At 32.9% G+C, this 60,948-nt stretch overlaps 2 protein-coding genes across 2 annotated transcripts; both read right to left on the reverse strand.

The window, feature by feature from the left end:
* Window positions 1-9,956: 9,956 nt before the first annotated feature.
* LOC114745114 (uncharacterized) lies at window positions 9,957-10,334 on the reverse strand. Its single transcript, XM_028933255.1, has one exon. The coding sequence runs from the start codon at window positions 10,332-10,334 to the stop codon at window positions 9,957-9,959; it is 378 nt and encodes a 125-aa protein (XP_028789088.1).
* Window positions 10,335-15,181: 4,847 nt separating this feature from the next.
* LOC114745115 (uncharacterized) lies at window positions 15,182-56,470 on the reverse strand. Its single transcript, XM_028933256.1, has 7 exons — window positions 55,876-56,470; window positions 19,030-19,191; window positions 18,266-18,382; window positions 17,287-17,430; window positions 16,926-17,090; window positions 15,984-16,339; window positions 15,182-15,814 (listed from the first exon to the last, which is right to left on the reverse strand). The coding sequence occupies exons 1-7, from the start codon at window positions 56,468-56,470 to the stop codon at window positions 15,182-15,184; spliced, it is 2,172 nt and encodes a 723-aa protein (XP_028789089.1).
* Between the last annotated feature and the right edge of the window lie 4,478 nt (window positions 56,471-60,948).

Genomic DNA, 60,948 nt, shown 5'->3' on the forward strand with positions numbered 1-60,948 from the left:
TTACATGCACTTAAAAATAAATTGAGGAGAGAGAGAAGAGTATTAAAGTAGTTGTCCACTTGTCCAGGATGTTTTTATAAATTAAAAAGACTTGGCGAACTTGTGTATTAATATGACTTATTTATATTGACTAGTAATAGTCAATATGAGAGTCACTTCATAATCATTATATATACATATTGGCCAGAAATGTAACTCTTCCATTATTATTTCAATCTCAAGTACCCATCTGCATTCAACATTTCTGGTCTAAATCCTTTCCTTTTTCTCCAATCCTTTTAATCCTCAGAAACCCGTATACACCCTTGAATCAAAGCATAGATGGTTTTAGATTTAGTATTTCATAAAATTATTGTTATTGATATTTTATAATTTGAAATTTTTATATTATAATCATGAACTGCGCATGTCAAATTTTAACAATTTAAGTTTATTTTATAATAATAATAATTCTATGTCATCTTAAATTTCGACCATCCATTTTTAAAGCTAAATATAGAGATGAAACTTCAAAGAAGAAAAGGAGAAAGACAGAAAAAGGAGAATATCTGTGCCAGATTTAAACCAAAGACTTTACCTAAGCATGACAAAAAAATGAGAGAATCGGAGAAAATTTTCTCATGAAAAATTTTATCAATAAGGAGTATTTAAATTGGAATATCAATATTTTATGCATACAAAATTTATAGAATAGAGTGATACTTTTTGTGTAAAAAAATGTTCAAGTCTTTTCACCAATAGAATTTTCAAAGCGGGGATTTTTTCCCCAATTTTCCCCTTTAATAATTGACAGTAAATGATCACCGCATTTTTTGTCTAAATAAAGAAGTATTATTGCAATAATCAATTTAAATTTTTAAAAAAATTGTTGAGGCTCGAGAGGGGGGAGAAAGAGAGGCTGGATGCTCTGAAATGGATAAACAAAATGGATCTGTTATAGATCCTTGACTTTAGTTAATATAGCATATGATTATTCATGATATTGATCCATATTTGTGATGTAAGTAATTTATATCTTTGATGACAATATGTTGCCTAAGATGATTTATTTCATTATACAAAATTTAAAATATGCCATTATTTAATTAAATAAAGCGTAAATTATACCAAAACTCCCATGAAGTTTAAATTATATGTACAAAGTCAACTTTAAAACTTAGGGAAATTGCAATTAAGTCCTACATAAGGGAATTAAATACAAAAAGTCCCTTAAAATCATGAAATTATTTTAAAGTCTAAAAAAAAAATTTTGCGATAAATTTTATTTGTTTAATTACCAAATTACCCTTCTTTTTTTTTTTTTTTAAGTTTGCACTGACAACTGAAAGAGTAGTGGTTGACAACTTAGGGTGTAAGAATTGACAACTATCGCAGCTGGTTTGACAACTTAGGGTATGATATGCTGAGAAAATGTGTTGTCAAACCAACCGCGATAGTTATCAATCCTTGCACCCTGAGTTGTCAATCATTGCTATTTTAGTTGTCACTACAAATTTTTTAAAAAAAGAAGAAGGGTAATTTGGTAATTAAACAAATAAAATTTATTGCAAAAAGGTCCCTTGAGACTTCAGAATAATTTCATGATTTTAAGGGACATTTTTGTATTTGATTCCCTTGAGTGGGACCTAATTGCAATTCTCCCTAAAACTAATGACGAATTCACCTCAACTTTTTTTTTTTCCCCCGAAGAACTTTCAAAATATGGATAAACCACAATCATGAAATATATACTTCTTAAATTATATTTTTGTGTGTATCTTACCCCTAAAGTTTTGACATAACTATATGCATATAAGCCCCCTAAATGTTAAGATTTAAGCAAACAAGTAATAAATAAAACTATACATAAGAGAGTTATCTGTATAAATATAAATTTTTACTGCTTTAAAAAATTGTCTACACATAACATAAATTTTCAGGAGAGTTATATATAATTTCGTGGACTATATCATGAGACTCCATCGACAATGACACTACAAGGATGATGTGTAAACATAATATAATATTTCCATGTGTCATGCCCATGACATGTGCTTTTATACAGATAGATTATAAAATAAGAAGATCCAGCTAACCATGTTAATACATTGACCAACTATTAACTATTACTAGTCGGGAACAATATGATTATCTCATAGCTTAATTATTACTCTCTCCAATCTTAAATATATTAGTTATGATTTTAATTAAATATAAAATATTAATTCATTTTATCTCTTAAATTTATAATTGGTTATTTAAACTATTATTTAAAGTGGTTGTTGATGGTTTTCTTTCCCCCCCTTTTAGGGACTATAATAAAATGCTACATACTCTTGTTATTAAAACAAAAACATCTAATCTAACATTGCCAAATATATTATTCTTCCTATCCTCGTCAATGTGAACACGAAGATAACGTGGTTGTAGAAATTTGGTTATTTCTACATAACTATTTAGAATGAACATATCCGAATAAATAAGTAATAAATAATATGTGAAAGTCTTTTTGATCAATTTAACTTTTATGGTATAAGTTGAACAGTCTAGCGCTGATTTTATTTCTTAAATGCGCCATAACTTCGGCTTGCATGAGTAAATTAAAACTTGTTGGATATTGCCCTTTAGCTGGATCAAAACTTATTATATATTTTTTTAAAAAGATCTTTGGGCAAATCTTGGGAGTACTATCCTCCTGCAAAATACACTCTGACTTTATAAATTTTTGGGACAAGGGACTTTATAAAATTAAAGCATATACTAATCAAGAGTTAAATAAAATTTATTTTTAAATTTCTTGGTCAATAATACTTAATCTTTTATTAGAGTATTGCCATATTTAGATCGTTACCGATGAAGTGTTAAGGACTATTAGAACACTATTCTGCGTAATTTCATTATTTTTGTCCACAAAAACGCATAAAAAATTAAAGTCCTAATTTTAAAATTGAAATGTTAAATAAATAAAATTTTTAAACCTCAGGAGGAAGATATAAAAAATGTAAAATAATGACTGATTGCCGACAATGCACACAATGACAAAAAAAAGGGTCAAAAGAACATCACATTTTTTATTTAAATAAATAATTTAGTGTAGATTTTTTTTTTGCCGACAATTTAGTGTAGGTTCTTGACTTTAATAGTTTAGAAAATATTATTTATAACAGTGTATCTTTGATGTGTAAATAAATTATATCATTGATGATCATAGGTAACCTAACGATGATTTATTTAAACATTAAATTTATCCTAAAAGATTTTATTGAATCAGTATTGGTATGAAAGTATTAATGAAGGAGAACATTAAGATTAACCATTAAAAAACTAACGTTAAGGGTTAATATTTTTAACAATTAAGGGCGACATTACTCCTTCTTTTTTAACACTTTCATGATGACATTAATCTAAAAAATTATTTAATGTGTATATATAGATATATATGTATCAGTATATCTATTTTAATTAGAATAAATTTATTTTTAGATAAGTTACATAAAATTATTGGAGACGATCTAAACCTTCTCGTGACTTGGATTTTTTTTAATTATAATACGACCATGCGCGCGTGCTGGAAGGCGCGAGTGTGACCTTCGCTGCTTTCAAAAAATTCTTTAAAACATCGACAAATGTGTTGAAAAAATTTTGGCCTGCCCTTTTCCGGGTATCCAGCTATCATGTTTTGTTCCCATTATTTTCTTAAATCTTTTTAGCTTAATTAAACATTGGAAGATAATTTGCCATTTTTAAAATTAGGTTAAAATACAGAAAACACATAAACTTTAGATCAATTGCACACTACCTCCCTAACTTCTAAAAATTTAAATTAAGGACTCTAATATTTCATGTTTTAATTATCAACTCCCCTACTGTAAAAGTTACTGATGAAAATGATGGTTTTTGACATGTCACAAATTTTATATTTTTTTGTTATAAACCATTTTATTTTAAAAAATCATATTTGCCATTTGACAAGTAATGTAAGTTTTTAATTTTTATTTGAAAATATGGTCAAATAAATATTTTTAATGTTTTTGAAGTATTTTTTATTTTTATTTTTTGAATGAAATGATGTATAATATGAAATGCTTTGCGTTTTCACATCTATAGTTCAAGTTGTTTTGAAAGGCAAAAGCATCTTTTCCATCCAAAATCAGACACTGCTGGTCATTTTAATGAAGGGCACAAGTTGAAGAAAGTTGGGAAAAAAAAAAAAGATTTGAAGGCGCTGATCTACTAATGTGTTTGTTTCCTTCTTCAGTCATTTCTTATCATCAGCTCTTCTCTCCCCCCCCCCCCCCCCAACAAAATCATGTTCAACGATTTAAGGTTTTGTTTCTTTTCCCCAGTCTGGGATTGAGAGACCAAAAGTTGATTTCAGATTTAGATTTTTCACACAGAACGACATGGTTTTGGGCAAGTCGGTGGGAGAAAATAAGTAAATCGGCGACCCACTCCAATATGATTCACCCAGTTTAATACAAGTTTTGATCGATTTAACCGGTTCAATATCAGTTCAAATAGCGATACAATATTTTTCATTAAAAATTTTTAAAAAAATTCGTGGGACGTCCTGTTCCGGCTGGAATCGGGACAGCTTCGGGAGGGATGGGGTTATCCCAGCAACACTCCCGTGTGCAGCAATCTACTTGGACTTATTAGGTAGCACAAAATTTCTAATTGTGGATATTATATGTCCAATGGCCCAGACATTCTTGCCACACTAAATCTGATGCTAGAACTTTTTTTTTCCCGAGAAAAAGGTGAAACAAGAAGCTAAATGGATTTGGTTTAAAAATATTTTTTATGTATTGAACAAAGTAAAGACTGTTATTCCGGTCAAAAAAAGTAAAGACTGTTATGCCTTAATTTTAAATAAAACTATTTCAAACGAAGAAAATAAAAGCCCAACCCATGAAACACCTTCTAATCTGTCTGATCATTGAAGTCCAAGACATGGGCCCTAGGCCTGAATATAAATGTTGTTAGCCCTCAAAAAGCCATTATGTATTTGCGTTGCACGGTTTACGTTGCTGACGGCATTAACATGTTTGTCCATAAGCTTTTCTTTTTTTTTCTTTGGTGCATGTAAGAGTTCCTCAAGTCACTTTAAACTTGATACTAATTATTGTCAGGCTGAAAGTATTAATGTTAAATTTCTCTCAACAAGTGTATTTCTCGAAATTCGAATTTGCATTCTTCTCAGTAGAGTGATTCTTGATTTTGTCAATTAGCCCTTTCTTATATTTATTAATGCTCTTCTAGCTGTAGTATGATAGTTTAAAGAAAGAAATAAAATGGAAAATGAATTAAAATTAAAAAAAAATGGAAATAGTGATAAGTAATGTGTAAATTAAACCAATTTGTGAATGTTATTGTGTTGTTCATCAATGTGAAAACAATAAATAAGCCGGCCCGCCTAAAGTAACGTTCACAACATGATATTCAAATTTATTATAAATTGATGGCATGGAAGCAATCATCCATCATATTAATTAATGATGAACCACGTGTGTGCGTGTGTGATGGGCCAAAGCCGACGCTGAGCATTTCATTGTGAGTGTTCACTGGTCCCACGGATCATGAGGTAATATATTGTAACGAGACAATTCCATCCATATGTTTAAGCAAATGACAGGCATACCCTCGTTGCCATTGTAAATCTGAAAAATAAGAACAAAAAATACATAAATCTCTTGTATCCTTGTTGAGAAGTTCTCTAATCCGAATAATATAATCGTCTAATAAAATCAGGACAAATCCATGGCTACTGAATGTAATACATGATTACATATTCACATCATCAATTCAATAAAGTCCTTCCAATAACCAAACTTACTGCCTTAGCTTTTTAACCATCTAAATATTAAGAAAATTAGTTAATTTAGTTATTTAAAATAAATGTGTGTTCTTTAATCATTTACACTAAAACTACTCTTTGTTGGAAATTATAAGTTTGAATAACTAAAATGGATTAAAATTTCATATTTAGAACTAAATCCAACTTTTTAATTAGTTCCTATATTAAAAATTATAGGTAATAAGATAAAAGAATATCAAGTCAATGTAACCCTTCCTAAAACACTAAAATACCATTCCAGAAATTTCTCAAAAAATAATTAGAAACTGAAATAGAATAATTCCGCTTCTGAATATAAGAAGTAGTAAAGAGTTTTTTTTTTAAATTTTAAATATAATATTCTATTCTACTATGTCTTTGTTAAAAGAAGCCCAGAAAAATGGAGAGAACCAAACTTTTTATTATTTTATAAGAAAACATTATGAGCCTACTCTTAATACAGAACTCAATGCCCATCAATGTAGACTTGCACGACAGACACTGCGAAATGGGCTTTGAAACGAAGCCCAACACCTCTACTTATGTAGAAGATCCAATACATAGTGTAGAACTTCTAACGGCCTTTCAAATTTTTAATTCTTTTTCCAAACTGACTTTACAAATATTAAGAGGGATTCATAAAGAGGTAGTTTTCAATGTAAATAACCATAGGAATAGTTCAGGAACACTTCATTTTTCTTGGTCATTTGGTACTCGAAGGCGTGAGTGGTCTGCATCACTACCATTTGTGTACTAGCACAACTATTTTTACCGGAAAAAATATAATACTCCTCCGATCCTTAATATAAGACCTACTTAACTAATCTGATTAGATTAAGGAAGTTAGGTAAGTTAGTTAATTATAAAAAATATGACATGCTTTTTCTAAAATACTATAATCATTTTCCTTAATATCCTTCCTCCCTCTTCTACTTGATTACGGTTGACAGAGTATTCATATGGGTAATTTAGAAAAAATCAATAAGTATGAGAAATATGTCTTATATTTAGAACTAAAATCAACTTCACAATTAGGTCCTACATTAAGAATCGAAGGAGTAATTATAAAGCTCCAACTACAGCATATGCTAATATGCTTACACATTTCATTGCAGACAGAAAAGAAATAAAGGCATACAATTGCACGCAAAAGCTTTTAAAATAAAAGTGACGAAGGTTATAAAATACAAGACAATCACATAAAATACTCAAACTACAGTATGTATGCTTGCAAGTATTAGTGCAAACAGAAAATGAATAAAAACATCAAATTACACACAAAAGTGATGAAGATTGGTGTTGTTCGTATCATATAAGACTTCTACTTAATTTTAGGGGTTCAAATCTGTGCCGTTTTCCTTGTTCTCGGTCCTTTGGTACTCAATGGGACGACTGGTCTTGCGTTTTGGGGCAGGAATCCCCGACATGCTGGACAATGTGGGACCAAGGTGTGTGGGGAGTTGCGTGATAACCAAAAAGATGACCACCGATGACCAAAGAATATATCTTGAAAGAGCCATATGCAATTTTTGATAGTCATCATCGAGCAGGAAGAAATCACCAACACAGAAAGAGATCCACAAACAAATGATGGAGCCAAACATGAAGTACATACCAAAGTAGAGTCTGAAAGGAACGAATCTCCAAGTGTGAACAGACTGGGAACGAGAAGTAGCTATAGACAGGAATAAGATGGTGGAAATGAGGGAGAATAAGAGGGCTGCGAATGAAGAGTCTACAAAAGTTCTAAAAAATAAGGAGATCATTTCTAAGGATTGCTTAGCCTTTGTCATCATAACAGCCTGGCACATTGGTACGTGTGACGTAGGCCACCGACGCAACTAGGGTCAACACCACTGAAGATGCTTGTGAGGTTTTAGTTGCCCACTTTCCTTCACTTCTCATAAGTTCTTTATGACTCTCTTTGAATATGTCTTCTGGGGTTTCCATTTTCCTGTTGTATCTCTCCCACAAGCCAGGTGGTGTTGAAGCCTTCGCAAACTGCATCACCATATATACACATTGCATTAAATTCTGATATGAAAGAAATCTTTGGCACCACCAAGTCAATTTAATGTATTCACTAATAGATGAGTATCTTTTTAATTTCGTGTTGACCTCATCAGGAGCAAATAGCTACATAGATACACACCTCAAACCAATTGATTTCTCTGGACATGAAAAGTGTTTCCCCAGGATTGAGCCAATCAAGCTCCACTCCAAGCCTTGCTGCCAAGTGCAAGGCGTTGTTTCCCTCTTTATCTACTTGCCAAAACAGACTTTCGGATAGCCATTTCTGTTTGCACAAAAACTTGAATCCCTCAGTCTGCCTATATTCTACTGCCAATAAAACTATATTCTTTCCCTCGGAATTCACATCTTTAATTCTTGATGGAAATAATTCAAGAATTTTCTCCACCATTTCTATCACACCATTCTTCACAGCAATTACTAGGGGTGTCTCAATTATTATTGTACCGGACAGTGGAGTCACCATTGACTTTGATTCTATCCACAAGCGCCCTTCATAGTTTGATTTACAAAATTGGTTTATAAATGCAAGACTTTTAGGCATAAAAATATATATACTCATACTATTTACTCAATATTTTATTTTTTGGTGATAGAAAAACTCACAAATACATCATAAACTAACAACATGGGATTTTCATGAATCTCTTTTACTGTTTTCCTCCTCTGTTCGTAGAGAAATTGAAAGTTGCTCAGTGGCGGTTCTTGATATTATTTGTGACATTTTTTCATTAGAAGTATGCTGAAGAAGTTTGTTCATTATTTGAAGTGACCATGTGTAGACATCTCCCTAGGAATATTAAAGAACCATACATAATTCAATAAGGAAAAATGTGTTAAAAATTACAATTTAAAAGCAACTAATTGTTATATATAATTAAAATAATATATAACATTTTAGACTTTTTTTGAAAATTTTTTTTACCAGATCTAGATCTAATTAAAGGCAAACATGTAAAGAGAAAAATTAAAGAAAAATATGCTTTGATAGGTCTCGCCTGTACTTCTATCTTTCTATTTTTACTCATACTCCAATTATTTTTAGAGAAAATTTAATCCTGATTAATATTTGAGTTTAATCAAATAGTCGGTGTGTAAATAAAAAAACAGTGAGTAAGATAAAGGAAAAGTGTATATAATTACACAAACAAACACGTGTGCATCTTCAACTTTAACAAGCTCAGATTAAAATATTAAATATGAAATAAAAATTTCAAATATGAAATAAAAAAAATTGTGTTTATGCATTAGATGAACTTTTTTTTACCCATATATACACCCTCCCTTTCCCCATAAGGAAGAAGAGGACACCGCTCGTCATGTTCAACATTATAAAATGATGCTTCTAAATGTTGTTATGGGAAGCTCCAGAATAAAGGCAAGTATCCTCTTCACAGACAAACAGAACTTACAATAAATTGGCTCAACAAGGAGGGCAGTACTTTTGAAAGCTGAACGATTTGCTGTCAGGAGGTGAAGTGGAGACAACCCTTCCTTATTGCGAATCATCATTTCTTTCAAATGATCTTTATAAAGGTGAACTATTTCGATTGCCACATTTGCACTTATAGTAGTATTCCCTCCGTTTCTTATTATAAGAGACATTTAATGCTTATAACATGTTCCTATATATAAGAGACACTTAAATGTTGTCTCTACTTTTTTGTATTAATTTCTTATTTTACCCATATTTATTGTCTCCAACTCACACTCTCCCCCCTCCCACTTCTCTTTCTTTTAATAATTTAATTGTTCTCTCTCATGCTCTCTCTCCTTATTAATGAGGATATTTTTGGAAAAAAATTTTATATTTTTTACACATTGATTGTTCTTAACTAATTTTAACTGTTTTTTTATCAACGTAATTCGATTATTTATCTCTTATAATAAGGAACTAAGGGAGTACGTCATAAGTATATATTATAGATATATGAAAGAATGAATGTTACAGTTTAGATTTACCAAAATGCCCTTCTGCAATTGCACAATGAAGAATGGTACCGCCATTGTCCCTTATACAGTGGGCAAAGTCGGTTGAAGAAACTCCAGGGTGAGACATATACTGATAATGAAGCCAAAGAAAAGCTTCTTTCTGGCCATAGAGAGCTGCCTAAAACAGCGGTGTCTCACCGGCGATGTTACGTCTAGCAATTAAAGAGGGATTTGCACGACCTAACTTCTTACATATTGCAACTTTCCCCATTGAAGCTGCTATGTGCAGAGGAGTGTTCTTTCGATCATTCTCGGCCCCAAGGATGACGTTCATGTTTGAGCTCTCCTCGTTGTCTCCATCCACTGTAACCACCAAATTATTCTGAGTGAGACATTTCTCTTCTTGAACTAAGAAGTCTCCTGTCATCGTTATCTTGGCTGTGCGTAGCGCGCTTTCTTGTTTGCACGTTTCAAGTACTTCTAGCCACTTGCCTCTCCAACCATCGCTTTGTAGTTTCTCCAGCTTTTCTTGTTGCTCGCCAACTAACGAACTCATCGTCTCTTGCAAATTAAATCTAAACAAGAAATATATACGTGACATCCAAAATCAAGGTGATATATAAATTACCAAGCCTAAATATGGCGATATATCAAGAAAATAAACTCATCAAGATGGACCTAAATATGGATCAAGCCTAAAAGGCTTTCGGGTATTAAATCAAGTTAGCTTTCAAGCATGCTTCTCACATAAACCACGTTAGTTTAATTTGGTTTGTAGTCACCACAGAATGAGAACCCTAATCATCTTCATATGTGCACTCTATTCTAAACTGTATGCAGAGATAACTGATTTTCATTTTTCCAATATCTACAAACATTGGTGAACTGTTGAAGTCAACTCAATTTTCTTTATCGTAAACGAAGTCATCACCTATAATGAAACGGTGTAAAATGTGAAACACACACACACACACACAGACAGAGGTCATATAGCTAATTATATGAAAATCGGATATATAAAGTACAACCATGACAGCCAAGAGAAGATAGTAAATAACGTGAAGAAAAAGAAGATCAATCCAAAGAAGAAGAATCCGAAGATGAAAAGGGAGGGATAGATCTAGCCAATAAAAAAAATATAAATGACACAGAGAACCAAAGCCTTAAATAGGAGGATGAGATTGTGGCTTCACTAACCAAATCTTAAAGAACTAGAGATGAGTAGAAAGACCAAGGTGGAGAAGAAAGAAAAACAAGGAAGCATTATATAGAAAACAAAATAAGTAGATGTAGATCAACCTTCCCATGAGCTGCATTAATTTTAAATTATATTTAATACTATAAATATAGCAAGCACAGCGCAAAGCGCAAAACAATCACATGACCATGTCCTTCTTGGAAGTTGCGGTTCTTGTACTTTTTCCAAAACTAAAAAAATTGAACAATAGTTTTAAAAACTTTTGGTCAACCCTTCCTCTTGGAATCCAGCTATTATTGTTATTTATGTTTATTTTAATTGAACAAATATAGGATCGGAAATTATTTTTCATTTTAAAATTTACTATAAAACTTATTTTTTTAATTTTCAATCCTCTTTCTATATTAAATGACCAATGGTATTTTCATTATACATACAAATGGTACTGGGGCATTATATTAAGGGAAATTATCTCTTATCAATATTAATGATATCGAACCATTTCGATATTTTTCACTCGCAAATAATTTATCATTGATGATCATAGGTCACCTGACGTGTGATGATGACTTATTTCATGCAAATTTAAAATATGTTATTATACAGCTAAATCAATGGAAACTGGCCAAAAAAAAATCAATCGAAATTACTTACCATTTAATGGCTATACAATTTAAATTAATGGCGGCCTATATGAAATCAAATTATATAGGGAAAAAAAATTCATTGAATGCAAATAATACTAATTTCAAACTATAATATATAGTCTATACTATATGTGGGATTTTGACTAAAATATCTATTTGTAGGATACCAATTTGAAGTCAGATAATAAATATTGAAATTGTTAGATACCATGTGACTCCATCGACAACAACACTGCTAGGATCATAATATTCCTATACGTCATGCCTATGACATGAGCTTTTATATGGATAGATCATAGATTATAAAAGGCTAAATTATATATTTGGTTTTTTAACTTTGTACAAAGTTTCAATTTAGTCTCTTAACTTTAAAAAGTATATATTTGGTCCTTTAGCCCTAAAATTATTAGGCTTTAATGATGATTTTTTGTAACAATCATGGATGTTTTGAAAATTAAACTTAATATGTTAGCATTTGAGATTGTTTTATTAACATTTAAGATCTTAATATCAGTATTTTTTTAAAAACTTTTTGGATTAAAGAACCAAAAGTATACTTTTTAAAATTAAGGGACTAATTGAAATCTTGTATAAAGTTAAAGGACCAAATGTATACTTTAGCCATTATAAAATAAGAAGATCCAGTCCCATCCAAGGAAAAATGACAAAAAAATATCTATTGAATTTCAAAATGATAAATAAATTACTTTGATAGATTTTTACTTGTCAAAACCATTATAAGAGTTGTCAACATGACTTATTTTTTGTTTTTAAATTGAACAGGTATTTTTTTTGGTTATTTCCCCAAGATCCAACTACCAAATTAGTATATATTGATGAATTTTAAGAATTACTAATAGGAAATAATTATTATATATTTTTAATTGTGTAGGTACTTACTTTTTGGAAAAATTACAATCGAGTCCCACTTAAGAGAATTAAATACAAAAAGGTCTCTTAAAATTATCAAACTATTCTAAAGTCTCAAGAGACTTCATTGTAAAAGATTCTATTTGTTTAATTATCAAATTGCCCTTATTATTTTTTTTAATTTTGTATTGATAATTAAAAGAGCAATCATTAACAACTTAGGGTTTAAGGATTAACAACTATTATAAGATGGCAACTCATGCATTACATTTTTGTGATGTAGTGAGAAAATGTGTTGTCAATACTTGTCACGATAGTTGTTAATCATACACTGTAAGTTGTTAATGACTGTTCTTTCAGTTGTCAATCTAATATTAAAAATAATAATAATAAGGGCAATGTGGTAATTAAACAAATAAAATCTTTTGCAACGAGGTCCCTTGGGACTTCAAAATAATTTGACAATTTTAAAAAACCTTTTTGTATTTAATTCTCTTGGGTGGGACCTAATTACAATTTTCGCTCACCTTTTTAAAGTTCGACTATTTATTAAATAAAATAGACATAAACTTATAAACTCACCAACAACACCTAAAGTTACTTTCTTTTATATGATATCCACCCTTCTTATGACTAACATTGAAATATTTATCATATTTCATTTGGAAATCAATAATATTATTACTGATTTATAAAATTGGATGGTTCATATGTAATATCTTATATAATAATATTATAATATTATTAAAATATAAATAAATGTAAATTGTTAAAATATAATCTACCCATTTCTCACCTATATTATAAAAAAATAATTTATAAAATATTTTAATAATATCTTTTGTATAAAACATTACATTTGAACTATCCATTTTTTGATTTAAGGATGAAGAAGAATTTTAAGAAGATAAAAAAAAAGGAGGATTCTGAGATTCCTAAAGGTTTCCAATCCCAAAAGATGTGGATGAAGATCTTTGATGGATGAGATTTAAAAGTCAACAGACAACGAGACTTCTCATATTCATCGCCACAAAAAAATGCTGCTATATGCGATACTGTTGGTTTGCTAATAATGCGCCACAACAGGTTCAGTGCTTTTTGATATGTTATTACTGAATTAATATACATTAGCTATATAAATAAAAATTGAACGCATCCTAAGGTTTTCATTTTATGGACCAAATATATGGCAAGCAAGACCAAGATTTACTCTTCTTTGATTTCTATAATGTGTTTCTAAATCAACTTTTACTTTCGGGAGCATTTAATTCTTAGGCTAAAATATATCTTGCAAAAATGACAGAATTTATAAGCTTATAAATAGCAAGGATAAAAGCAGAAAATATGGAAAATTAAGTACTAGTGTGCAACCAAAAACATCATGTATATTTTTCTATCTTTGAGTATTCAATATATGCATAAATGCATCAAAAAGTACCTAAAGCTTAAAGAAAATATGCTAAAATGACATGAAATTCTAGTGGTTAACAAGTCAACATATGCACAAATGCATCAAAAAGTATCTAAAGCTTAAGAAAATTGTGCTAAAATGACATAAAATTTTAGAGATTAACAAGGTGACGGGTGAGAGCTGTAAGTCTAATGCTTATTAAGGGAATTTAATGGAAATGAGAGAAGATTTTAATTTAATTAAAAAAGTGTGATTGAATATTTTTTATTAATTTTTTATATTTTTATAAAAAAATTTATAACTCAGTTTTTTTTTTTTAATGAACTCATCAAAATCTTTTCAGATTCTCTTGGTCCCATGGATTATGAGGTAATATAATGGTATAATTTTTGTACATATATTACCACATTAAACATATTGGGATGCGTTTTTATACAAAGTATATTTCCAATGTAAAAACAAAACAAAACAACATATTTACATCGATTCCATAAAATCCTTTTAACATCCAAAATAAAGATAAAAGAATATTAACTCAATGTAATAATCCCTCATGAAAGACTAAGGCGCCCTGCCAGAAATTCCAAAAATATCAAATTTTAAGAATTACATTAAAATATCCTCAAATTCAAACTAAATTAATGTGTTGTTATTCAAACATATAGATCAATACAAAAATAATTAGAAACTACAATAGGACATGTTAATCAGATTATGTCGATTAACATGTACTAGAAGAGCTAGGGAGATTATACACCTGTGTGTGTTGCTAATTATAGAAGACTCAAGTATATTGGGAGACTAAAGTGCCCTCGCCTCTCATTTGCAAGCTCTTGGTTTTTATGTCATCTTCCCTATTCCCTTCAAAATTGCCCCTTAACACCTGACGCATCAGAGGAAAGGGGAAAGAACCTTCGGAGCACTGACTCTTCCTTTTCATAAGTTTAAGGTTTGAATTTATGAGTCATTACATTTTATTATATTTTTCTTGTTAATCCCAACTTCATCCAATGTAAAAATTTTCACATTAACTCATACTCATTCACATTTTGGCATCATAATAACATTTGCAGGTGATGATTATCCCAATAGTTAAATTAATTGATTCAATTAATTAAATTACTCAATAGGGTTAAGTCATATATAAGTGAGGTGGAAAAAATATAATAATTATAAAACTAAAACTACAGTATGAAGGAGGGAGATATGGTCACGCATAGTACTACATAATACAAACAGAAAAGAAATAAAAACATCAAATCAACATACAAAAGCTTTTAAATATCTGTATTGTTGGTCCTTCGGTACTCAACGGGACGAGTGTCCTTGCGTCTAGGGCCAGGAATCAGGTCAAGAAGAGACAATGCGGGGAGTTGCATGATAACCAAAAGGATGATCTCCAATGAGGACACACAGTATTTTAGAAAAACAAGGTGCAATGTTTGATTGTCCTTATCAGGCGTGACAAAATTACCAGCACAGAAAGAGACCCACATAAGAACAATGGAGGCGAACATAACGAGCATGCCACCGTGAAGCCTGGAAGGAATGTATCTCCAAGAGTGAACATATTGGGAAGGAGAAGCAACTATAGACAGGAAGCTGACAGTGGAAATGAGGGATAAGAAGAGGGCCGAAAATGAATAGTCTCTAAACTTTTGGAATCCTGGTTTGTTCCTATGGATTGCATAGCCCTTGTTATCATAACCACCTGGCACATTGGTGCATGTGGTGAAGGCTGCGGATGCAACTAGGGTTGATGCCATAAAACATGCTAGTGAGGTTTTAGTCGCCCACTTGCTCTCGCTTTTCATAAGTTCTTTGTGACTCTCTTTGAAGATATCATCTGGGGTCTCCATTTTCCTATTATATCTCTTCAACAAATCAGGGGGCAATGAATCCTTCACAAACTGCATCACCATATATACATATACCTCTACTTACAAGTTTATATATTTTGATATCAAATAAACGCCAACTCAACTTCAACAGTGACAGGCTTTAATTTATTAATCATTAAGAATTTCTTAGTTGTTAACCTCATCAATAAAAAAGTAGAACAAATATAGAGACACGCACCTCAAACCAATTGATTTCTCTTGACATAATGAATTCTTCCCCAGGATTTAGCCAATCAGCCTCCACTCCAAGCCTTGCTGCCAAGTGCAATGCATTATTTTCCTCTTTATCTACTTGCCAAAACAGACTTTCACTTAGCCTTTTTTGTTTGCACAAAAACCAGAATACCTTCGTTTGCCTATGTTCTACTGCCAGCATAACTACATTTTTCCCCTTAATATTCACATCCTTGATACTTGATGGAAAGAACTTCAAAATCCTCTTCACCATTTCCACCACACCATTCTTCACGGCAATCATTAAGGGTGTCTCAATTGTTATTGTACCAGATGGTGGCATCGCCATTGACTCCCTCTCTATCCGCCAACGCCATGCACAGTCCAAATCACAACATTAATTAGTTTATAATTGCGTGATTTTTTTTCCAAAGAAAATACAGTCGTAATATTTACCATAACATGTATACACACTTATGCATACGACTATCATTGGAAGAGTGTGTGTGCGTGCACATATATATATTGTGAACAACGAACACACATATATACATATATATACATATTTATATTATTATTAAGGATGAGAAAGGAATGACTGGATGAGTAACAGCTGAAAGTATTGAGTCTTGAACCCATAGCATCACAACATGTTCATAAATAAACATCCTAGAAAATCGAATGAGGGATTGGTCTAATCTTATATATGAGTATTCGTCAAAATTCAAAGGAACTAGAGAACATCCCTAGATGTAATTTACTATTTTATCTTTTGGCGATTAAAAAAAAAAGTTCACAAATGTGTCAAAAATTTGTCGGGAGACATTTTGCAACCATTGCAGGTGAAGAATGATTTATGATTCAATAATATCAAGTTCTATATATGAAAAGTATAATAAGAATGCTTTATAAACTAACATCTTCCAGTTGTCATGAAGTTTTATACCATAACTCTGTTCTGGTTGCTGGAGAAGTGAAAGCTGCTCAGAGGTGGTTCTTGATATTATTTGTGACATATCTTCCTCAGAAGCATGTTGAAGAAGTTCGTTCATTATTTGAAGCGACCATGTGTGCTTCTCCTTCATTTTTCGTATCCGACGCAGCCACCTCTCTATGAATATATTCATGACCAGTACATAAGTCAGTAAGGACAAAATTTTTTGGAAAAAATTAATTACTTAAAAGTAATTTATATTTATATATAAGCGAAATAAAATATATATGTTCAAAATGACTTCTATTCAACTCTAGATCGAATTAAAAGCAAATATGAAAAGAGAGAAAGAAAAGTGGCCATTGCGTGTTACCTGCTAATAAACAAAAATCCTCAAAGATCATTAGGACGCCTAGAGGAGACAAAATCAAAGCCACAAGCAGACACAAAAGTGTATCCCCAATCATCATGGCCAAAGAGCATTCTTCATCGTCGTCATGATCATCATCAAGACGATCTGCAAATATGAGAAAGAAAAATGTATGAATAAACCATGTACCATTTGATTCCCAAACACTAATAATTGATAATCGCCCTTTAAATTTTGTTAATGTAAATTTTTTGTTGAACTTAAAAGAAATATTCATATGTTGGAAAAGCCTATGACAAAGTAACTACACGATTCAATTTTGTCATGTATATGGGTCATCGTTAGACCTGGTCTTTCTCGCAGTTTCAAGTAGTTTGGTTTATACTGTGTGTGTAATATTAATGGGATACAAAAGGCTTTGGGGGCACCCATCTTTTTCAACCATGCTCGTAAATCATACTTACTTTCAGCATAATCATACAACGCATGCCACAGGACCCCGGTGCATAGTTGGAGTTCACGTCGTTCCAATGCTTCCCTCGTCGTGGCATGCTTATTTTTCTTAACTCTTAAAAACCCTTCCAAGTTCCAAATAAACAAGCTAAGCCACACACATATTATTATTTTTATAATATACAACACAATGAATATAAAAAGCATGATGACAATTTTTTTTGACAAAAAGCAATATACATATTTGCACTCTTGAGAAGAGTGTGTTTTTGTTGTTGAAATGAGACTGTATACAACATTCGAGAAAGCTCAACCATATTCAGCATTATAAAACTTGCTCTTAATAAATTTACAGAAACATATCCAATACATCATTACTTTGATTTTGAAAAATATAGGATTTGATTCTTTTCGGACACACACACACACATAAATATATGAGAGCACCAAAAAATTATAATTGCAATGGAGGAATGACAACTGAGGAACTTAATTAAGAACAATAATGCTTGTAATAAATCATGCTTACCTCTAACAAAGTTGTTGACAGATGCGCGCAAGAGGTCCCTGACGCATAGTTCGCCTTCACGTTTCTCCAATTCTTCCATCGTCGTGGCGTGCTTCTTCTTCTTAACTCTTAAAACCCCTTCCCAGACATGCAAGCCACACCCGTATTATATGTGTGTGTGTGTGTGTGTATGGTATAATATAGTCCCTCCAGTTTTTAATATGAGATACTACATCCGGTCCTAATTATAAGAACCAGTTGACTAATTTGAAGAGATTAAAGAAGTAAGTTGAGTTAGTTATTTGTCCTAAATAGGTGTTGTCTTTCCCAAAATATCCTTGCTAATCAAGTGTATTAACTAGAACTATCATTATTAGAAGGGCTACTTTGGAAAAAAATGTATAAATGAGAGACAAAGTGGATTGGGGTCTTATATTTAGAACCAAAATAAAAGTCAAATAGGGTCTTATATTAAGGACCAGAGGTAGTAGATTCTAGAAATTGTTTTACTTGATCTTTGATATGGGAAAGTTTATAAAGTTAACATTTATGAGCTATTTCCATAAAAGTTTGCATATCTAAGCTAATTTGTTTATTTGTATGGCGATATTTGTACTCTGGACGGGCCTATTGTCAATATCAACCATATTCAACATTATAAAATGGTATTTTCAATCGTTGTTATAGGAAGCTTGAAACGCAACAGATGAAATTCAAGTATGAAATTAGAGACACACATATATGTATACACGTTGCATTTCCTTGATGGACAGCATAGAACTTACGACAAATTAGACGAACAAAGACTGATCGTCCAAGGAGGGCAGTACTTTTGAAAGCTGAACGCTTTGCTCCTAGAAGATGAAGGGGAGACAACCCTTCCTTGTTACGCATCATCATCTCTTTCAGATGATCTTTATAAAGGTGAACAATTTCAATTGCCACATCTGCACTTAGCAATACTTAGCCATAAGTACATTAACAATATAAGAAAGGGTGAATGTTAGTTTAGATTTACCAATATGCCCTTCTGCAATTGCACAGTGAAGAATTGTATCGTCGTTGTCCCTTATGCAGTGAGCAATGTTAGTTGAAGAAACACCACTGCTTCTCATATACTGATAATGAAGCCAAAGAAAAGCTTCTTTGTTGCCATTTAGAGCTGCTAGAAAAAGGGGCGTTTCGCCAGCAACATTGCGGCGAGCAATTAAGGAGGGTTCTACATCTACGCCACCCATTTTCTTGCACATTTTAACATTTCCCATTGTTGCTGCTAAATGTAAAGGAGTGTTGTTCCTATCATTCTTAGCCCCAAGAATGATGTTCATGTTCTGACTCCCCTCGCCGTGTCCATCCACCGTAACCACCACATGATTCTGGGCACGAACTTGCTCTTCAAGAACTAACAACTCCACCATTTTTGTTACCACCTGCTCTTCCTCATCAGAGACAGCCATGTGTAACATAGTGTCTCCCATCGCTGTTATCTTGGCCGTGCGGAGTGCCCTTTCTTGCTTGTATGTTTCAAATACGTCTGGCCACTTACCTCTTCTAATATCCCTTCGTAGTTTCTCCAATTTTTCTTCCAGGGAACCAACTGACGAACTCATTGTCTCTTGCAAACTCTATTCAAATGATGTAATTAAATTACAATATGCATATATATATATATATAAAGGCTATATAAAAAGTTGGAGCGTATCAAACAAGACTACCACATATAGAAAATATATACATGATTAAGCCCTTGGCAGATTAAATTTATATGATGTCAACAAGAACCTCCAAAAACAAAATGTAATTACCATGACACCTAAAAGAGGGGGGGGGGGAACTTAAAGAAAGAGAAGATGAATGAAGAGGGAGAAAAATGCAACCAACAACAACGAAGAAGAAGAAGTTAATGATGTGAAAGAAGCAGAGGCTTACTAAATTAAAGAAATAGGAGAATGAGATTTTAACTTCACCCAGACCAAATCTTAAAGAAGCAGAGATGAGCGTGGAGAAGAGAGCAAAACAAAGAGGCATTATATAGTAACCAAGCAGACCATACATCCTCCTTAATCTTTCTTCCCAGACGAAAATTCAAGGAAATTTCAACTTCAACAACCCGTCAGCAAAAACGCGAATGAAGAAAGAGCAAAAAAAGAATGGGAATACGCACGGAAAGAGATATGAGTAAAAAAAAGAGATTGTGAGTATTGATCAGCGTGAGGAATGGGAATAGCCTCAGGTCAAAAGCTTTTGAAGAGAGGAGGTATAACGAGGCAAGCGACTACAGATTTGGGATTAAAATAAAGAAAAGAAACAATAATAAGGGCACCATATCGTTGTCTTCTTCCTCGCGCTTTCTCTTGTCTTTTCTTCTTCTTCCATTTGTTCTTTTTTTAACTTTGCTACCTCTTCTTCTTTGCCTACGATTTTCTGTAGTCTTCTTCGTTGTTTTCTCTTCTTGTTTTGTTGTTTTGTTTTTCTTAAAGACTGGTTCATTCTAATTCGCTAAGCCACCGTTTCCAGTATAGTTCAAGATTAGCCACAAAGTTAATTCTCTGGTGCTTTCCAGTTCAGCTGGTTTGCTTATTGTTAATATTATTTTATTTGAATAATCTTTATAAAGATTATTCTCCTCCTTAAATATATGCATTGTACAACAATGGCCACAAAGTTAATTCCCTAGTGCTCTCCAGTTCAGCTGGTTTGCATTTTGTTAATCTTATTTTATTTGAATAATCTCTATAAAGATGATTCTCCTAAAATATATGCATTTTACAAGATTAGCCACAAAGTTAATTCTCGGGTGCTTTCCAGTTCGGCTGGTTTGCATATTGTTAATATTATTTTATTTGAATAATCTCTGTAAAGATCATTCTCCTAAAATATATGCATTTTACAAGATTAGCCACAAAGGTAATTCTCTGGTGCTCTCCAGTTCATCAGCTGGTTTGCATTTTGTTAATATTATTTTATTTGAATAATCTCTATAAAGATGATTCTCCTAAAATATATGCATTTTAGATATGTTTGGTTCTCTGCATTTTCGTTAAGTTTCACTTGTATCCCTTAAATTTAAAAAGTGTATTTTAAATTTCTTTGTCTTAACTCTGTTAGTCTTATTTAACAAAAATGTTTACTCAGCAAGTTTAAATGGTGACTCTATAATTAACTGTTAACAAAGTATTTTTTGTTTCAGTCCAACAAAAAACCATACTCTAAATTTTAATTCTTTAATATTATCATTTTTGTAGATCTCTTTAATATTTTAATATTTTTAATACTTTATCATATATTTAATTCGTTAAATTCTTAAATTTTAAAATATAAAAAATGATATTTAATTGCAAAGTCACTATTTAAATTTGCTAATTTATCAATTTTTCCTTAAGACTAAAGGTGTTAAAATAAGGGTACTAAGCATACGTTTTAAACTTAATGGACTAAATTAAACTTGAGAAGAATATTAACTGATAATGATCCAATATGTTTTTATATTAGATGGCAAAATATATGTTTTTATATTAAGAGTTATCTATTAATATCACTTGAAAATATATTGACTAGTCATGGTCAAGATGTTAACTAGTAATGCCCGAATGTTTTTATATAGCTAATAGACGGCTGGTGAATGATTATCACATTTCATATTATAGCAATACTGACACAGAAAACCTTCATTCCCATAAGAAACAGCTTAATATAGAAAACCAATAACTTCCCGGCACAAATTATATCTTAGAAAAAAACCACTTTGAGATTCTAAGAAACGAACGTAATTACAAGGGAAAAAAAAAATCTCACAAGCTAGTGATCAACATACAACAACAAATTTTGGAACAAAAAATGATGCCAATGTCCATATTATTCATTTGTTGTGAGATCTTTTTCATGATTACATTTATTCATTAACATCTCATAGTGATTTTTCACTCTGCTGAAAGATCAGTTAAGTAATTCCCACCTAAGTAACGAGGATTTCCAAACTCATTTTTGCTCCACCTAAACAAACAAACAAACAACAAGCCTTATCCCACTAGGTGGGGTCGGCTACATGAATCACACGACGCCATCGTGCTCTGTCAACAACCCAATCCTTAGATATGTTGTTGATTAGGAGGTCTCGTTCAATGACCTCATTCAGCGTTCTTCTCGGTCTTCCCCTGCCTCTTTTTATGGGACTCCATCTTGTTTGATCCACCCTCCTCACCGGGGCCTCCAAAGGCCTTCTCTGCACATGTCCAAATCATCTTAAGCGATTTTCAACCATTTTCTCTTGGATAGGTGCCACACCGACTCTTGTCCTGATCTTTTCATTTCGAATCCTATCTTTTCTTGTATGACCACACATCCATCTCAACATCCTCATTTCTGCTACTCCGACTTTGTGCTCTTGTTTTCCCTTTATTGCCCAACATTCACTACCATACATCATAGCTGGTCTTATAGCAGTCCGATAAAATTTTCCTTTAAGTTTCTCAGGTACCTTCTTATCGCAAATAACTCCGGTAGCTTTCCTCCACTTTAACCAGCCAGCTTGTATTCTATGAGAAATGTCTCCATCAATTTCCCCATCCTCCTGTATAATGGATCCTAGGTATTTAAACTTTGATACTTGAGGAATAATTTGCTCTCCCATCCTCACCTCCAAATCCCTATTACCTTGCCTCCCTCCAAAATCACAATGCATATATTCTGTTTTGTTCCTACTCAAACGGAAACCTTTCGACTCCAAAGTCCTTCTCCATAACTCCAAACTAGTGTTAATTTCTTCTTTTGATTCCGCCATAAGAACTATATCATCCGCGAAGAGCATGGACTTAGGGATTCTTTCTTGAACAGGTTTAGTTAGAACATCCAGAACAATGTTGAACAAGTACGGACTCAAAGAGGATCCCTGATGTAGGCCAATCTTAATAGGGAAGTCCTTTGTCTCCCCCCCAGGCGTCCTTACACTGGTAGTTACCGCCTTATACATATCTTGTATGACTTTGATATACGCAACCCGTACACCTTTCTTTTCCAAAGCCTTCCACAATACTTCTCTTGGCACACGATCATAAGCCTTTTCCAGGTCAATAAAAACCATATGTAAATCTCTTCTTTTACTTCTATATCTTTCCATTAACCCCCTTAGTAAATAGATTGCTTCCGATGTGGATCTCCCTGGCATAAATCCAAATTGGTTTTCCGAAATAGAAGTCTCTAACCTCAATCTATATTCCATCACTTTTTCCCACAACTTCATGACTCATAAGTTTTATTTTGCTCCACCTAAACAAAATATTTTAAATTTAAAATCTAAATCCATCAAGCCAAACACATTCTTAATTCTTTCCCTTTCGTAAACGTTTACTTCCCGGATGTCGTAACCAAAGGGTCCGTAGAAATGGAACTCAAATAATGGGTCGAGTATACTTTTAATCTTGCCGTACATTCAAATTAATCTATTTAACCAATATTTGAAAAAAATACAAATAAATTTAAACTCTTCATGTTAAATTAAGAGAAGAATCCCAGAAATAAATCAATTTTGTTTACAACACTTTACTAACAATTGACAGCATTTGACAAGCAAATAACAACACATTTTTGTAGCCATTCCGAATTTGAAAATTTGAAATTTTAAGAATATTTGTTTGGGATTTTCCTAAATTAAAATGACGTGATTAGGAAATATATTTATAATTTATGAAAATCAGACCACATCAAAACAAAATCCTCAAGGGGTTGATATATATAAACACGACTCATATGTTTTTATGTAAACAACAACCTCATATTTATATATTTCATCTTAGTTCGAATAAATTTATTTTTTTAATACTTTACAAACGAGCATTGCATTTTTTTAAAACATACTGTTGGACGATCTAAATCTTGTTATTGTGTGCTGGATTTGTTTAAAGCATACTATTTGTACGCTTCTTGGAAGGTGCATGTGTATCTTTGGCTACTTTCCAAACTCTAAAAAGCTGATAAATGGTGTTTTTTTTTAAAAAAAAAAATTGCCCTCCCCTTTTCCTGGAATCCAGTTAATCATGTTTTTAACTTGCTAGTTTAATTAAACATAGGAAGATGATTTTCCATTTTAAAGTTATTTAAATGCTTATTTTAATGTTGGTGCTTTCTACTTTTTTTGGGCCATCCTTCTTTTCGGAATGGTCAATGGTCTTTATTAGTTTATATACAGACGCATGGTGTATTTAATATAGGTAAATGTTAAACATTATTTTAATTTGCCAACGAAAATTGGACATTAGTTTGGCACCTATAGTTTTGTTTTTGTAAGTGCAGTTATGAGATCAGTCTCAAGACTTTAATTGAATACCCAAGAATGCAACATCCTACTTAAGAAATCCTTATTCAGCGACGGAAGCTATCTCAGTTAGGTTCTATTATGTGGAGTTATATGCTGAAAAAACTTAGAAGTTGAAGCTCAATTTCACATTCACTTCAACTCGGTATTCTTCAGAATTTTGGGTAATTGAAAAATAACTTGTTCTAGAAATACTTAATCTTAAAAACTGCCTCGTCATCGGTTAAATATTATTTTATTTAAATATTCTTTATAACGGTGATTCTTACATATCTTTGGTTCTCTAAATTTTCGTCAAGTTTTACTTTTATCCCTTAAGTTTAAAAAATGTATTTTAAATTTCTTGATCTGAATACTGTCAGTCTCATTTAACAAAAATGTTTTCTCAGCAAATTTAAATAGTGACTCTACAAATAAATGTTAAGAAAGTATTTTTTTCAGTCCAAGAAAAAACTATACTCTAAATTTTAATTCTTTAATATTATGATATTTGCAGATGCTTAACTTTTTCATATTTTAATATTTTAAATATTTTATCATATAATTAATTCCCTAAATTCTTAAATTTTAAAAAGTAAAAATGATATCTAAGTGCAAAGTCACTATTTAAATTTGCTAACTTATCAATTTTTCCTTAAGACTAAAGCTGTTAAGATAAGGGACTAAACATACTCTTTTAAACTTAATGGACTAAATTAAACTTGAGAAGAATATTTTATATAGCTAATAGACGGCTGGCGAATGATTGTCACATTTCATATTATAGCAATACTAATACAGAAAACCTTCACTCCCAAAAAAAAAAACATTAATAGAGAAAACCAATAACTTCCTGGCACAAATTATATCTTAGAAAAAACCACTTTGAGATTCTAAAAAACGAACGTAATTACAAGGGGGGGAAAATCTCACAAGCTGGTGATCAACGCAACAAATTTTGGCAAAAAAAAAAATGATGCCAGTGTCCATATTATTCATTTGTTGTGAGATCTTTTTCATGATTATATTTATTCATTAACACCTCATAGTGATTTTTCATTCTGCTGAAAGATCAGTTAAGTAATTCCCACCTAAGTGACGAGGATTTCCAAGCTCATTTTTGCACTACCTAAACAAAATATTTTAAATTTAAAATCTAAATCCATCAAGCCAAACACATTCTTAATTCTTTCCCTTTCGTAAACGTTTACTTCCCTGATGTCGCAACCAAAGGGTCCGTAGAAATGGAACTTAAATAATGGGTCAAGTATACTTTTAATCTTGCCGTACATTCAAATTAATCTATTTAACCAATATTTGAAAAAATAAAAATAAATTTAAAATCTTCAAGTTAAATTAAGAGAAGAATCCCAGAAAAGTACTCTTGCATTTCAAAATTCTAGATCAATTTTGTTTCCAATACTTTACTAACAATTGACAACATTTGAAAAACAAATGACAACACATTTTTGTAGTCATTTCTGACTTGAGATTTTGAAATTTTAGAGGTTTTTTTTTTGTTGAGATTTTTCCTAAATTAAAATGACATGACTAGGAAATATATTTATAATTTATGAAAATCAGACCACATCAAAACAACAACCTCAAAGGGTTAATATATATAAACGCGACTCATATGTTTTTATGTAAATAACAACCTCATATTTATATATTTCATTTCAGTTCGATTAGATTTATTTTTTAAAAATAATTTGCAAATGGGCATTGCATTTTTTTTTAAAAACATATTGTTGACTTTCACCCGAAAAAAATACTGTTGTCGATCTAAATCATATTATTGTGTGCTAGATTTGTTGACTTTGTTCACATGTGGTATATTGTATATTAAATAGGGATAAAGTTGAAAAAGTATTGATTTTTAAATGAGAAGGTTTTTATTGGCATGTGTAAAATATGTTGAGAATGACTTATAAATAGGATTAAAGGAGTAAATCTGAAACAATATCAAAGTTCTCAAAATATCTTTTTTTTTTCCCCGTTATCTCCAGTTATAATCTCTCTAAACACTCATGAATTTTACAAAAGCAAAATGCAAATTAAAAGATTCATCATACACATAATATTATAACTATTCTAACATCCATCGCATTCAAAGTTGTTGTAGAAAATATGCTCAAGGTAATGGACTGACGAAGATGGACCTAAACATAATCGATCATGTTTCCCTTCTCTGAAATATATCTGAACACAACTCTATTTTCCTTCTTGTAATAAATATTTATCCAAACAATGTCTTGGAAATATAAATTAGGAAATAGAAAGCTCTTAATTCTTTTCCTTCTGTGCACGTCTACAATTTCGTAAAAGCAGTCAATCTTGGGAATAAGAAATAATAGAAATGTAAAATTCTGGTATATTTCTAATCCTTGCCGTACTTGTCAATTTAATATACTTTTCAAACCTACGCTTTTTTTTTAATTTAATAAGAAATAATAGCAATGTTTCATGTAATGCTGTTACAGGCAAAGAGTTTGAAAAATATATATAGTCTCTTTATTTGTTACTTTACAGGCATCTTATTGTTCTCAAATAGATTTAAACTCTCTGAGTTATCATAAGTTGAACCTCTTTTGTTAAGTCAGGCTGTACAATGCTATTTATTAGCAAGATAAATCCCATTCCATATTTATAGAGGAAGAAATTAAACAATCCTTGACTAATTTGCTCTGCTATCATGCTTTTAATTGAGCACTGCACATCTTCTCTCCATTTTCCAAAACAATCATGAAAGAGATAGAAGATATCCAATAAAGTGCCAAATAACTTGATTCAATAAATACAGAAATATCCACAGGAAACAGAGTAAAGCAATGAAATAATGCTAATCCAGGCAAATAATTTCAACCTATCGACGTCATTGAAATTGTGCAAACTTCTTTTAGACTATAAGTTCTCCAATACAAAGCCAGGATGGCTTATCATGGGGGAAATAAATGAAAAATATAATAGTTCCATGAAATTATCATACGATGCAAACCAAAAAGAAACTCTATGTGAAAATTAGAACAAAAATTATGCTTTAAAGAATCTTAGCACAATTGCTTAGCTTATACGCCCATAGCAGCACAGGTCATCTTAGATTTTAACAGCAGCATACAAAAGATTCTAATTTAAATGCAACAACAGTGCTAATTTTCTGGAAAGAACGTCTGCTTACTTGGGCATTCAACCGTCAAGAATGAGGAGGAGAGGGATGGAAAAGGAGGGGAAAGATATGGAGGAAGAGATGTAATGTGGATACCTGAATAAACTACTTTCAGCAAAGCTATGGAGATTCTCTCATATTCTCCAACGATGGGTGACGGGACGACGGAGCTTCCTGTCTGCATTGCCCGGGGGTGGAACTTTGACGGAAAATGGCACTCTGAACCCCGAAGGGATTTCGCAGAATATGCAATTAAATGAACGGCCAAGATTATATCAAGATGGATGGTTCAGATGCGATTCTAAAAAGTTTCATGAGATGTCTTTATGCAGGCTATCCGATCAACTGGACGGGTAGGATATTAAGCTTCTTAGGTAAAAGGAGAAAATGGCCGCTGGGAAGATCCGGATCCCCTGAGTAGCTTTCGAAAACAAGAAAAAGGATGAAAAAGGTGCTTGCAGTGCCTGCAACACGCTAACTCAGCTGTCATCAATGCCTTTTCCCTTCGTTGTCATTTTGAATCCCGAGATCGTGGCCTCGTTGGAGCTCCCTGCTCTCTCCATTTTTTCCGAAAGAACCTTTTCCGCTTAATTTTTCATCTTGATTCTTCACTACTTCTCATTTATACTTGTTCCTTAATATAAGACCTATTTAACTAATTTGATTAAATTAAGAAAGTTAAGTAAGTTAACTAATTATAAGAAATAGAACATATTTTTTCTAAAACACTATAATCTTTTTTTTTAATATCCTTCTTCTCTTACTTGATTATGGTTGATGGAGTATTTACAGAAATAATTTAGAAAAAATTAATAAATATGAGAAATAAATCTTGTATTTAAGATCTAAATTAATTTAACAATTAGGTTCTTTATAGTAGTAAATTATTTTTTACATTTCTTCCTCTGTTTTCTTTTTTTTCTCCCTCTCCCTCTTTTTCCGTTTTCCTCTTTTCCTGATGAACTTTTTTCTTCTTTCTTAGAAATCTTACATATTGTGAGCAAGTGAAAAATATTGAACTAGATAACTCGCTCAAACCCACTAGTTTACATGGGTTACTCCTAGTTCACACCGGGTAATTCCGCTCGTACCAATTCACTTTTTCCCTGTTTAGGTGATGAATTGGACCGGAAGACTAGCTGATTGGCCAGTCTACGGACTAATCCGGTTTTTTTAACCTTTCTTTTGATGGTGTTTTGGCCTAGTCTTATTTTCATAAATTATAACTATAATCTCTATTCCCTCTTTCCCAAACACATCACTTCAATTTAACTCGAAAAGTTTAAATTTGTTTGTCTTTTCTCAACAAAATATTGGTTAAAAGTATATTAATGTGAATGCACGGAATGATTAAAAATAAAATAAAGGAGGAAATGAGGAAACGATGAAGCAGACAAAAAAAAAATCGAAGCCAAAGAAGGAAGGAGCAAACCAATAAAACAAAAAACAGAACAAATAAAAGAAGAAGAAGAAAAGTAAAAAAGGATAAGAAGAAGAAAAGAAAAGAGAAAGCTCAAGGAAGATGAGCATGATGTGTTTGTTGACTTTGAGGCCATTCCCATTCCCCTAATCTATTGACCCAAAAGCAGGTCTTCCTCTTTTGCTCATGCTTCATACGAAATTGCCTTTGATTTTCGTTTGGGATTTCACCGAAAAGAAGAAGAAAGAACAAGGACATGTTTGGTTGAAGGGGACGGTGGGAGAGGAAAGGAAAAATGACATTCAGTGTCCTAAAATAACGTTTGGTGTTTTTAAAGTATTTTCTCCAAAATCTAGGGTGTTCATTGCTAAATACTTTAAGCATAAAATTACATCAAAACTACCTTATGATATTGGGTACTACAAGAAAAATACTTTAAAGTACAAGACATACTAAAAATTAATTTAAAATATTAAGTACTACTAAAAAAATATTTTGAAGTACAGAACTTAACCCAAAAATGAATTGTATTGATATTCTTAAAGTGAAATACACTGTCCATACACCAAGACCTGTACAGCCGGATACAATTACAACTACACAAGGGAATTAGGTTTTATACAAGGGAAAATTGGGAATAAATATCCCGTTGAGAAATTAATTGGCAAATAGGATCTAGGAAGATCAGTTACACACAAGGAAGATCAGTTGCACACCACGCAAGATCAGTTTCATGCATACGGAAGATCAGTTGCACGCACATGGAAAATCAGTTACGCACATGGAAGATCAGTTGCACAAAAATAGAAGATCACTTGCACAAAGTCTTTAGGTCCCATTTGCCAATTAATTTCTCAATGGGGTATTTATCCCCAATTTTCCCTTCATAAAACAATTGTCGATATTTCCGTTCAAACAAAGAACATATCAACATTTTTTTATAAACCGAAAATACCAATTAATGCCTGCTTCCATCTATTTTCCCGTTTTCATTCCCATCCCTTGTAATTTAATAATTAAATTATGTTTAAATAACTTCTATAATTATGGATAAGTATACTTCGGCAAAAAAAAAAAATTATGGGTAAGCATTGTCAAGATTATTTTTCATGGACATTATTCTTCCCTTCACTCAATTTTCAAGTCGCATTAAAGTAATATGAGATTCTGTCACCCAATTTTTGACCGTTTTGGATCTTATTGAGCCATGTCCCTCGACCCAAATGCAAGTCCTTTTCTTTTGGGAAAACGGCACTAAAGTCCTAAGGGAGAATAAATACTACAAAAATGTCCCTCATAAGTCACAAATAGATTATAAGTTCCGAGGAATCCTCATTGTAAAAGAATCAAAAGCTATAATTACTTTTCTGTCTTTAATGACTTAGAAACAAAAAGTGAAACGAAGAGTCATTTTTGTGCGTCTTCCCCCAATATACTTTATGAGTAAGAAAGAAATTTCAGACCAAAAAAATGAAGTTCGTCAATGATCTTCTCCATCACCGTCATTGAAGTCGAAACAGCTTCCTTCTTATCCGTCTCAACATATTTTTGGTTCACAACATTAATCTCCTTCATCATCACGTCGTGTTGATAATTTAAGTTCGGATTTTATTGTGGGTGGATAAGGTAGGGTAGGGTAATAAATGGGTACTTTGTTTCTAGGTATAGGGTGGGTGGCCTGCTATGTTTGACTATGATTTAGTGGGAATGATTGAAAATGATGATGGTTTTTGTGGGTAGAAAATGTTTTATCAATGCAGATCGCGTAGTTGTCAACTATTTCACTTGTTAATGATAACTGTGTTAGGTAGGTTTATATTATAGATGACAAGTACATTTGGAAAGTATCCAACCCTGTAAATTATTTTTTAGTGTATCCAACACTATAAAACTACAAATTATTTTTTGGTGTATCTAGTACTTTAAATTATTGAGTGCAAAATTACAACTGAAAAATACTTTAGTTAGAAGGACTAAATTGCATAAAGTCAAATTATAAAGATTAAGTTACAAACGAGTTAAAACCATAAGAACTAAAAAAATTAATTTTCTCCAATAAAATTTTAATTTTTACATGGCCGAACAATTATGTGTATCTTTCTTCAACGTAGAAGATCGAGATAGGAGTAATATCTATTTTTAAATTTATACTTAAATATTGATCATATTAAATAATTATATTTTTTTATAATCCTCTCTCTACTCAATATCACTCCTTCTCTCTCTCTAATTTTCACTTGTTATTTTGCATGGGGTTATTATTGAGACGGGACCACATCATGCTCAATTATTACAAATTGCATGTAATCGAAACTGATCGAAACTGACTAAAAGAGTCTGGTCAGGGACAAATTGCCGAACTTAGGGCCCCCCCATCATGCTCTCACAATTCATGGCAGCCCCCTTTGATGAGTGGCTCGAGACAAATCTAAAAACCAGCACAACCAATACTACTTGGTGCAGGCTTCATGGAAAGAGATCGGCCGAAAGCTCATTTACATGGGCCCAAATAGGTAGAATCCAAATAGGTTTGGAGATGGAAGTATGAGGTCAGGGACAAATTGCCGAACTTAGGCCCCCCCATCATCTCCCTCGTTTCCCTTCTCTCCTTGTGACTCTTTCCCTCTGAGCCTGTGGCTTTCTTCTTTCTTTATGTGATTTCTGTTATTTTCTTAGAATCCCTGTGACTGTTCTTGAGTACTATAACTGATATTTCTCTCTTGCGATTTTACTGTGATGAATTTCGAACTATACGGTACCAGATTTGCATCCATATTTCTGTTCTATTTTCTTGTGCATTTCTGACTATAATTTCAAGTAACATCACTGTTACATTGGTGTTGAAAGCATAAGTGACTTGTAGTATGGCAAGGGCGATAGGCAATTCAACCATCAAACTGAAAGCTTGTAGAACATGGTCTTGATGTTTTTCGTCAACAATAATGCCACATGGCTCAATCTGGACAATCATTGAAACTTGCTCCTAAGCAAAATGAAGTAAGTTGAAGAATTGACTTGCTTATATGGGTCCTTGTATATAAGTCCATAGCAATATAAATATCATTTTGGGCTTCCAATGCAACACACAATGGTACTAGCCCCTTGTGGAAAAATGACGCTAGTTTCATCTGGCCAACAGTTATGGTGTCCGCAATGATAAAGACCTTCAAACTCATGTAAACATAATGCATATGCACTGAAGTTCCTGAGAACCAATTCAATAATGTCCACATCAATACCTTCTATTATCCATTTATCGTCGGCACTTGACATAGGTACTTGTTCAAAGTTTGCATACAGCATATGTTTAGCAAAATGCTTGTGTCCCATTCAAATCAGTCCTTTGATATGCAATAATTCTAACAAGCGTCTCTTATAATTATTCGAGCTCTTATTGTCAGCAAGAGGTGAAAAAGTTGAACAAAAATCACTGTTAATTAGTTGCAGCAGAATATTTTTATCTGGAAATTAATCACATCAGTAACTGAGACATTAGAACTCTTCAAAATTTTGGATGCAAGTTTCATAACTAGTGCACAGATAGGTGCAACGTCAATAAAAACATCCTTATCATTGCCTCTGTAGTTCTTTGCCATCAAAACAAAATGCTGCAGAGATGAAACCAAAGTATGATACCCAAAAAGTATAAGGTATGGCCACCAATCAGTAGTTAAGAATTGAACAAGGATTGAGGGACCAGGATCAAACACCAACTGTATATATAAGCTACTATGTGATAAACAACAATGACCAACGTCTGTAAAACCGGACAACAAGGGTAGAGGTAAGGCATAGGCACAACATTCTTCGAAAGCCTATGGTTTAGAACTTAATATGTTGAGGAAGTACCCACGGCATAGGTCTTGCGAACTTAAAAAAATTTAATAGAGCTGCATTAGTAGACGCGCCAAAGAGTGGCTGAGCAGAGTCGACGGAGGCGATGATCTCAGAATCATGGCTAGTTACCACCTCATCGATGTGTGAATCATGGATGACTTCAAAAGCACAGTGTAACGACTGCAAGTCGGCTTCACAAGGTGGGGATGCATCGTGTTTTTCGAGAATATCATCTTCAACAACAGTCTTGCTCATCGTCATCGATAAGGTGTCAGAATCCACAATAGTTGAAGCATCAAGCCCATTTATAGGATCAGAACTCGCCATGGAGTCGGTAAGCAGTGAATAATTCGCCAAATGTGCTGCATCAGAACGCAGAACATGGGACTCCAACCACTCATCAAACGAACACCCAACTGTAACCTCCGCTAAAGAAGAATCCAAGCCGACAAAAATAGGAGAATCGATGGTAGAAGCCGAACTTGTAACCATCGTGGCTGGAGAATACACAATGTCAGATGTGCGGTCGGTATCAACTATGGCGGAAACAGAGCTCATATCCATGAAGGTGGGGGATAACATACGATTGATTTTATTATGTAGTAATTCCAACTTGCGGTTAATGGAATCAATCGTAGCGTTTATGCGGTCATAGCGAGCTATGTCTGCAGAAAGTCGGCGCTCCATGGAATCAACGAATCGTTCAGTTGTGGCAGCCAAATAATCAAAATCGGTGGTGGTAGACTTTACAGAAGAATCTATCATGGTAGCGGAAGGCAATGAAAGCACCAATGTAACAGTGATGTTACTTGAAATTATAGTCAGAAAGGCACACAAAAATAGAACAGAGATATGGATGCAAATCTGGTACCGTATAGTTCAAAATTCATCACAGTACAATCGCAAGAGAGAAATACCAGTTACGGTCCTCAAGACCAGTCACAAGGATTCTAAGAAAATAACAGAAATCACAGAAAGAGAGAAGAAAGCCACAGGCTCACAGGGAAAGAGTCACAGGGAGATGAGAAGGGAAACCAGAGACATTCTGCATAAATTCTTCGACAACCGACACCCCACACTGCCTCCTATTCTACCTCATATTGCTGTAATGTTCCCCCCATGTATATAATTCCTTTTCCAGTAATGTACATCTTTCGTTCACAAAAAAAGAGTCTGGTCACAAAAGAAACTGGCTAAAAGAGAATCTGTGGCGTGCATTGGAGCTTTTCCATTAATATACACTACCCCGATCCCCGCTCCCTAATATAAATCTGAGTAAATTAAAAAAACTTATTAACTTAGTTATTGGAAATAAATATGTGTTGTCTTTTTTAAAATATTTTTGCTAATCAAGTTTATTAGTCAAAATTACCATTATGACAAAGACTACGTTAGATAAAAAATAAATAAATATGAGAGACAAAGTGGATTGGGGTCTTACATTTAGACTAAAATAAAAGTCAAACAAGTTTTTATATTAACACTCCGAGGTAGCATTAGCTTTCCCATTTTCAAACGTGCGTGCGCCCCCAGGAGAACTCGCGTATTTTAATTACATATCTCTATGAATTTGCTTATTCTTTAATTTTTTAAATTTGGGAAAGAAGACTAATATCCCTTATGGTATGAGAGCATCGAAGCTTTTTTTATAAATGGAATGTACAATCTCTACCCATCAATTCTTGTCATTTTAATTCAAAAGACAAAATTGAGAAAGAAAGTGATAAGAGAAAATCAAACCTCCTGATGAGAAGCAAATGGTGGTTATTATTATTCTTATTAAAATATCCAGCTCAGGGAAGGATAATTTACCCGTTTTCTAGGTTTTGTTTACCATCACGATTGAAATCACTTATAAGTATATTTTATGTAAGTCGAAATAAAACTTCTCTCACATATTTAACTTGTATTACGTAAATCACAATTAAAAAATTACTTATAAATTATTTCAAACAAGCCTTTACACACCTTCCAAGAACGCACAACTGGCCATGCTTTTTAGAATATCAACCCATATTATATTCCATTAATCTATTCAAACCATCCATATCTCTCACATTTTGTTATAATTAATTTTCATAAAACTGTTGTTAATGATTTTACCCAGGTCAGATCGATAATTATTTAAAAATTAATTTAAATCAAATTTGTAAAAATATTCATATTTAATTATAAAAATATTTTACTAAAAAAATTTAAAAATATCCTATTGAATAATAAAAATAATAATATATTTATTACCATCGCAATAAAGAAACAGTAGATTCCTCCTTTTTTCCCCCCCTTAGATTATATATAAATTATAAAACATAAATATATAGGGAATGGATGACTCCCCAGTAGCCTTGGAAAACGTTAAAAAAGAGAGCTCCTTATGCAACTCAGAGTTGTCAACGAAACACGTCCTCATTATTCCTTGCCGATAGGAGTGATTTTGATCATTTATGTTTACCCCTTGTATCTTTTTAATATTTTATTTTTAATTCTATTCACATTAATTATAGTAAATACGAGAAAAAAATTTGTAAAAAAATATATATTAATATTTAATTTTTTTAATAAAGATAAATATAAAAAATTTCATTTAAATCTTCTTCGAAAAATTCTTATGGATGACAAATATTAATCAAGCACAAGAGTGGTACGCTGTGGAAGGTAGAAACAATCAGATTTTACTCCAAATGCAACAACGTGAAAGAAAGTCTGACAGGAAAGTGAAGTGAAAATTTGAGAAGACACGACGTGAGGATAAGAATAACATACCACGTTAATAGCAGTGAAGTTAATACAATAAATTCAATTTTCAAAATAACTTTGATTATTATAAAAAAATTATTATTTAAAATTAACAATTTTAGAATTAAAAAATTAAAAATATATTTTTTTAGAATTAAGGATCAAAATAAAAATTATATAAAATAAAAAACCTAAATATATATTTTAGCCTTATTTTTATTGATATTATTTATATAAAAATATAATATTATTTTTAATTTAACTATTGGTCTGAATTTTAAAATTTCATCAACCGCTTAACAATATTGACATAGTAATTCTAAATGTTAACAAAATATTCACAAATGTTGATATAGTATTAAATTTAACTTTTTTAAGTAACAATATTGATTGGCGCCAAAGTCGTCTTTTGAAATAAATGGTGTGATTCATAAAATCTAAATCAAACTAAGGCCATCAGATAATCAAAAGTGCACTTTTTCCTAAATAACATGTGAAAGTCTTTTTAACCAATTAAACCTTTATAGAATTTGAAACTTTACAAATAATGTAAAACTTTTGAGCTCAAGTTTAACTAGCTACGTTAGCTGGTTGTGAATGGAAGAGTGCAAATCTACCCAAAAAAAGTTGCTGACTTTTTGGAAGCTAACGCAGAAAGGAAGATGACCCTATCTTTGTTGCCAGCGAATTGGAGGGAAGAGAAGGGGATAAGATTTTTTAATAAATTTGATTTTAAAAATTAAAGAAATAAAATTATAAAATTTTGATAAAAAATACGAAAAATAAAAGAGGAAGAAAATTTAATTAAAAACTTTTAATCTTATTTTTTTTATTTTTTTTAATTAAACTTGTTAAAATTTTTCTTCTCTCCTTTTTCTCGTATACTAAACGGACCATTAGACAAGCTGGGTTGCCTGGGCTTTGTTCTGTTTGTCTGTTGTTTACTTTTTTTTGGCGTGAGGTGTGCTGTTAAGTTGCATTTCTGGGTTTTTTTTTTTTGTGCTTCTTTTGGGTTTTGGCTATTAGTGTCTGTCCCTATTTTTTTTAGTATTAATAAAAATGATTTTTTTGGTTAAGAAAATGTTTAACTAGCTACAGTGAAAATTATTCTTTTTAGCTGGGATATGGGACTTTGATTATGTTAAAGACATTGCAAAGGCTGTTTTTGTGGCTTGTTTGATTTTAAGGTTTAATAGTAGAAATCAATAGCTTTAGTTATGGATAATTCGGGGATGTTATAATTATTTTATAAAAATAAGACAACTAACTAATTTTAATCATATTTCTTAATCTGTTGTTATAAAATGTCTTATAAATAAGACTTAGAGGAAGTACTCATAATCTTGTGGAAGGGACATTAAAATCATTAAGAAAATTTTTTCATCAGTACAAAGAAACTTGCATGGATAGAGTTAGTTATTTTTTTTTAAAAACACCCTTATTTATTAAGAAAATCATTAAAAATTTTATTAAAGAGAATAAATATGTAAAAAAAATAAAATACAACTTATTTTTTTAAAACACCCTCATTTATAGAATAAATATGTCTAGCGATTTATGAACCATGAACTACATATAAGTGCACTCTCTACTCTAAAATAAATATAGATTTTTATTTATTTATTTTCATTAGTCTAAAATCCCCCCGAGTGGCAAACTGTTGAAGTCATACTCAGTTTTCTTTATTGTAATTGAATAGTTATCCAAACAATAACTTGATAATCTGCACATCTGATAAATTCCCTGGGTGTATACCGCAGTTCCAAGTGCCAGTCTAAGGGTGTGTTTGGATGAAACCAAACCGTGGTTTGAAAAAGTGATTCTGGAGAATAGATTCTGAGGAAAATAGATTCTGTGAAGAATAGATTTTGTAAAAAAGTGATTCTGAGAAGTGAGAGTGTTTGGATAGTTGTTATCAGAAGCACTTTTTATATATACAAATTACTAAAAAAAAGACATAAGTTAATATGATAATTACAGAAAAATAGATTTTATGATATATTTTAATTTGAAGGAATAAAATTGTTAATAATATGTTTTTTTACCAACATAATTAATAATACATAAGATAATATAATTAATAAATAATTAATGTGTATATATATTTATAAAATATAAGATTAAATATATTTATAAAAAAATATGTTTATAAAAAAAATAACAAGATACATATCATATAGGTCCTCACACTCTCCCTTTTTTCTCCAAAAGCAAAAAAATTTTGCTTTTTCCAAAACCATGGTTTTGGTTTTTGGAGGGGGTGTTTGGGTAGATTATTCCCCAAACCATGGTTTGGGATGTAACCCAAACACACCCTAAATAGAGTAGATCTCTGGTATCATTGATAATTTAGGACGGTTATGTCCTCTATCTTTCATTACCAGTTGGAAAGCTTCCAATGAGTCCTTATAGGCCACAATTTTCTGCAATTCCAAGTGCTTACAGCTGAGGAGTCCCGAAAACAGAGCCGAAATTTTTGCTGGTGTCGGAGGCTCAAAGCCTCCTTTCCTACGAGCCATTTCCCTCTCTTGAGTCTCGCATGAGACCTCCACAGGTGGCAAGTTTCAGGATGTTGACTGAGCCGTCAACGTCAAGGGAGGGAGTGTTCTGTAAATGCACGAACAGAGTCATTTGGAACATTAATGACTTTAGTGGTACATGCATTCTCTCTTATCTTATTTACAAAATACTTTTCATCTATGTAAGGAAATTACTTGCACATTGACTCTCCAAATTTTATATTTTTATGTTTTTAGCTCATAAAATAGTGTTAGTTTGCTGTTAAACTCGTATTCGCTATAAATTTAGTTGAACTTATGAGTTTATTTACTGAATTTATCATTTTTACTTTTTTAGCTTATAAAATCATGTCAATTCACTCTTAAACTCATACTAATTTTTTGGATTTGATTATATTTAGTGATTTTATATATGAATTTTATAAAAATGTCTTTGTTGAATATGATAAATTATATGAACATTAACGGGTTTAACTTCAATTACTTAAATTTAATATATAGTTAAATGAAATGATTGTTATTTTATATTTTAATTATTTAATTATATACTTTTAATATCAATTTATTAATAAAAATAAACTCTTACCAGTTTATAATTTGAGTTTACAATCCGAGTTTATATCCGTATCACGAGTTTGTTTAAACTTACAAGCCTGATAACCTTGATGTTCTTGGTCCTTTTAATAAGGCACTTGCTAATTTCAAAGAGCATTGAATTTTTTTTTCTCTATATATACCCATATTTAATAAGAGTAGTGAGAAAGAATCATATGAATAAACTGTTTTGCCTTTTATTTATTTTTTGCCATTTTCTAGACTTTATAATATTGAGATATAGTGTATATTAAAATTGGAAACTTAATATTACGATTAGAGGAGCACTAGAAATTCTTGAATGCTCCTAGAATATCATCTCATTTGTGTTCTGCCCAATAAAAATGTTCCATCTCATATTATTTTAATCTACGTGGCAGCCTAGTAATTTCCAGTAATGTTTTTTTTTTTAAAAAAATTTAAATATCTAAGGCTTCATAATTTCCTCTTCTCCCCGTCTTTACTCTTTCTAAAGGAAAAAAAAAAAAAATCAGATCAGACTGGTCAGTTCAGACCCAAAACTGATGAAGCAATCAGTGGCTCGGTCTGGTTCATCTATTGAATTGGGAGCGTGATCGAACCGGTGTGATCCAATGGTTTTTGCAGGTTGCACTGTTGCTTTTTCCCCCCCTCAAATGATACAAAACGACATTGTTTTGCTTTTTTTTTTTTTTTAACAGTTAAGGTGTAAATTTGTCCTAGAAGCTTTCACTTAAGAGCATTTGACACTTGAAAGGTTAAAATAATTAAAAAGTGAGATTAAAAATTTTAATTATTTTTTATATTTTTTATCATTAAAATTTTAGAATTCTATTTTTTATTTTTGCAAACATGAAACTCATTAATTAACATCTTTTAACTCTACACTAATGATATTAATATTAAAAGGCTGAAAATACACCTTATAAATTTAAGAAACTAAATTAAAATTTTATGTAAAAATAAAAGATCAAATATATATTTTAGCTAAAAATTAACAATATATATTAAAATTTCTATGTGGACTTTCACAGTTATTTTTAGCTTGAAACTTAATTTACATAAAAAAAGTTATAGGAAAAATTAATCTAGAGATCCTCACAGTCTACCTTAATTTTCAATGAGGTCTCTACACTTTTTTTTTTTTTTAATTGGGTTCTTTGAGTTTCTGCTGGTCTTTAAAACCATTAAGTAGAGTTTTTAAAACTGTCAAATAGAGACAAGAGTGTTAAAAAATTCCATTAACTTAACTATGATTGTTCCTGTTTCTGCGTCTTTTGGCTCCTCTCAGCAAGCGCACATACGAATCAACATGGGCTAATATTGCAGGAATTGCTCCAGATAGAACTGGAGGAAAGAATGGTTCTGGGTTTGTTGATGGAGTGGAATCTGTGAATGGGAATAATCACGATGATAGAGAGCCCCGAGAGGAGCAGACCAAATATCTCACCCACCCATTCTTCCTTCTCTCTCTGTCTCTCCACGATGGAATGAGAGAGAGAGAGAGAGAGAGAGAGAGGCCCATTAATAGACAAATCTCAAAATCCCCCATTTATTCGCTACTCTTTTTTTTTTTTTTTTTGCTTTGGGCAAAATGATCAAATATATAGTAAGACGAGGAGGGCTCATCACAGCAGTAAAGTAGCGCCAATAAGTTCAAGAAACAGGGAAGCTCTGATACATTTGAGTATGAAATGAGAATAGCTTTTGTATGCATGCTTCCGAGTGAATCGGATGAGACAATCTGGATTAAGAAGGATCCAAGTACTGCAAATTGTCTCCTCTGACACTTTCTTCTTCTGAAAGAATAAGTCCCAAAGTATATCCGGATTGTCTCGCAGGGGGAGGTTCCCTATTTTATCTGAATTGAAGGCTAAGGAGATAAGTGAAGGGGACCTTCTAAACTCTTGAAGGATGCTAGAAGGATGCTAGTTGGCTCTATTTTTCTGGCATCATGAGTGGCCTTGTTTCTTAGCCTTCAAATCAAATTGATCATCATAATGATTCCATGGAACTGCTGAGTATGACCATTATATTCGAGTTAAGATCGAATTTTGATGACTTCAAAATCCATTTAGATCATAGGAATTTCCAGACTAAGAGCAGTTATTTGTAAGGTAATGATAGAGGCCATAGGAATGTCCAGAAACCATTAAAATTTGAGGGCTAAAACCCATTTATGCTCTACTTGTATGCCTTTCCTCTATCCATCACGCCCCTTTTCCTTTCATATATACGGAGAGGGATGCTCTCAAAATTTGCCCCAAGAGTTGCATTGTTCTCTCATTATTTTTACCGGTTTTGGTTCTCTATTATCCTTTTCTGCCTTGTTTCTCTAATATCTCTCAGTTATTAATGTTTATTAGTTGGCTCGCTCTTTCTTTCTTTCTCCTTGGCCATTTAGATTCAAGGGTTTCATTGATCACACTTTGTGGGGCTTTCTATATGGCAGATTTTTATTTCTTTGGGATTGCTGCCTTTTCTTTTGTTGTTCTCAGAAGCGATTCATAGAACCAGTTTCACTGTTTGTTGCATTGATGAGCACTATTATGCTCATCAAGAATCATTTAAATTTAATATAGAAGGCCGAAATTAAATATCTAATATTTTTGTTTTTAAATGTTTTTTCCTTTAATATGTACAAAATCCAAAATAAATGTAATCTTTTAACTGTAAGTTTTTTTTTAAAAAAATTATTTAGAAAGCACTAGATGAAAATTTTAAATCTGGCTCATTAAAATTATATCCCAATAATTTAGATTTTACTACTGATGCTCATGGTTTCGATAAGCACTGAAACTAATTCTAGCAAGTCATATGGTATTTTCCAGAATTTTAAGCTAAATTCTAAAATTCATAACATATACTTAATTAAAAATATAGTATTGAGCTCATTATTGTTGTCTCCTTTCAAAACTCAAGGAGTCATCTTTATAGGAAAAATATGAAACTGGGCTTCACATGTGCCATCTCATATAATTTAGTTTTTCAGTTAGACTGCTCCGTTTCTCTTTCCATTTTTATGCAGGTCTTTCACTTTAACTTTGAAAATTCATTTCTTGGGTCACACTCATCCTAATGAGATGCTCTTGGACTTATTTTAAAGCTATAAAAGTCCTTTATAAAGGGAAAATACCAAACATGACTTTGACGAGCATTCTTGTGTCCTCACTTATAACAGTTTTATAATGCATTATATTATTAATAGGATACAGATATATTACTTTGCAAACTGGACGACCTTTACTAATTGTTAAGTTCTTGTTCTGGAATATAGCTCTTGGGCTCTCTTAATTGTTGAAGAAATCTGTGATTACAAAACACATATGACTTGTCATTTTTTTGAAGCCGTTCAGTTCTTGTGAAAGATACTGCCGTTTGAACTTTGAAGTGAAATGGTCAAAATATCAAATTAATCACAGACAAGGTTCTACAAACAAAGGGTGATGATGATGGGTCTCGTTTGAACGATAAGTTTCAATCCGTCGCAACTTTATTTTCTTTTTTTCTTCTTGGTGGCTCATATATGTTATTTATTAAGCCCATTGTTATTCAGTATGAAACTTTCCACATCAACTTAAATCCACTCGTACTTAAACAATTTAACATTTACAAGTGATACTTATCCTAAGTATTTAATTAATCGATCCAATTAATTAAATTACTCAATAGGTTCAAGTCATACACTTAAATAAGATAAGCTGGTCATTATGAGAACCCCAAAAGCCATCAATGAGGAGGCAATATAAGGGGGGGTTGAAAAGATATAAAACTCAAACTACAGCATGTGATGGAGCGAGAGTATGCCCACGTACATATATTGTTAGAAATAGGAAAGAAAAAAAAAAAAACATCAGATCACACAGAAGCTTTTACAATGGAAGCGGTGAATAAAACAAGACATGTGGGCTTAATTTTGGTGGTTCAGATGTTGGTCCTTCGGTGCTGAATGGGAGAAATGGGCTTTATTCCAGGGAGAGGGCTCCAAAAAAGCACAAATAACTTGTGACGAAGGAAAATGGGGAGCTGTGAAACAACCATAAGAATGAAGCCCGATGACAACAGAATATAAGTTGGAAGAGCCTTGTGCAATTTTTGACTGTTGTCATCGAGCAAGAAGAAATCACCGGCACAGAAAGAGATCCACAAACAAACAATGGAGGCGAACATGAAGTACAAACCATAGTAAAATCTGGAAGGAATGAATCTCCGAGTGTGAAAATAATGACGAGATGGAGAAGCAATTATAGATAGAAAGCAGACGGTGGAAATGAGAGAGAAGAAGAGGGCCACAAATGAAGAATCTTTAAAAATTTTGAATGCTTGTGGCTTGTTTCTAAGGATCGCATAGCCCTTCTCATCATAACCACCTGGTATATCGGCACGTGTGGCAAAGGCCACCGATGCAACAAGGATCGACACTACAGAACACGCCTTTGAGGTTCTAGCCGCCCACTCTTGCTTGATTTTCATAGGTTCCTCTTGACTCTTTCTCAACATGTCTGGCGGAGTCTCCTTTTTTTTATTGAGTCTGCTCGACAAATCACGGGGGCATGACTTCCCCACTAACTGCGTCACCATATATACATACATCAACTTACCATGTCTATATATCTTAATATAAAATAAATCTTTGAAATAGTGATATGCTTTAAATATAGCCATTAGATACCCACAAAAAGCCAGCGCATCAGTTCGTTTTCCTTGTCGATTACTTCCCCAATGTCTTGATTACGGTTAAACTCAAGACTTGTTGCCACGTGCCATGCGTTGTTTCCCTCTTTATCCACTTGCCGGAACAAAATTTCCCTTAGCCATTTCTTTTTGCACAAAAACTAGTATGCATCTGTCTGCCTATATTCTATAGCTATTAGAAGTATGTTTTTCCCTTCATCATTTACAGCTGTAATAGTTGATGGAAATAATTCAAGAATTGTCTCCATCATTTCTATCACACCATTCTTAGTAGCAATCATTAGGGGTGTGTCAATTGGTATTGTACCAGATGCTGGTGTTGTCTTTGACTCCAACTCTATCCACCAATTCCATTCACAGTCCAAATTAAATCACAAAATTAGTTTATTATTGCAGGATTTTTTGGCACCAAAATATATAAATTAACCAAGGAATTTTCATGAATCATTTTACCATTATCTTCTTTTGTCTGCAGGGAAATTGAAAGCTGCTCTGAGGAGTTTCTTGATATTACTTGTGACATATCTTCTTCGGAGGCATGCTGAAGGAGTACCACTACAAAAAAATATGTTAATTCTAGCGGTTATGGTGTTACATTTCTAGCGGTTTTAACCGCTACAAATAACATTTGTAGCGGTTAACGAAACCGCTAGAAAAACAGGTGTTAGAAAAAATTTCTAGCGGTTATCTCAACCGCTACACATCATGGTCAAAACGATAGAACATTTCTAGCGGTTACGAACCGCTAGAAATTATCTGAAGGAGACACATTACTAGCGGTTACAAAACCGCTAGAAATTTTTTCCGGGGAAACGTTTCTAGCGGTTTTATAACCGCTAGAAAAGTTTCCCCGGAAAAAATTTCTAGCGGTTTTGTAACCGCTAGAAACCTGCTAAACGGGAATTAAATAATTTCAGTAGCGCGCGAAAATTACTAGCGGTTATAGAACCGCTAGAAATCTTTGGGAAATTAAATTTTCACACCAATTGAATTTTTAGAATGGCGGGAAAATTTTCTAGCGGTTCTTAACCGCTAGAAAGTTTGGCGCGAAATTTAAATTTGACGAAATATTTCTAGCGGTTCTGAACCGCTAGAAATGTTTACCGTGCCAGAAAAAAAAATTTATGGTTTTTCATATTATAATTTTAAAAACCATTAAATAAATTATTTTGAAGAATTTTTGTTAATTTGTATAATTAGTTATATGTTACATTTTATATATTCAAATTTTGTAATAAAAAATATGTAATTAAATTATGAATGTGTTAAAAGAAGTGAATTTAATCTAACAAGATAATTTAATTGAATATTTAATAAGATAGTTGAATTGAAGATGATATATTTTGGAATATTGAACCTATAGTATTAAGTTGATGAGTATTTGAATCAGTTGAGGAGGGCATGACAAATGTGGAGAAGAAAAATCTGAAAGGAAAGGAGAAATAAATATGTTAGTAAATTTTAAATAAAAACAAATAAAAGATACAATGAATTATAAAATAAAATTCACTTACCATAGAGTAAAGAGAAAAAAATCACAATATGAGATAGTAAGAAAAAAAGAGAGAATTATGAAGAAGAATAGGAGAGGAAGGAAAAGAGATGGAGTAAATGAATGTAGAGAAGATATGGTATTTATAGAGATCAGCGACACATTTGTAGCGGTGTTTTTGTAGCGTTTTATAACATTTTGTAGCTGTTATTCATTTTCTAGCGTATATAAAAGCGCTAGTAATTAGTAGCGGTTACATATGTAGCGGTTATTAACCGCTAGAAAGTTAGTATTTTTTATTTTTAAAATCTGAACGAATTTTAATTTACAGGTATGTATTTTGTAGCGGTTCATAACCGCTACAAATTTTTTCACGATATTGTAATTTGTAGCGGTTATTAACCGCTACAAATTACAATTTTCACGAAATTGTAATTTGTAGCGGTTAATAACCGCTACAAATTACAATTTCGTGGAAAAATTTGTAGCGGTTAATAACCGCTACAAATGAAAATTTTTTTATTTTTAAAAAAATTTTACGAATTTTAATTTATACATATGTATTTATGGACGAAAAATTTGTTAAATAATTTATTTTGGATGCTGCTACTCTCCATCATCATCCGGCCTGAAAGGACATATTTTAAAAAAATTTGTTAAATTTATGTTGTATTTGGAAAAAATTAGTAATTAGTAGTTAATTATTTAAATAATTTAAGAAAAGACGTGTACCTGATAAGTGGCAAATTATCATCTCCTTGAGGAAAGAAGTCTTCAAAATTCGAGGGTTGGAAGGGTTCACTGTCGTAAATAATGTCACCATCACCCATATCGTAAAGATCCCGTGGCTTGAGGTGAACGACCATATTCCAGTCTTTATGTTTCTCGTCCTCGACATAGTAAATTTGGTGTGCCTCAGAAGCAAGGATATATGGCTCATCATCTTCAGATGCCCCCGTATGAATAAGTCTTGAGAAATTGACTGAGGTGATGCCCAAATGGTCAGTAGCGAGTCCCCGTGAAGTTGTCGTATTTGCCCAGGAGCATTTGAACAGTGTCACGGTGAAAAGCTGGTAAGTCAACTCAATAATGTCAATTAGCTTTCCATAGTAAGTGACGCCTCCAAAGCGCATATCGCCATCACTACTGCTAGCATAACATCTCGTTCCGAATGTCCCGCAAACTCCAGAGTTTTGTGTGAGCAATCCCTGATCACGTGCAACCGTACAGAACTTGAAGCCGTTGACATTGTACGCGGTAAACCTCCGTGCATGGTCTAACGGACCGAGAGAAAGAGCTCTGAATTCATCTGTGTATGGGCTGTTGACATTACGTATTCGACGTGTAAACCAACTGGGAAACTCTTTGTGGACTCTTTTATCAATGTCAGCAGAACGCGCACGGCCCCGTAGCTGACGCCTGAGATAACTCCTAAACTCACTATAGTAAAGTGTAATTTGTTAGAAGAGTCAATAAGAAACAAATATAAAGTGTAAAAGCTAGTGAGCTTATATGATATATATACTTACTGCATGAAGGGTTCAACTTGGCTGCAATTTATCAAAACGTGTCTGTGTGCCTGGAGTTTCTCTGTAGGAGTGAGTCTGAAGAATTCATATCCTCCAACTGGTTTCCCAACAGGAGGAAATAAAGTTGACGTGGAAGGACCGGGAGGAGAATCATCTACGCGACGCGGGCGGTTAAAAGATGTCTCCATGTCATCAAAGTACCTCGAACAGAAAGTTAGGACCTCATCTCCGGAATAACCTTCTGCTATTGACCCCTCAGGCCATGCCTTATTCCTAACATATGATTTTAATTTTCCCAAGTACCTGTAAGTTAAAATTGCATTAATAATTACGAGTAAATGAAAGAACAATGTGAAATTTAAAGAGGCGGGAATAAAAGATAATCTAGTACCTCTCTATAGGGTACATCCATCGATAGTGAACTGGGCCAGCAACCTTTGCTTCTCGAACAAGGTGGACAGTCAAGTGAACCATAACAGTAAAGAATGATGGAGGAAATATCATCTCCAAGTGACAAAGTGTAAGAATAATTTTATTTTGCAGCTGATCAAGCTCTTCCGCTACCAAGACCTTCGCACACAACTTCTTGAAAAATGAACATAATTCTACCAAAACCACCGATACATCAGAAGGAAGTGTGTTTTTCAAGGCCAATGGAAGTAACTGTTGCATAAGAACATGAGAGTCATGACTTTTCAACCCAGTAACCTTTCGAGCCTGCAGATCGATACACCTTGAGATGTTGCTAGAATATCCATCTGGTACTTTTATGTTCTTCAACGTCGAGAGGAAGATATCCTTGTTCTGCTTTGTCAAGGTGAATTTAGCTGGCTGAAACTTGTCGTTTTCATCAGGCCAAGCCTCTTCACGAATTCCCCAGGCCCGTAAATCTTTTCTAGCTGCGAGATGGTCTTTGGACTTTCCAGCTTCATTGAGCAACGTATATAGCACATTATCGCACACATTTTTTTCAATGTGCATAACATCCAAACTGTGTCGTAGCAAATTAGATTCCCAATAAGGAAGAGTGAAAAATATGCTTCTCTTCCGCCATTGCATAGGTTGCGTATCAGATGTCCCACGAGATCGTCGTCCCAATCGTTCGGGATCCACACTCTTACCAAACTCGATATGAACATCTTCTAACTGCCGCAAAATATCCATACCAGACAAAGTAACAGGAGGATCTCTCTTCTCCTGTTTCCCATCGAAGCGAATCCGTTGCAATCTAAGTCTGTGCTTGGAATCAAGGAACCGTCGATGTCCTATGAAGCACCACTTGCGACTGTGTGGAAGGCGACATGGCACAGAATCAAAATTGCACTCAGGACAGGCCAACCCAGTATGCACATTCCAGCCAGACAAAGTTCCCAAACCGGGAAAATCACTTATTGTCCACATCAAGGCTGCACGGAGATTGAATAGTTGCTTGTCATGTGAGTCATATGCCTCAACACCATTCGTCCATAGGTCGAGCAATTCGTGTATCAACGGTTGCAGGTATACGTCAATATCATTTCCTGGTGCTTTCTTGCCAGGAATGATCATGGAAAGCAAAAAGGAGCTCTGCTTCATGCACATCCAAGGTGGTAGATTGTATGGAATTAACACCACCGGCCAGATACTGTAACTTGTGCTCATGTTTCCGAAGGGATTAAAACCATCGGTTGCCAATGCAAGACGTACATTTCTAGGATCATTGGCAAAGTCTGGAAATTTCGCATCAAACGCTTTCCACGCCTCCGAGTCTCGTGGGTGCCTTAACCTACCATCTAGGTTTTCCTCAGTCGCGTGCCACCTCATGTGCTGAGCCATTTTTGATGACATATACATTCTTTGCAACCGTGGTTTCAAAGGAAAGTATCTAAGAAAATAATATATTAAAAATTTAAAATACCGAATATTTTTAGAGACGGAACAAGTAACACGCTGTAATAATTTGTACCTGAGAATTTTGGCCGGTTTCTTCTTTTGCTTCTTGCCCTTTCGTACCGACTTATAGCGTGACGTCTTGCATCTCGTACAAATCTCTTTGTTGGCATCATCTCCCCAGTATAGCATACAGTCGTTTGGGCATGCATCTATCTTCTTATAGTTCAAGCCAAGCTTGTTAATAATCTTTTTTGCTTCGTAAAAAGACGGAGGGAATTCAGCTTGGGGGAAAGCATCTCCCAGTAACTCCAGCAACATAGACATCGCCTTGTCAGTCATACCGCACAAGCATTTGATGTGATACAGCCTCACCAAGAATGACAACTTCGAATACTTTGTACACCCAGAATAAAGAGGCTTGTCAGCTTCGGTCATGAGGTCAAAAAATTCCCGAGCAGTTTCGTTTCTTAGAAACTCCGGTTGAGGTCCCTCTACTTCATCTTCGTTGGGATTCGAGCTTTCGTGAACACCAAAAGCATCACGCACAGCATCATTCACGGCATCGGCCTCATCCACTCGAACTCCCATCCGTGAAACTACTGGCACTGACTCAGCACCCATATCTAGCCGTTCCCCATGTAGTTGCCAAAATACGTACTCTCGCGGAAAAGGCTTAAAGATTAAATGTTCCCTAACAATATCTTTGGGATGCCACTTTTTGAAATTACATTTAGGACAGGGACACTGAATCTTACCATTTACGGCAGCATTGGCGAAAGCAAAATCCAAGAAATAGTTTAGACCAGCCAAGTATTGCGGAGTCGACCGGTGCAAGTTGATCCACGACCTATCCATGACTAATAATGCTCAAATTTCGTGAAAATATGCCACAGAGCTCAAAGAGAAGTTAAAATGAAATTCAGTTGAAGTGCTTCAGCTTATAAAGGAGGGTGGAGGAACGGTCATTTTTTTGTAGCGGTTACAAAACCGCTACAAATTTGTAGCGGTTTTAACGGAAAATTTCAATTTCCAGCGGTTATTAACCGCTAGAAATTCTAAATATCGGTTACAAACCGATAGAAATTTCTAGCGGTTTAACGGGAATTTTCTCTCCATCTGTTTTGAATTTTCTAGCGGTTTTATAACCGCTAGAAAATTCGGTCAAATTTGAGAATTTTCTAGCGGTTCTGGTGAACCGCTAGAAAACTGAGAATTTTCTAGCGGTTCTGGTGAACCGCTAGAAATTAGAATTTTCTAGCGGTTCACGTGAACCGCTAGAAAATTCTCAGTTTTCTAGCGGTTCACCAGAACCGCTAGAAAATTCTCAGTTTTCTAGCGGTTCACCAGAACCGCTAGAAAATTCTACAGTTTTAAAAATATTTATTAAATTAATAAATGATTATAAATTATTTCGAGTAATTAATATGTTTAACGTGTTTAATAAATTGTAATGTTGATGTTGTAATAAATAAATAAATATTTCAATATTAATTAGTACTTGACATAAATAAAATTATAGAAATAAATCAATAAAGGAAACAAATAAATATAAAATTTAGATAAATATCTAAATAATATATAAAACCGTAAAATTAAGATTCTAATAAAATCCGATACAATGAAAGCAAATCATGGGTGGGGGGCAGAAGCAGCATCATCGGGATCATCCTCTGCTGAATCCTCCGGCTGACGGTGGGCAGGCCGCTCAACCTGCTGGGACTGGACTGGCGGATGGCGGGGTAGGGGCGGGACTGGTGGCATGTGTAGGTCGGGGATGTCAGGAACCGAGATGTTTGGAGCTATACTGACCACCACATGACGCAGAGCCGTAGCAGCTGCCAAGAGCTGGTCAAGCTGCGTCTGGAGCTGACGATCACGCTCCTGGAACTGACGATCACGCTCCACGATCCTGGCCTCGAACTCTTGTCTGAGCTCCTCTCGCAATTCCTCTGAAGATGAGGAACCCGGCCGCTTCGCACTCGCATGAGAGCTCCCAGCAGTATATGAAGGGCCAGCGCCACTTGAGCGGGGCAGCCTAGTCGGTGTAGGTCCAAGTCCAAGCCCGCTAACTCGACCAGGGTGCTGCGGCCGGCCAAGACCCGCTAAAAGTGAGGCGGTGGGATCCAAGGCAGACCCCTGAGACTCACGCAACTCGGAATCGACCTGAGTCATCCGTGCCTACCAAAATTAATATAAAGAAGTTAATTATAATATAATGATATCTACACTGTGATATTATATTAATATTTAATTTATTACTTACCGCTATCTCCTCAACCTCATCCGACGCACGCCCGTCTCGGGGTCTATACACCATCGGCCACATCTCGCCATAAGTGGGCGTGTATCCCCGCTCCTGCTGCGTCTTTTCTATCTGTAAATGAAATCAAAGAAATAATTAGTTACAAATTAAATACATCTACATATTTAATAAATTTATTTCAAGTACTCACAATCTCGTCATAAGTGATCGCAAAGCTCCTGGATCCAGCCCTATGACGTATCGTCTGATGCCTGACGCTCCTAGCATTTCTCCTAGAAAGAGCCTGAAGCAAAATGTAAAAAAATTAAATTAAATGAGTCAAGTCGGATAAAAAATAAAGAAATTATAATTAATACAATATTATCATACCATCTGGTCAGCCGTCATCCTAAAATAGACGTAAGTAGACCAGTCTTGGTCCGGGACTCCACCAGGTACATCTGCCAGTATCTCCTGGAGGGGCCTCGTCCCGTCACCTTTCTTCTCCCTCCACAGGTCGGCCCTCCTGTTCTTCCATGCCATCCCCAGCCTCTTGATCGTGTCAGCCCTCAACTCCTCCCCCAGAATAAATTTACTCTATGATTAAAATAATAAATTAACTAAATAACAAATTATAAACAAATAATTAAGCAATTTCAATAATTAAAAACAAATAATTAGTTTTTAACTAATTTAACAATATTATAAATAAAATATAAATTAATCAAAGTTTAATAATAATTAAACAATTAAGTAATTTAAATAAAAAAATTTTTACTCAACTAAATTTAAAATTATTATAAGTAATAAATTAATGAAATCAATAACAAATTATTTTCATTTAACTACTTTTAAATAATTTAAATTAAAAATATATATTCATTTAACTACTTTTAAAAATATTATAAATAACAAACAAATTAAATAAATAAAAAATTATAATCAAACAATTAAATTATTTGAAAACAAAATATATAATCATTTATTTAAATTAAAAAAAATTATAAATAACAATTTTATATTACCTTCATTATTTCCCAGCCTTGCTGCTTCTTGTCTGAGGTGATCTTCTTCCAGTCCTGCACGTAGATGGGGAACAGCGTCCACTGCTGACCAAGGAGGCGCACGTACTTGTTGTACAACTGGCCACCTTTCTTCGTCGGTTGGCCCAACTCATTGAGCGGCACAACCACTCGTCCGCCTGTCATCATAGACAGCTCTCTGGCTGTCAGCCTCCGATAGGACCTGTTCCCCTCAGTGTCTACAAAATTTAATTAAGAAATAAATTATATATCAATAAATTAATATAATTTCTATATAAATTAAATACTGATCAAAACTTTAAAAAGTTAAAATAAATACTTACCGACAAATTCCACCTCATAACCAGCCTGACGTCTCGGAGCAGGACGCTGTGCAGCCTGGGGATACTCATTCCCCTGATCCTGCTGCTCCTCCTCCTCCTCCTCCTCGTCAGCAGCATCAGCATGGGGTTGCTCATCCCCAGTAAAATGAGCCTCCTCAGTCCGCTCAATACCATCCTGCTCCATAAAACTGAGGATATCCTCCTCGCTCAAATCGTAGTCATGAATGCTGGGAAATGGCTCATCAGCATCATGATGAACCTCACTGGGTCCAGCTCTCTCAGGATCAACTGGGTCTTTCCCATGTCGACGAGGCATCCTAATAACAACAAATAGTAATTATTTATAAATGAAATAAAAAAAATTAATTTATAAGCTATAACATAATAAAATTAATAAAATAAAACATAAAATAAAAATTATTTATCAATAAATTACTATTTTTACCTGAAAATAAGGATCTGCAACTGAATCAGAACTCAAATATGTTTGTGAAGAAAATTCAGCAGAGCTTCGCTTCCAGAACGATTGAAGAAGTGAGAGTGTGGGGGGGGGATATATAGACCGAAACTTTCTAGCGGTTAGGCACAAAACCGCTAGAAATTTCTAGCGGTTTTGTGCCTAACCGCTAGAAATTCCCAACGGTCATATGACCGTTGGGAATTTCTAGCGGTTCACGGCCGAACCGCTAGAGATTTCTAGCGGTTCGGCCGCGAACCGCTAGAAATTTCTAAACTCCTCGGGGAATGAAAAAAATTTCTAGCGCTTCATGCATCAACCGCTAGAATTTTTCAGTGTCTAGCGGTTTATTAGCCTGAACCGCTAGAAAGTAAACGCTACAAATTTGGCGCCAAGTTCCCGCCAAAGCCCGGGGAGTTTTCTAGCTCTAATTTTCTAGCGGTTAGGGGGTAACCGCTAGAAATGTGCGTTTAATGGTCAAACCGTCTGTATTTTGCAGCGGTTTTTGTAGGAACCGCTAGAAATATCTGAAATTTCTAGCGGTTTTCTTTAACCGCTAGAAAGGTTCCGCTGCTACTTTTACAATTTCTTATAGTGAGTTTGGTCATTATTTGATGCCACCATGCATGTGCCCTCTTCATTCTGGGTATATAAACCAGACCGGACCATCCAAGACCCGTATGTTAGTAAGGGAAAAAATGTTTTAAAAAATTTATCATTTAAAAGAAATTTATAACTGTATATAATTAAAATAACATATGTTGATTCTAGACTTTTTTCCTCAAAATCGTAATAGATAGTACCGTCTTGCATGACACGCCCTACCTGCTTCAGAAAAGGTTAACATCATGAATAACATGAGAAGGAAAGCAGCGGATATCAACGCGAGGAAAGCGAGGAGGCGTATCGGCAGCATTAGAATATTGCACATCCGCACCACAAACTTTCCCAAAATGCTTTGTTCATCTGCAAATTAAATGTTAAGTCGCAAAATTTGTTAGTGTCTTGACTTATTATATACGAATCAATGAACCGTATCCCACTCAATTCCCAAACACCTTAACAGTAGTATGGTTTTCTCAAGCCAAGAAAAAGGTAATATAACTCTCCCCCTAAAGTTTTGTCGAATTAAAAAAAAAATATAAAGAGTGAACATATATAAAATCTTCGTATACTGGAAATGTAACTCAAATAATGAGATGATCCATAAGATAAAAGAAAAATGTAAATTGCACAAACAAACATTCATGCATGTACAACTTTAACAAGTTCAAATTAAAACTAAAATATTAAATAAAAATAGGATCTTTGGCGTTCATTTCTTATCCATTATTGTATCTTTTGATGGTGTGCGTAGGGAAAAACCTCACTTGATAGAAGAAGGCAGGAAAAAAGCACAAAGTGATGAACTAATAAGTACGCAAGAGTGTCATTTCATACATACTTTAGCTGGCATATTATATTTACCAGCTTGCCACAATCATAGATGCACCTTCTATATTTTCTAAATTATGGGGAGAAATGTATTAAACCAAACAAATGATTAATTTTTGAAGACTGAGTTATCATTGAATCAAAATTTTAGGGAGTAAATGATTAATTTTTTATCCATATTTCATCTCTTCCTAGTATCATAGTTTCAAATTGTTCAAGGAAAGGTGTTTAAGCTAATTCGAATTAAAATAAATGCACATTTGTTGTGGACAAAAGAAAATAGCTACGGAGTAACATGTAAAGCGTACTTACTGATTTTGCTTTTCAATCTTTCAACCCAAGTGGCAGATTTCTTCTTCTCATCTGCATATTATATATATATATATATATATATATCTATATAAAGTATAAATACTCCCCCATCTTTAATATGAACACATTCTGAAAATTTTGTTTGTTCCTTAATATTAAGAAACTTCATAAAGTTTAATTAAGTATTTACGGGTTATTTCCAAAAAATGTTTGCATATCTAACTAGTTCATTTGTGTGGCGTATTTGACTTTATACATATTTGTACCAAATGATTTTTTCTTTATAATTTTCTGCAAATTAAATATTATAAGTCACAAAATTTGTTAGTGTCTTAAAATCTTACACTCGTATCAATGAACGGAATCCTACTCGATTCCCAAACACTATTTGTTAACATTAATATAATTCTCCCTCTAAAATTTTTCTCGAATTAAAGAAAATATAAATCGTGAACATAATTTTCATATATTGGAAATGTAACTCAAATAGTGAAACGATCCACAAGTTACAGTCAAGGAAAAATGACCCAAAAAAAGTTCAAAATCTGTAAATGCTAAATAAAGAATATCAACAAAAATTGGTTGTTATTTGCAAATTTAGTATTGTCAACACCGAATAAAATATTGTTAGCAAACTTTATTTGAGATTTAGTAATTTTGAGCTTATTTTTTTGTCATTCTCCCTAAAGTCAATTATAATTATACACTTTTAGATGACATATTTACCATCTTGCCACAATCAAACAAAGTGCCTACTTACATTTGCTTTGCCAGCTGGCTTCCAATTCTTCAAGCGACGTGGCCTCATTCTTCTCGCCAACTACCGACAACCCTTCAGGGTTCCAAACAAACAAGCCATTTTTAATATGAACACATTCTGAAAATTTTGCTTGTTCCTTAATGCAAGAAGCTTCATAAAATTTAATTAAGTATTTATGAGTTATTTCCAAAAATGTTTGCATATCTAACTAGTTCATTTGTGTGGCGTGTTACATATTTGTACTCTTGAGAAACATAACGTTTCTAGTTTTCAAATAAGGCCATACAGAGAAGAAACGTAAACAATATTCATCGTTATAAAACGGTACTCCGGATTTTATTATAAAAATCTCAAGTATGTTTCATAATATAATGTGTCTTGTCTAAAGTATTAATTTTTTCAAACTGGTATCCCTTACTAATTAAAAATTTCTCAACTAATTGACTAAAATCCTTTAACTAATGACTTTTATAAAAGGTAATTTTGATATTCTACCAAAAAAACATAATGTTTTTAAACTAACTTCTTTAACTTATGTAAAATTATTATTAAATATTTGTAACAAGCTAAGGATAGGAGGGAATTCTTTCAAACATTGATATAGCTAGGAAGCTCGAAATGCATTAGAAGAAAGCCAAGAATGAAATCATAGACACACACATGTTCACATTGCATTCCCTTCACAGACATAGAACTTACGATAAATTGGACGAGCAAGGCTTGGTAGTTGAAGAAGGGCAGTACTTTTGAAAGCTGAACGATTTGCTGCTAGGAGATGAAGTGGAGACAACCTTTCCTTGTTGCGCTTCATCATCTTTTTCAAATGATCTCTATAAAGGTGAACGATTTCGATTGCCACGTCTGCACTTAGCAGTACTTCATCATAAGTATATTAACAATAAATGAAAGAATGGATGCTAATTTAGATTTACCAGAATGCCCTTCTGCAATTGCACAATGAAGAATGGTATCATCGTTGTTGTTCCTTATACATTGATCAAAGTCGGTCGAAGAAACATCATGGGTTCCCACATACAGATAATGAAGCCAAAGAAAAGCTTCTTTGTTGCCATTGAGAGCCGCTAAGAAAAGGGGTGTCTCGCCATCAATGTTGCGAGGAGCAATTAAAGAGGGGTCTCCGTCACCCATCTTCCTGCACATTTTAACATCTCCTCTTATTGCTGCAAGGTGCAATGGAGTGTTCTTTCTATCATTTTCGGCGCCAAGAACAGCTTTCACGTTCCAGCTTTCCTCACCATTTTCATCCACTGTAACCGCCACATCATCTTGGGCGGGACTGTTTTCTTGTTCAACTAAGAATTCAACCATGTTTGCCACCACGTTCGTTTGCCCGTAACACACAGCCATGTGTAAAACTGTATCTCCCGTCCCTGTTATCTTGGCCATCCAAAGCGCCCTCTCTTGCTTGCAAGTTGCAGATACTTCTGACCACTTTCCTTTCATGGCATCACTACGCAATTTCTGCTCCAGATTTATGACCTGGACTTCGCCGTCCAACGAACTCATTGTCTCTGGCACGATTGACTTCAATGGACAAATTAATTGAAAGGGTTGTTATATATATAAGGCAAGCTTTGCTCAACTATCCAGTAATTCCCATTCTTGGCCGGAAGAAGAGGTTTCAGGCAACTGAATATGCTGTTATTCCTACATGGAAAGAGAAGTTGAAACATGGGACAAGTTTGGATTGATGGTGAGGGACATGGTTTTTATTTTATAATTTTATTATTGTATTGTTGACGGATGTTTTTGATAATATATTTAATTTTCATTTCATTTCGCATTCTGATGAATTTGATTTAATTTGGTTCAATTCATCTTTTTAGGTTATTTAATTTTTTTTATAACGTTTACTTCACAGATATTAATAATATTTCTTAGAGAGTTGAATTGAACCTTCATGCTTATATGAAATGTTAAAAAATTAATTTTATTATTATATTAATAAAAATATATCAATTTGGGATGGTCTAAGATATTACAGAAAATCAATCACTGAATCACATTTAGAAAAGACCTTCAAACAAACAAAATGAGTAAATATATAAATGCTGCATAGGTCAAAATACCATACTCAGTATAAGTTAAATATTTCAACTAAACACACTATTTGTAAACCATATATGCATGTACGTCAAATTGGCTTCCTCCATATTTCTATAAAAGCTCTGAGAAAGAGATATTATTTATGAGCATAACTAATGCAGCTTAGTCTAGCTATATGCATGTACGCCTTTGTAAAGAAAGTATTTTTTTTTCCCTTAATAAAAGTCATACCCCTAGAAAAAAAAGTCTTTTATACTAGTTAGAATAGGCATTTAATATTAGAAAGATGACATGTGTAGAAATGGGCAGTATTAAAAGTTCAATTTTTTTACACTGGTTGCAAAACCAGTGTATAAAATGTTACTAGTACAACCGGTGTAAAAAACCAAAAAAAAAAAAAAAATCTGTGATTTGAGAATCAAGTTAAAGTTAAAATGCAATCAATTCTCCGGTAATCGATGTGAAAAAAAAAACAAGTGAGAGATATGAGAATGAAACAGAAAATGAAAAGTAGATAAATTTTACCGCAATCAGACGTGCGCCGTTGAGACGGATGGTATCTTGAGCTTTTCTTTATCGGCAGTCATTGTGTCGAACATGTGATCTGCATAAAGAAATGAATATATCACTTTTCTCTTCCAGTCTAACACTAATACAGTAACACTGTAGGGAATCGAGAATTCAAGAACAGAGCAAACGATCAAAGAAGAAAGGTAGATTCAAAACTGCTGATCTTATTTCTTTTCACTGTGTACGTACGCCTCTACTTTCATGAAAGCAGTCAACTGAATTCTTTCAATGACTATCAAATTTAAGCCCTTGCCAAATTAAATTTAAATGATGTCAACGGGAACTATAGGTCATAGTTATGGAAGACCAGACCAAACAAGAACCCCATAAAAAGAAAATATAACAATGACGCCCAAAAGAAGGAAAACTTGAAGAAGAGTGCGTGAATGAGGAGGTGGGGGAGAAAAGTGAACCAACAACAACCAATAAGAAGTTAATGATGTCAAAGAAGCAGAGGCTTACTAAATTAAAGAAATAGGAGAATGAGATTGTAACTTCGCCCAAACCAAATCTTAAAGAAGCAGAGGTGAGTGTGGAGAAGAGAGGTAAGCAGAGAGGCATTATATAGAGAAGAAGTAGACCCTACATCCTCCTTAATCTTTCTTCCACCTGACGGTGAAATCCCAAAAGAAAATTCAATGAAATTTCAATTTCAACAACCCGTCAGCAAAAACGCGCAAGAAGGGAAAGAATAAAGCCATCACGGTCATCTTCTTCCTTGAGCTTTCACCTTTTCTTTTCTTCTTCTTCTTCCATTTGTTTTTCATATGCCTTCCATTTTCTTTTGTCTTCTTCAAGCCCCCCCTCCTTTTCTTTCCTCATTCTCTTTAGATGGTTTTGTAGTCCAGTATTAGTCACAAAGCTACTTCTCTGCTTCCCCAATTCAGCTGATTTGTTCTGATTTTTGCATATTATTAAAACCATTTTATTTAAAAACAAGACATAGATCAATTAACACCTATTCATTACATACGTCAAGTTCATAAGTTAACTTACAAGTATGTATACACATTTTAACAAATACAATAACAAAATAACGAGTGTCCATATTTCATAAATGAATTTACAAGCGCACATATGCATTTTAACAACTAATAGTTGTAAAACAACAAGTGTCCTTATAAAAATTTACAAATATTGGTTTACATTATAAGAATTTATAAAAAAATTTACAACAATTCATAGATTAATTTATAAGTATACATACACATTTTAGCAACAAAAATTCGTTGGCAAAAAAATAGAAAAATAAAAAATGTGAATGAAAAATTTGACTAATGGACATGAGCAACATGATCTAAGTTTTATCCTTGATTTAAGTTATGTCAACAAAAATGATTATTGTCATTTTAATATGATAGGTGAAACAATTAAATTTGATTATAAACATCAATATATAAATTTACAACTTTATCATTAATATGATTGCAAAAAGTTAAATATTTATTAAAAAACAATTTAGCCCATAACCTACCACCGTAGCTCTATTTTTCACTCCATCTTTTGACCTACCAAGTACGTAACAAGCAAGAGACTTATATTACTTTAATATGAATTGAAAACAGGACAGGTAATTTAATTTAACTTCACTTGAAAATAAATTGAGGGCTGAGAAAAATATTAAACCGTAATGATCCAAGATGTTCTTATAACAAGTAATGCACGACATTATCATATTTCATATCCTCTTATATCAATATTAATACAGAAAACCTTTCGTATGAAAAAAAAAAAACGAAACAAAGATATTAACATAAAAAACCGACAACTTTGCCGCACAAATTATATCACAGAGAAAATCATCATGTGATATTAAAGAAGGAACATAATTATAAACAATTCCATATATAATAAGTAAGCAATATATAATGTCAAGTTTCAACACAAAAAATGACAACAGGTATACGTGTTACTCATTCGTTGCAAGAAGTTAGTTTGATATATTTACGTGTATTATACTCCCTTCTCTCCTTTACTCAGTTCTTTTTGCTTCTAGATATAAAATATACCCAAGGAATTTGCTTTGATTTTTCTTTTTCGGATAAGAATACGGGCCTCAGCCCAAATTTATTAATGAATTTGTTTTGATTTTAAATATAAGACTTTAATGTTATGTCTCCATCTATTTAATATTCTGACTTTATGTCGTCCTTATTGATCTCACAATTTTTCCCACCATCTTTCTCCCTTGCATTTAATATTTCAAGGATAGTGAAACACATTTTTTTAGATGGTAAAATGGCGATTTAATAACAGAATTAATCAATTTTCTTAATCTTCATCAATTAGTTTCTACTTCCTCCGATCTAAAATATAAATCACTTTCTAAAATATTTTTTTTATTCATAATATAAAGTTTAAAATTTATAACCACCCTGGTTCTTATTGTTTGTCACTTGTGAGGAGGAATTTTGGTCCTTTTAATCTGTCACTTGTACCCTTTCTGATGCTTCATTTCCAATCCTGTCCCTATTAATCATAGCAAAAGTGAGGAGAGAGGGAATGGGTAAGAGGAAATATACTAGTATTACATCACATTTTTTTCCCAATATCCATATATCTCTTTAATAAGGGTAAAAGTGCAAGATTTCGTCTATTTAATACTCTTCTTGATATGTGAGAAACTCTTAAAAGTGACAAATAATAGAATCATAGTGATATATTTTAAATGAGAGTTAACATAGTTTAAGATTTTTCTTGTTTCATATGAATTATGCTAAAAATGTCCTATAAATGGAATTAGAAGAGTATAATTTTAACCAATATATTGTATTAAAAAGACAAATAAATGTAAACTCTTGAGGTTAAATTGAAATGATGTGATGGGAAAATATATAATATAGTATATAGTTATAATATGTATGAAAATCGGACGAGACCAAAACAATAACCTCAAAAGGTTAATATAAAAGTGACTCATATTTTTTAATAATAAACAGCAAACACACACACACACACACATATACCTCCGGTCCTTAATATAGAATCTAATTAGAAGGTTGATTTTGGTTCTAAATATATAACCTATTTCTCATATTTACCAATTCTTTCCTAAATTGCCCCTATTAAATAATTAAATACCACAATAATACTTATAACTTATTAATAGTACACCTATATATTTTATAAAGTGAGTACTTATTAATTTCACAAATGCATCAATTCTACCATTTTATATTTTTAATAAAATAATTTAAAATTTTTTTTGAAATTTCAATTTTTTAAAGAAGTTTTAATTGAGGGTATTTTGGAAAACATGTCATATTTATGATTATTACCTAACTTAACTAATTTCCTTAATTTAATCAAAATAGTTAAATAGGTCTTATATTAAGGACCGGAGGAGTATTTCATTTTAGTTAGAGCAG

The sequence above is a fragment of the Neltuma alba genome, unplaced genomic scaffold (assembly GCF_004799145.2).
Source record: "Neltuma alba isolate B1F8T4 unplaced genomic scaffold, ASM479914v2 tig00004532_pilon, whole genome shotgun sequence".
NCBI classification, from domain to species: Eukaryota; Viridiplantae; Streptophyta; class Magnoliopsida; order Fabales; family Fabaceae; genus Neltuma; species Neltuma alba.

Excerpts from the sequence above, each read along its gene's own strand:
- LOC114745114 (XM_028933255.1), bottom strand. The coding sequence starts at position 10,334 with ATGAGTTCGTTAGTTGGCGAGCAACAAGAAAAGCTGGAGAAACTACAA.
- LOC114745115 (XM_028933256.1), bottom strand. The coding sequence starts at position 56,470 with ATGAGTTCGTTGGACGGCGAAGTCCAGGTCATAAATCTGGAGCAGAAA. Across the intron at positions 18,383-19,029 it reads CTTTGTTCGTCTAATTTGTC|GGGTTTTAAGAGTTAAGAAG; the intron begins GTAAGTTCTATG and ends ATGTCTGGGAAG. Across the intron at positions 16,340-16,925 it reads GCAACCAGAACAGAGTTATG|AGAGGGAGTCAATGGCGATG; the intron begins GTATAAAACTTC and ends GTTGGCGGATAG.